The sequence below is a fragment of the Symphalangus syndactylus genome, chromosome 22 (genome assembly GCF_028878055.3).
Source record: "Symphalangus syndactylus isolate Jambi chromosome 22, NHGRI_mSymSyn1-v2.1_pri, whole genome shotgun sequence".
NCBI classification, from domain to species: domain Eukaryota; kingdom Metazoa; phylum Chordata; class Mammalia; order Primates; family Hylobatidae; genus Symphalangus; species Symphalangus syndactylus.
In genome coordinates, this window is record NC_072444.2 from 23,944,818 (window position 1) to 24,014,522 (window position 69,705).

The 69,705-nt window shown below is 46.3% G+C and overlaps 4 protein-coding genes and 1 long non-coding RNA gene across 6 annotated transcripts; 3 read left to right on the forward strand and 2 right to left on the reverse strand.

The window, feature by feature from the left end:
• Positions 1-18,524: 18,524 nt before the first annotated feature.
• Positions 18,525-21,506, reverse strand: PRAMEF17 (PRAME family member 17). Its single transcript, XM_055261641.1, has 3 exons — positions 21,195-21,506; positions 20,221-20,799; positions 18,525-19,204 (listed from the first exon to the last, which is right to left on the reverse strand). Exons 1-3 carry the CDS (start codon positions 21,479-21,481, stop codon positions 18,646-18,648), a joined length of 1,425 nt encoding a protein of 474 aa, XP_055117616.1. The 5' UTR covers positions 21,482-21,506; the 3' UTR covers positions 18,525-18,645.
• A 13,006-nt stretch (positions 21,507-34,512) lies between these two features.
• Positions 34,513-38,021, forward strand: PRAMEF19 (PRAME family member 19). Its single transcript, XM_055261638.1, has 3 exons — positions 34,513-34,843; positions 35,231-35,809; positions 36,817-38,021. Exons 1-3 carry the CDS (start codon positions 34,557-34,559, stop codon positions 37,388-37,390), a joined length of 1,440 nt encoding a protein of 479 aa, XP_055117613.1. The 5' UTR covers positions 34,513-34,556; the 3' UTR covers positions 37,391-38,021.
• Positions 38,022-43,529: 5,508 nt separating this feature from the next.
• PRAMEF14 (PRAME family member 14) lies at positions 43,530-48,866 on the forward strand. 2 transcript variants are annotated; one of them, XM_055261639.1, is made up of 4 exons: positions 43,530-43,607; positions 45,446-45,757; positions 46,153-46,731; positions 47,678-48,866. In XM_055261639.1, exons 2-4 carry the CDS (start codon positions 45,471-45,473, stop codon positions 48,234-48,236), a joined length of 1,425 nt encoding a protein of 474 aa, XP_055117614.1. In that variant the 5' UTR covers positions 43,530-43,607; positions 45,446-45,470; the 3' UTR covers positions 48,237-48,866. The 2 variants fall into 2 exon arrangements, with proteins under 2 accessions (XP_055117614.1, XP_055117615.1); XM_055261640.1 differs by lacking the exons at positions 43,530-43,607; positions 45,446-45,757; positions 46,153-46,731 and adding an exon at positions 46,933-47,207.
• Positions 48,867-52,983: 4,117 nt separating this feature from the next.
• Positions 52,984-55,475, forward strand: LOC134735562 (uncharacterized). The gene is made up of 3 exons (XR_010118761.1): positions 52,984-53,046; positions 53,711-53,814; positions 55,361-55,475. It is a non-coding gene; the product is annotated as an uncharacterized lncRNA (long non-coding RNA).
• A 5,157-nt stretch (positions 55,476-60,632) lies between these two features.
• Positions 60,633-65,984, reverse strand: LOC129472228 (PRAME family member 33). Its single transcript, XM_055261642.1, has 4 exons — positions 65,930-65,984; positions 63,318-63,628; positions 62,342-62,920; positions 60,633-61,209 (listed from the first exon to the last, which is right to left on the reverse strand). Exons 2-4 carry the CDS (start codon positions 63,602-63,604, stop codon positions 60,651-60,653), a joined length of 1,425 nt encoding a protein of 474 aa, XP_055117617.1. The 5' UTR covers positions 63,605-63,628; positions 65,930-65,984; the 3' UTR covers positions 60,633-60,650.
• Positions 65,985-69,705: the final 3,721 nt, after the last annotated feature.

A 69,705-nucleotide genomic window follows, 5' to 3' on the forward strand; every position in this document is an offset into this window, starting at 1 on the left:
CTGTAATTCCAGCACTTTGGGAGGCTAAGGTGGGTGGATCACGAGGTCAGGAGTTCAAGACCAGCCTGACCAACATGGTGAAACCTGGTCTCTACTAAAAATACAAAAATTAGCCGGGCTTGGTGGTATGTGCCTGTAATCGCAGCTACTCAGGAGGCTGAGGCACTCCGGCCTGGGTGACAGAGCAAGACTCCATCTCAAAAAAAAAAAAAGCTTTATAGTTAAAATAGCTTTATGAAAACAGAGGTGTCATCCCTACAAAATCAGAATAAAAATCTCCATTTATCGAATGGTCTTGTGGGTTTTATATCACCTAAGGTAGCAGATTATACGCTCGTTCTGGTGGAAGAGAGGTGCCACTGAGGGTGTCAGTGGTCTCAGGGCTTAGGTTAAGGCTTCTCTGGAAGAAATTCAAACCATACCTATAAACTTTATAAATTTAATCAGTGAGGGGGAGAAACCAAAACAAACCAAGTTGCAGCGCATTCAGCATTCATCATGGGGTCAGCTTGCTCTCTGACCTGCTTCCTCGTGGTTACTGGCAGCCGACTGTCCCAAAATCATGTAGACCTTAGATTACAGTTCCCCTTAACTGCCCTGCAGACAATTTAAGCATTGTGAAACATTAACTTTTTCATTGGACATATTCTTTCAGGTTCTGCATGTCAGTGAAACTACTGATGCCAGCTCATCTGAAGGGCTCTGCAAGGCACCAACTCACCAAAGAATGCAGTTTCGACATCCTGATGACTTCATCCCTCTTACTGCCACCAAACTGCACCAACTTTCCAGCCCCTTCTATCCACGATCCCCTGAAAACCCTGAGTAATCCCTGGGGAGATGAATTTGAGGATCTCCTCCCAGCTTCTCATTCAGCCACCCTGTGATCATTAAACTCTCTGCTGCAAACCCTGCTGTCTCAGAATATTGATAAGCTACTGTGCAGCAGGCATAGGAACCTGATGGTCCTGTAATAAAGTCACATCAAAATTACAAAGGGAAGTGAGGGTGGGGGCTGGGCAGGGTTGAGCTGGGTGTTTCAATTGGATCCTGGGAGTGAACCAAGACTTGGTAAACATGTTGCGGGTTATTGAGGTGGTGGAGGAGGAATCTATCCAACATTGCACTGATGACCCCTTGGTTTTGAACCTTATGAGCAAGGATGAGTCTTTCAAAACAATTTATGTAATCTTCCTTATTTTTCCTTTCAAATCTTTGTCTTCCTTTACCTCCCTGGATAATCTCACATTTATTCCCATTGCTTTGCTCATTTCATAATAAAAATCCTTATTTTTTTTTAATTTTTTTACAGAGTCTCTTTCTCTGTTAAGCAGACCATGTATTTTGTTGCCACACAAGATGTGTAACCTGGTTTTATGGAGACAAAGGGTCAAAAGGATCCCATTCCTAACCAGCTGGGGGTGATATCAAGGTTATGGTTATTCTTTGTCATATCTGCACCTGCGTATTGCCAGTGAAAACCTGAAGGTCTCATTGGGCAGGCTTAAAAATTAGCCACCAGTGGAAGGTCTTAGCATTGGCTTACATCCTGTCCCTGAGTAAACAGTCTGATCGTGAGTTCATGAGTGCCTCAAACTCTACAAGTATTGATGAAGTCTTCACCCGCTGACAGTGAGAAGGACACTGATTTGATTCTGATCATGAAGTTTTGCTGGTTGTCTTGCAAGGAAAATGTTTCAGCCTGTTATGTTGTCATCTAATGCCAATGATTTTAGCCTCTGTATTATACCTTCCAATGGAAAAGACACATTGAAAAAACAACTCTATTTGAGGCTTGCCAGATCAAGAAAACAAAAGCAAATTAAAAAAAAACAAAAAACTGATATGAGGAGTCCCATTCCCTTCTTTTAACATTTCTCACAAAAACATTCCGACTTGTAACAGACTTTGGGACACACCCACTTTGTCAGTGTGTGTCTTCCAGGTCGATCCTCGCATTTAGCTTCCAATGAAGCTTTATTAATTATTTCTGCCTCAAGAGCCTTAACTTCCATTGACTCCAGTTTACACGGTAATGGTTTAGATTGGGGTGAGAAGAAAAAGTATTTCTATGAATTTTATAAAGTAATCCTCGCATGCCATCTCCACTGAAGAATGAATAGGGGCCAGGCATGGCGGCTCATGCCTGTAATACCAGCACTTTACGAGGCTGAGGTGGGTGGATCACGAGGTCAGGAGATGGGGTCCATACTGGCTAAGATGGTGAAACCCCGTCTCTACTAAAAATACAAAAATTAGCTGGGCGTGGTGGTGTGCTCCTGTAATCCCAGCTACTCAGGGGGCTGAGGCAGGAGAATTGCTTGAACCCGGGAGGCTGAGGTTGCAGTGAGCTGAGATCGGCCACTGCAATTTAGCCTGGGTAACAGAGTGAGACTCCATCTCAAAAAAAAAATAAATAAATAAAATAAGTTCCTCTCCAAACATGCCCTGAGTATTGATGCATCCAATAAATGAAACTATTATTAATTTCATATAGTAGAGCTGTAGAGGCATTCTATTTGCCTCTAGTTTCCAATAAACCAATGTCTAGTTTCAGTAATGTCTCTGGTTATATGGCAGAGGATAACATGTTCATGCTCAGTTTCTATGTCTACATCAATACCTATAGCATTCCAGTCTTCATAATGTGTGCCAAACCAAAGAGTTTGATTCTAGGGGGAGTCTGGGACACTACCTAGATTAGTCCCAGTTCCACTAATGTTTTCTGTGCATAGAGATAAAGTTCCAGTAATGAAGTCAATAATAGTCATAGGCCACCCATTTGCATCTATAGCTTCTTCTCAGTGCCAAGTCATTTAATTATAAATATTAACGAACCTGCTAAAGGAAGGATAACACGCCTTATCATGAAGTTAGCAAACTCAATTGCTACCCAACTGTTTATGAGAGGAGGTTCTACTAATTGTTGTGATCCTTCCCATTCATCTAAATGACTCCATAGCCAGCAATTGCTTTAGGCTACATTTTGAACAGGGGACCTTAGAAAGTGTTTGCTTTGAGTGGTGAAAGTACCTAACAAAATAAAATATAGGTTTGAGCATTTTGTGTTCATACAAAACAAAACCAAGACTCAGTCAATGGAAGATGATCAAGTGGAGTCTTGTTCCATTGTCCTGGAAAAGCTGTCTACCATGGGATGATGTCTGCTTCTAGGGAAGGCTTTTCCTTAGTTATCCTTAATTTTAAGTCACCTGGTACGGTACCATCCAATGATGCTCATGGGCAGTTTTCTCTTGGTATCATTTCTAAAGGATGCATTCCCCAAATGCTAGGGCATGAAGGTCTAAGCATCACTGAAAGCCTCCTTCACCTACTGGAAATAGTCTTTGAAATTCTGCATCAAGGTCTTGCAGTATTGAGTCATATTGTTACTGAGCGATGGGCTCACTCTCCTAAGTGCATAGAAGCCAATACTATGACACCATCTTTTGAGAAAAGGAAAAAAGTTTAGGCTGGGCGTGGTGGCTTACACCTATAATCCCAGGACTTTAGGAGGCCGAGTTGGGTGGATCATGAGGTCAGGAGTTTGAGATCAGCCTGGCCAACATGGTGAAACCCCATCTCTACTAATAAAACAAAAATTGGGCTGGGCATGGTGGCTCACACCTGTAATCCCTGAACTTTGGGAGTCTGAGGCGGGTGGATCACACGGTCAGGAGTTCAAGACCAGCCCGGCCAATATGGTGAAACCCCGTCTCTACTAAAAATACAAAAATTAGCTGGGCATGGTGACGGGCACCTGTAGTCCCAGCTATTCGGGAGGACAAGGTAGGAGAATTGCTTGAACCTGGGGGGCGGAGGTTGCAGTGGACTGAGATTGCACCACTGCACTACACCCTGGGTGACAGAGCAAGACTCCACGTGGGGAAAAAAAAAAAGATTTATTAAGAGTTAACTGGGCCAGGCACAGTGGCTCACTTCTATAATCCCAGCACTTTGGGAGGCCGAGGTGGGCAGATCATGAGGTCAGGAGTTCGAGACCAGCCTGACCAACATAGTGAAACCCCCTCTCTACTAAAAATACAAAAATTAGCCTGGTGTGGTGGCACGTGCTTGTAATTGCAGCTACTCAGGAGCCTGAGGCAGGAGAATCGCTTGAATCCGGGAGGCAGAGGTTGTAGTGAGCCAAGATCACGCCACTGCACTTCAGCCTGGGTGACAGAGTGAGACTTCATCTCAAAAAAAAAAAAAAAAAAAAAGCCATGCGCGGTGGCTCATGCCTGTGATCCAGCACTTTGGGAGGCTGAGGTGGGTGGATCACCTGAGGTAAGGAGTTTGAGACCAGCCTGACCAACATGGAGAAACCCCATCTCCACTAAAAATACAAAACCAGCCGGGCGTGGTGGCGCATGCCTGTAAACCCAGCTACTGGGAGGGTTGGGGCAGGAGAATCACTTGAATCCAGGAGGCGGAGGTGGCAGTGAGGCGAGATCGTGCCCTTGCACTCTCCAGCCTGGACAACAAGAGCGAAATTCTTTCTCAAAAAAAAAAACAAAAAAAACAAAAAAAAAAAAAAGAGAGAGTTAACTGACAAGGAGATAGGAGACAAGGTCGAAACCTGCCTCCCCAGTCTGGGGATGGTGAAGCAAGCTCTCATGACCTTTCCAGCTGGTTTCAGGTGATGCCAATTCAACCAGTCTGCCAGGCTGGTGGTGTTAGCCGTTAAGAGGTTAAACCTTTTCCCCATCGGACATGCCTGAGCAATTTGGGCTTTGCATCATCACCTGTAACAACTTAAGCAATAGTTAATCGTTCAAGCTGATCCTCTGGTTACACAATCAGAGCTAAAAAGTACAGGGGATACAGGAGGTTCTATTATCAAGGGCATAGGTTCTCCAGTAAATACTTTATCATCAGTGCTTCTGATTGTAGTTGGTGAAAAAAATACCTTATGAGGGATCTATCTGTGTTTTCCCACAGCGGTGGTAAAAGTTTTCATCAAAGTAATCCAGTCTTCTTGGGCATGGTGGCTCACACCTGTAATCCCAGCACTTTTGGAGGCCAAGGCTGGCAGATCACTTGAGGCCAGGAATTGACCAGCCTGGCAAACATGGTGAAACCCCGTTTCTACTAAAAATACAAAAATTAGCTGGGCGTGGTGGTGGGCACTTGTAATCCCAGCTACTTGGGAGGCTGAGGCAGGAGAATCATTTGAACCCAGGAGGCGGAGGTTTCAGTGAGCCGAGATAGCACCACTGTACTCCTGTCTGGGCAACACAGACTCTGTCTCAAAAAAAAAAAAAAAAAAAGTAATCCAGTTTTCTTTGTTAGTTTAGTTAATTTTAGTTTCAAGATACCATTTGTTCACTCAACCTCTGTAGAATACAAGGATAATGAAGTTAATGGTAGTGTCATTAGATCTGTAAAATCTTATCTGTGTGATCACCTGCCCAGTAAACTGAGTTCTACCATTGGAGATTTCTCCAGAGATGCCCCAGAAAGGAAACACATTTTATACTCATTTATAAAAAAAAAAAAAAAAAAAGAGAGAGAAAATAATCATTTATTTGCTATGACTGTGGCATCAGCCTTTCTAAGAAAGGAAGCTATAATCCATCCTGCAAACGGACACACAATCACGAGAATTGTAGCCTTTTTTCATGGCTCACTGTCATCACTGGTCCATGACAACCCCCTTTTTTGCAGCTATATGTGTATATGTCTATCTATTCATATCTATATCTATACCTATTTCCTTTTATTACCATGATTCACTTCCACTCCCCTTTCCATAGATAGCCACACTACTCTTTGACCTAACCTTGAATTTGCATGTGACCTCATAAAATATAAGTATATGGAAAGTATATAGAATACATACTTGCATTTTGTAGTTGTATTTATTTTAATCCACATATATGCTGTAGTGTATGGTGCTGCAGAAGAGGGCTTCACAATTAATTGTCCAGTCCCGGACACTTTGGAGAGTGAATGGACATGCTGTTATAATTATTATTATTTTTGTGTGTGTGGAGATGGAGTCTCGCTCTGTCACCAGGCTGCTGGAGTGCAATGGTGTGTGCAATCTCCACTCACTGCAACCTCTACCTCCCGGGTTCAAGTGATTCTCCTGTCTTAGCCTCCCAAGTACTTGGGATTGCAGGCACCTGCCACCACGCCTGGCTACTTTTTGTATTTTTAGTAGAGATGGGGTTTCGCCATGTTGGCCAGGCTGGTCTTGAACTCCTGACCTCAGGTGATCCGCCCACCTCGGCCTCCAAAAGTGCTGGGATTATGGGCATGAGCCACCTCGCCCAGCCTTGTTATAATTAAGATTTTCAGAACAATAGGGGTGTATGAAGTCTTATAATCACCTTAACTATAGACCTTGGTTTCTTACCTAAGTTTTTAACTAATATATTTTTCAAATGTAATAACAATAAAAATATTATTGCTTACCCCATGTCAAATCCAGCTTGAAGTTCTTAAATAGATGAACTCATAGCACTCTGTGAAGTCAATATTGTGATTATCCCATTTTATGGGTGAGTGAGCTGAGGCACAGAGAGGTTAAGAAAGTTGGATATCACACAGCCATTGGCCACTTTGCCAGTTTTGAACCTAAATTAATCAGTCTGGATCTGAAGTCTTTACTACTGACCAAAATACCTATGTGCCTCTAAATCCTAAATTGCTGAGGGTCTTACCTTGTTTCATATCTCAGTAGAAAGGGAGCTGATGTTTATCCATTACATCTGATGTTTAATGCAAGTTTTTAACATACAACATTTCATTTTCCAAAATATGTTATAAATTTAATTTGATTTTTCTGCAATTATTTTCTGCATTTTGTAGGAACCTTGCTTTTTCCCATTTAGTTTGACAGTGTGGTAAATTACACTTAGATTTTTTCTGTGATTATCTGGCATTCCCAGAATGGCCATTATATATGACTTTCTAATGCACTGTTGCATTTAGCTAGCTGATATTTTATTAAGAACTTTTGCTGGCTGGGTGCGGTGGCTCATGCCTATAATCCCAGCACTGTGGGAGGCCGAAGCCGGTGGATCACCTGAGGTCAGGAGTTTGAGACCAGTCTGGCCAACATGAAGAAACTCCAGCTCTACTAAAAATACAAAAATTAGCTGGGTGTGGTGGCGTGTGCCTATAATCCCAGCTACTTGGGAGGCTGAGGCAGGAGAATTGCTCGAATCCGGGAGTTGGAGGTTGCAGTGAGCCAAGATCATGCCACTGCACTCCTGCCTGGGTGACAGAGTGAGACTCTGTCTCAAAAAAAAAAAAAAAAAAAAAAAACTTTTGCCAAATAAGTTTTAAATTTACTTTCCTTCTAATATCCTTATTCATTTTTTAAAACATAGGTTACAGCTCTCTCATGAAATGAATTAGACAGCTTTCCATATTTGCCTTTCTTTCTGGAACATCTTATATAAGACAGAAAATACTGGCTGGGTGCAGTGGCTCACACCTATAATACCAGCACTTTGAGAGGCCGAGGCGGGTAGATCACTTCAGGTCAGGAGTTTGAGACCAGCCTAGCCAACATGGTGAAACCCCATCTCTACTAAAAATGTAAAAATTAGCCAGATGTGGTGGTGGGTGCCTGTAATCTCAGCTACTCTGGAGGCTGAGGCAGGAGAATCGCTTGAGTCTGGGAGGCGGAGTTTGCAGTGAGCAGAGATTGTGCCATTGCACTCCAACCTGGGCGACACAGCAAGACTCCATCTCAAAACAAAAACAAAGCAAACAAACCAAAAAAACATAACTGACAGTGTGGAAAAAAATCACATGGAAATTGTCTGAGCCTAGAGATGTGTGAGAGTGAGGTCTCTGATTAGAATTGATTTGTTTATTTTTTTGAGACAGAGTCTCACTCAGTTGCCCAGGCTGGTATGCAGTGGAGGGTCTTGGCTCACTGCAACCTCTGCCTCGTGGATTCAAGTGATTCTCCTGTCTCAGTCTCCTGAGTAGCTGGGATTACACACATGTAATTTGATTTTTGTATTTTTAGTAGAGATGTGGTTTCACCATGTTGGCCAGGCGGGTCTCAAATGCCTGACCTCAAGTGATCCTCCCACCTCGGCCTCCAAAAGTGTTGGGATTACAGGCATGAGCCACTGTGCTCAGCCAATATATAACAAATTCACGAAAGTGGTTTTGTCTGGGCAGAAAGGAAGAGACAAGACTCCAGCAATAAGAGAGGGTCATACAGGAAGATTCTTCTGGAAGATGATTCATCTGGGGGAATCTGAAGCAAATAGGCAAAATGTTAACAATAAAGCTGGATGTGAGTAACCTTGTGTTTTATATATTACTCAGTATACTTTTCTGTGTATTTGGAATATAATGAAAATTATACTGAGAATATATGAGAGACTAAGACATCGTGATTGGAATGTGCAGAATTCTTTTTTTGTTTTTTTTGAGACAGGGTCTCACTTTGTCATACAGACTGGAGTGCAGTGGCACTATCTCACCTCACTGCAGCCTTGACCTCCTGGGCTCAAGCCATCCTCCAGCCTCAGCCCCCTTAAGTAGTTGAGACTACAGGTGTGCACCACCACACCTGGCTAATTTTTTGTAGAAACCAGATTTCACCATGTTGCCCAGCATGGTCTTGAACTCCTGAGCTCAAGTGATCTGCCTGCCTTGGCCTCCCAAATTACTAGTATTACAGGGGTGAGCCACTGCACCCAGCCCAGAACATTTGAGAGAAATTCTGCTAGAAATGGGAAGAAATGAATGCTAGCTAGAGACTCCTATAGCAGCAAGCACAGTTTTTCTTTCTTTTCCTTTTGCTTCATTTTCAAAATGAAAGATTGTGAAGAGCCTGGTCATAAGCTGATGAAAATGATTTATCAGAGACAAGAAAATTGATGATCCAGAAGAGATGGGATAAATAGAGGGAAAGCTTTGAGAAGCCAAAGAGAAACTTTAGTGTAAACAAGGAATTTTAGTACCACATGATCTGTAATAGTAAAATAAATGTACATAAACAGGCAAAAGGTTAAACCGTGCACCATTCATTTTATAAACTACTCTATGCCAGCTAATTAGAATGAGGATAAATCTTCAAGGTTTACAGTTAAGTGGAAAAAAGTGAGATGATCAGTATCACAGTAAAACACTATTTCTATAAGGAAAGGTAAAACCAGACATCTTCTGGCTGGGCGTGGTGGCTCACACCTGTAATCCCAGCACTTTGGAAGGCCAAGGAGGGTAGATGACCTGAGGTCACGAGTTTGAGACCAGACTGACCAACATGGTGAAACTCCATCTCTACAAAAAATACAAAAAAAAATTAGCTGGGCGTGGTAGTGTGCACCTGTAATCCCAGCTACTCAAGAGGCTGAGTCAGGAGAATCGCTTGAACCCAGGAGGCAGAGGTTGCAGAGAGCCGAGATCGAACCACTGCACTCCAGCCTGGGTGACAGAGCACGACTCCGTCTCGAACAACAGCAACAACAACAACAACAACAAAGTTTGAGGACGCCGGATGCAGTGGCTCACAACCATAATCCCAGCAATTTGGGAGCCTGAGGCAGGTGGATCACGAGGTCAGGAGTTCGGGATGAGCCTGGCCAAAATGGTGAAACCCCATCTCTACTAAAAACACAAAAATTAGCCAGGCGTGGCCAGGCGCGGTGGCTCACGCTTGTAATCCCAGCACTTTGGGAGGCCAAGGCGGGCAGATCACGAGGTCAGGAGATCGAGACCACGGTGAAACCCCGTCTCTACTAAAAATACAAAAAAATTAGCCGGGCGTGGTGGCAGGCGCCTGTAGTCCCAGCTACTCGGAGAGGCTGAGGCAGGAGAATGGCGTGAACCCGGGAGGCGGAGCTTGCAGTGAGCCGAGATCGTGCCACTGCACTCCAGCCTGGGTGACAGAGCGAGACTCCGTCTCAAAAAAAAAAAAAAAAAAAAAATTAGCCAGGTGTGCCGGCGGGTGCCTGTATTCCCAGCTACTTGGGAGGCTGAGGCAGGAGAATTGCTTGAACCCAGGAGGCGGAGGTTGCAGTGAGCCGAAATTATGCCACTGCACTCCAGCCTGGGCAACAGAGCGAGACTCTGTCTCAAAAAAAAAAAAAGTTTGAGGACAAACTTGTTCACTCTTGGTCCATATTTGATGTACTTCCACTAGAAGTGAGAAATTCTCATTGTTTACATAATATTTTAAAATTATCAATCACTCCAAAGGCATATCTACTATTTGTAAAAGTATTAACTACTTTGTCTTTTACTATATGACAAGCTCTAGTAGGGGTGTATATTACGTAAATTGTTCTGATATGAACTCTGAAATGGACACAAAAGAATTAACCAACTTTTTCAAACAGGAAAAATAGGCTGGGTGCGGTGGCTCAGCCTGTAATTCCAGCACTTTGGGAAGCCGAGGCGGGCAGATCATGAGGTCAGGAGACGGAGACCATCCTGGCCAATATGGTGCAACCCCGTCTCTATTAAAAATACAAAAATTACCCGGGCGTGATGGCGTGTGCCTGTAATCCCAGCTACTCAGAAGGCTAAGACAGGAGAATCGCTTGAACCTGGGAGTCGGAGGTTGCAGTGAGCCGAGATCGTGCCACTGCACTCCATCCTGGGTGACAGAGCAAGACTCCGTCTCAAAAAAAAAGAAAACAAAAAACAAAAAAACAAAAAAAAGCCAAGCACAGTGGCTCACGCCTGTAATCCCAACACTTTGGGAGGCTAAGGAGGGCGGATCATGAGGTCGAAAGATCGAGACATCCTAGCCAACATGGTGAAACCCTGTCTCTACTAAAAATACAAAAATTAGCTGGGCTTGGTGGCACGCCACTGTAGTCCCAGCTACTCGGGGGGCATAAGTGGAGATCGCGCCACTGCACTCCAGCCTGGCGACAGAGCGAGACTTGGTCTCAAAAAAAAAAAAAAAAAAAAATTGGAAAAATAAATTGTGAAAGAATTTCCATCTCTATGAGTTCATCTTGAGAAGTTATAGCATTATTTTTCTCCTACATTTTTGTCATAAGATCTGTCAACAAAAAGTATGAACCCAGATTTGTGTAAGGGAATATCTTAAACATCAATAGGAGGAGTCAATAGTCCTGATACCACAGGCACACTTGTATGGTCTTCTCCATCATCGGAAAAAGACAACAAAGTGGTAGAGTTATGCAGAGTGTGGCATTTGAGATGGAGATTTGAAGGTAACAGGAAAAGGATTTTGTAAGACATTAGTCTACACGTTGAAAAACGTTGCTTTGTGTCAAATTTTTCTTTTTTTAGAGGCAGAGTCTTGCTCTGTCACCAGCCTGGAGTTCAGTGGCAGGATCTCAACTCACTGCAACCTCTGCCTCCTGGGTTCAAGTGATTCTCGTGCCTCAGCCTCTGGGGAGCTGGGACTACAGGCGCATGCCACTATGCCCAGCTAATTTTTTGTATTTTTAATAGAGACGGGATTTCACCAGATTAGCCAGGATGGTCTCAATCTTCTGACCTCGTGATCCACCTGCCTCAGCCTCCCAAAGTGCTGGGATTACAGGCGTGAGCTGCCGTGCCTGGCTGGTTCATGTCAAAATTTAATAGGCATTCAATTGCATATGAAACTTATAGGTAAAGTTTATTTCTTTTTTCTTTAAAGCATTTGTTTATTTATTTTTGATGTATTTATTTATTTATTTATTTATTTTTTTTTTTTTTTTTTGAGACAGAGTCTCGCTGTCGCCCAGGCTGGAGTGCAGTGGCGCGATCTCGGCTCACTGCAGGCTCCGCCCCCCGGGGTTCACGCCATTCTCCTGCCTCAGCCTCCCGAGTAGCTGGGACTACAGGTGCCCGCCATCTCACCTGGCTAATTTTTTGTATTTTTAGTAGAGACGGGGTTTCACTGTGTTAGCCAGGATGGTCTCGATCTCCTGACCTCGTGATCCGCCCGCCTCGGCCTCCCAAAGTGCTGGGATTACAGGCGTGAGCCACCGCGCCCGGCCATATTTATTTATTTATTTATTTAGAGATGGAGTTTTGCTCTTGTTGCCCAGGCTGGAGTGCAATGGCATGATCTCAGTTCACTGCAACCTCCGCTTCCTGGGTTCAAGTGATTCTCCTGCCTCAGCCTTCCTGGTAGCTGGAATTACAGGTGGATGCCACCACGCCCAGCTACTTTTTGTATTTCTAGTAGAGAGGGGGTTTTACTATGTTGGCCAGGCTGGTCTTGAACTCCTGACCTCAGGTGATCTGCCCACCTCAGCCTCCGAAAGTGCTGGGATTACAGGCATGAGCCACCGTGCCCAGCCTAAACTCATCACTTTTAATACCTTCTACGTCACATGAGGAAGAAGAGCAGAAACACTTGAGTACTTCCCGAAGGTCAAGGTTGGTATAAGTTTGGGTTCCAATATGATCAATTTCTGCATCTAGGGAACCAACCAGTTCAGGTTAAGGAAGGCCATGAAACTCTAGGGTTTTCTCTCCCTCCAAAGAAAGCTTTACGCATCACCTTAACTTAGAAAGCAAATCTCATCCCCGTGTTGTCACTCAGTAAAAAGGCATACTTTTCTAAAAATGGTCCATATGTCATTTGGACTGCTTCAAACACAGGAATTTTCTAAACTTCATTAGAAACCTCTCCTCACGCTGGGCGCGGTGGCTCACGCCTGTAATCCCAGCACGTTGGGAGGCCGAGGCGAGCGGATCACGAGGTCAGGAGATCGAGACCATCCTGGCTAACACCGTGAAACCCCGTCTCTACTAGAAATACAAAAAATTAGCCGGGCGTGGTGGCGGGTGCCTATAGTCCCAGCTACTCGGGAGGCTGAGGCAGGAGAATGGCGTGAACCCAGGAGGCGGAGCTTGCAGTGAGCGGAGACGGTGCCACTGCACTCCAGCCTAGGCGACAGAGCCAGACTCCATCTCAAAAAAAAAAAAAAAAAAAGAAACCTCTCACAAATATTTTCCTTACTCCAAGGAATTTGCTGATATATTGGGTGTAAACTGGATATGGCAGCTCTGGTATCCACCAACTCTGTATCTAAGTCCACGTTGATCTGGATCTCAGCTTCTCCATTTTTATTTAAGGGTTTTATAGAAAACAATTTCCAGAGAGTTATTTGAAGTTCCATCAATATGGAGCCATCAGAAATGAACTCTAGCCAGGTGCTGGGGCTCACACCTGTAACCTCAGCACTTTGGGAGGCTGAGGCGGGGGATCACCTGAGGTTGGGAGTTCCAGAACAGCCTGGCCAACATGGAGAAACTCTGTCTCTATGAAAAATACAAAATTAGCCAGCTGTGGTGGCACACACCTGTAATCCCAGCTACTTGGGAGAGAGGCAGGAGAATTGCTTGAACCTGGGAGTTGGAGGTTGCAGTGAGCTGAGATTGTGTCATTGCACTCCAGCCTGGGCAACAAAAGCAAAACTCCATCTCAAAGAAAAAAAAAAAGAAAGAAAAAGAAAAGAAAGAAATGTCCTCTAATAAGATCAAACAATGTCTGGGCCAAAAGGGTTTGGTTCAGTGGAGACCTGGTGCAAAGGTGGACAATTTTCATTCCAATGGCCTGACTGTTTCAAAGGTGACAGGCAACTTGAGCAGGGTTTCCCTGTTTACAACGAACTGAATATGAGTTTTAATAGTAAGGGGAACTCCCCTTGCTCTTGTCCCTTCAGCTGTTTTAGCTGCAAACACCTTATTATCCTTTGCATTCTTTTCATTCAGCATTGGGTACTTTTATGTTCTAGAACTCTCTTAAAATGTTCTCCTATGGTGACCAATTCGGCAATATCAGTAACTTCTTTTTTTTTTTTTTTTTTTTGAGACGGAGTCTCCCTCTGTCGCCCTGGCTGGAGTGCAGTGGCGTGATCTTGGCTCACTGCAACCTCCGCCTCCCAAGTTGAGGCAATTCTCCTGCCTAAGCCTCCCAAGTAGCTGGAACTACAGGCACGCACCACCATGCCTGGCTAATTTTTGTATTTTTAGTAGAGATGGGGTTTCACTATGTTGACCTGGCTGCTCTTGAACTCCTGACCTTGAGATCTGCCCTCTTCAGCTGCCCAAAGTACTGGGATTACAGGCATGAGCCACCGTGCCCGGCCTTTTGTATTTTTAGTAGAGATGGGATTTCACCATGTTAGTCAGGCTGGTCTTGAACTCCTGACCTCAAATGAGCCACCCACCTCGGCCCATCGAAGTGCAGGGATTACAGGTGTGAGCCACCGTGCCTGGCCTGGTAACTTCTTATGTTATGTTTTTCAATCAGGTCACCAAGCTGTGGTCGAAGTCCATTAATGAGTAAAGTTGTCTGAGCCCTTCGGTTCTAGGAGGAGATACTCCCTAGTTATTATTACAGGACCAGAATGTTTTACAAAGGAAATTACCATTCTAGACTTGGAATCAAAAACTGACACATCTGTCTTCTGTTTACATGATTCAATAATAAACCAGTTGGCAGAGTGTGGCGACTCAAGAGTAATCCCAACACTTTTGGATGCCGAGGCAGGAGGATCGCTGGAGACCAAGAGTTAGAGACCAGCCTAGCCAACAGAGTGAGGCCCCATCTCTATAAAAATAAAAAAAATTAGCCAGTTGTGGTAGTGTGCATCTGTGGTCTCAGCTACTCAGGAGGCTGAGGTGGGAGGGTTGCTTGAGCCCAGGAGGTTGAGGCTGCAGTGGATTATGATCACACCACAACACTCCAGCCCAGGTGACAGAGGGAGATTCTGTCTCAGAAAAAAAAAATAAATAAATAACAAGGGACCAGTCAATCTTTCACGGGAAGGCAGTGGAGATTGCTGCATCTTTTGGGTCATCTCTAGAAGTAGCTTTTGAGGGAATGATGTAGTCGTTCATTTTCAGGCTTTCCCAGGTCCTAATACATGTGTGTCAACTGATATAAATCAGGTAACTCAGAGTCATAGCATCCTGCGAGGATTCCAGTTTACTCAGTAGATCTGGTGCAGTGACTCACATCGGTAATCCCAGCACTTTGAGAGTCTGAGGTGGGAGGATCACTTGAGGCCAGAAGTTCAAAACCAACCTGGGCAACATTGCAAGACCCTGTCTCTGAAAAAATAAAAATAAATAACCAACAGAAAATAATGTTAAGGAGGATATGCAGAAATGAGGACCTTGGTACACCATTGGTAGTTATGTAAATTAGTACAGCTACTATGAAAAACAGTATGAAGTTTCCTCCAAAAAATAAAAATAGAATTACTATATGAACCATAAATCCCACCGCCGGATATATATCCAAAAGGAAAAAGAAATATATCCAAGAGATATCTGCACTTCCATATTATTTTTCTTTTCCTTTATTTCTTTTTATTTTTGTGAGACTGAGTTTTTACTCTTGTTGTGCAGGCTGGAGTGCAGTGGTGTGATCTTAGGTCACTGCAACATCTGCCTTCTGGGTTCAAGTGATTCTCCTGCCTCAGCCTCCCAAGTAGCTGGGATTACAGGCGTGTGCCACCATGCCTGGCTAATTTTGTATTTTTAGTAGACATGGAGTTTCACCATGTTGGTCAGGCTGGTTTCTAACTCCTGACCTCAAGTGATCCACCTGCCTTGGCCTCCCAAAGTTCTGGGATTACAGGCGTGAGCCACTGCACCCGGCCTGCACTCCCATGTTTATTGCAGCACTATCCACAATAGCCAAAATATGGAATCAGCCTAAGTGTCCATCAATAGATAAATGGATGAAGAAAATGTGGTAAATACACACAATAGAATATCATTCAGCCATAAACATGAGTGAAATCCTGTCATCTGCAACAACATGGATGGAACTGGAGGGTGTTAAGTGAAATAAGCCAGATACAGAAAGACAAACATGGCATGTTCTCACTCATATTTAGGAACTAAAAAACATGAAACTTAAAAATAGAGAGTAGAATGATGGTTATCAGAAGCTAGGAAGGATAATGGGAAACTAAGAAGGGCGTTGTGGCTCACGCCTGATATCCCAGCACTTTGGGAGGCCAAGGCGGGCGGATCACGAGGTCAGAAGATTGAGACCATCCTGGCTAATACGGTGAAACCCCATCTCTACTAAAAATATAAAAAAATTTAGCCAGACGTGGTGGCATGCGCCTGTAGTCCCAGCTACTCAGAGACTGAGGCAGGAGAATGGCGTGAACCCAGGAGGCGGAGCTTGCAGTGAGCTGCGATCGCACTACTGCACTCCAGCCTGGTTGACAGAGCAAGACTCCATCTCAAAAAAGAAAAAAAAAGAAAAAAAAAATAGAAGGGGATGGTTAATGGGTACAAAAATGCAGTTAGGTAGGAATAAGATCTAGAGTTCAGTAGCACCATGGGGCAACTCATGTTGACAACAGTTCATAGTAAATTTCTTTTTTTTTTTTTTTTTTTGAGACGGAGTCTCGCTCTGTCGCCCAGGCTGGAGTGCAGTGGCACGATCTCGGCTCACTGCAAGCTCCGCCTCCCAGGTTCACGCCATTCTCCTGCCTCAGCCTCTCCGAGTAGCTAGGACTACAGGCGCCCGCCACCACGCCCGGCTAATTTTTTTGTATTTTTAGTAGAGATGGGGTTTCACCGTGGTCTTGATCTCCTGACCTCATGATCCGCCCGCCTCAGCCTCCCAAAGTGCTGGGATTACAAGCGTGAGCCACCGCGCCCGGCCCAGTTCATAGTAAATTTCTACATAATTAAAACAATGGAATTGGAATGTTGCTAACACAAAGAAATGATAAATTCTTGAGATGGTGAAAACCTGCATTACCCTGATTTGAACATTACACATTTTATGCTTGTATCAGAATATCAGGCCAGGTGCTGTGGCTCACGTCTATAATCCCAGCACTTTGGGAGGCCGAGGCAGGTGGATTACCTGACGTCAGGAGTTCAAGACCAGCCTGGACAACCTGGTGAAACCCCGTCTCCACTTAAAATACAAAAATTAGCCAGGTGTGGTGACGGGCTCCTGTAGTCCCAGCTACTCAGGAAGCTGAGGCAGGAGAATTTCTTGAACCCGAAAGGCAGAGGTTGCAGTAAGCTGAGATTGTGCCATTGCACTCCAGCCTAGGTGACAGAGGGAGACTCCATCTCACAAAAAAAAAAAAAAAAAAAAAAAAAAAAATCTGATGTACCCTGTAAATATGCATGAGATTTATATATCCACAATAATTTTAAAATTAGAAAAATAGTAAGACTAGGCATGGTGGCTCATGCCTGTAATTACAGCACTTTGGGAGGCCAAGACAGGAGGAACACTTGAGTCTAGGAGTTTGAGATCAACCGGGTCAACACAGTGAGCCCAGGTTCACCTCAGTGAACCATCAGAGAGCTTCCTGGCCCACCTGGGGCAAGTTCCAAAGAGATTCTCAAGGCAGCGCGGGAATGCTGCCTACAGGTCAGTGCCCTGGTCTCTTGTGTTTCTTGATAAGGAGAGAAGGGAGATGTTATAGGAAGGTATCTCATTGGTATGAATTAGCTTTCCAAAAGATGTATTTTTCTATTAATGTGGACTAGAAATATTTAGAATACTTAATATGCATTTTTCTAAAAGGGAAATTGGACACAACTACTTCAATTCAGTGAAACCCACCAGCCACCTTGAGGACAGGCAAGAGTTGGTGATGTCATGAGGCTCCTGCAATACACACTACGGCCATTCCCTTCAAGGTCAGGGGGCAGCCCCTGGTGCAGTGAAGCCATTTCCTGGCATGGCCAAAGATCAGGAACGGATTCCTCTGGATCTGCCCATTAGGAGTGAGCAGGTTCTCAGTATCTAGGGAGCAGTGAGGGCCCCTGAGAAGAGGATAGATTTCAGTGACTCATCATCACTGCCCACACAGAATGTTTCAGGCCCCAAGTGTGCATCTTTTGTGAATGAACCCAGTGAACAGGCATGGCAGAAAGTAAGGAAGAAACAGATGACTGAAGAGAGGTAAAATATGGGTGGGAATTAATCAAAATGATCACATTTCAGTTTTGATGCCTTGATTTGCTGCAGCTGAACCTCAGTCACAGATAATGTAGTACCTCTCATCAGTAACAAGAGATTTCTGAGGTATAAATAGCTAAAAGAGATTGATCAATCATGGAAGACACCAGCAAGTTTCCATTCAGGTTCCATTTATTTTTGACATTTTTAAATAACCATCCTTGTGAGGGTAACTCCTGCATCACTCTAGAACTTCAGGTTCTATTTCTGAGTCTAGGACACAGGTCCCTGAAGGCCTCATCGATGCCACATCAGAATTTTCACCCAGTCCTGCCCCCAGCTGAGTCACCTTTGTTTTCCACTCACAGTCAGCACACGCCTGAAACACATGGCTGTGTGCTTCCTTTAAGATGCACCTGACCAGGCCCAGCTGCTCATGCCTGTAAACCCAGCACTGTGGAAAGCCAAGGTGGTCAGATCACTTGAGGTCAGGAGTTCGAGGCCAGCCTCCTCCAACATCGTGAAACCCTGTCTCTACTAAAAATACAAAAATTAGCTGGGCGTGGTGGCGCTGCCAGTAACACCAGCTACTAGGGAGGCTGAGGCATGAAAATCACTTGAACCTGGAAGATGGAGGTTGCAGTGAGCTGAGATTGTGCCACTGCACTTCAGCCTGAGGGACAGAGGGAGACTCCATCAAAAAAAAAAAAAAAAAAAAAGGATCTGTGTCCTAGATTTTAGTTCCCAAGGGTCCAGAAGACAGCGTATCCATCCCACTAACCAGGCCTTCCCTAGGAGCAAAGATGGAAGTCCACTCTCTCAGAAGGCCATGAGCCACAGGAAGGGCAGGGGACAGGACCGAAGAAGATCCTCTTGGGCTGCCTGACTTCCCTGAGTGTATGCATCAGCTCAGCCCGAATTGGGGCGAGGATCTCCCAATTGACATGACCCCTGTTGTCAAGACACTCCAGGGGGGCAGGATACAACTCCAGGCCTAACTTGCTCAGCCCACCTGTGTGACACAGCAGGTCTTTCAGAGCATTTGTGGAGGTCTCATTTCCATGAAAGTAGAAGGTGGTGAGCTGGGAGCAGTGGCTCAGGGCAGGCAGGAGGACCCTGAGTTGGGAGTCCTGGATCTGACAGTCCTTTAACATGAGGATCTCGAGAGTAGCAGCAACTTTCTCTAGCAGAACTCCAAGGGGCTCAAGATTGGTGGTCCACATTGGGATGTGAATCAGATGCAGCTCCTTTAGCCGACCGAGGCTTGGGTACTGAGACAGACATTCCATGTCCTGATCAGCTAGGTAAGCATTACAGAATGTAAAGGTCACAAAGGAGTTCTTGAGGCACCTAGGGAGAGCAAGAAGTTAGTTATGGGCAATGGTGCCAGTTAGAGGAGGGGAGTGGGAAATAATCTCAATGGTAAACTTGAAGTGGGCATTGAGTAATTCTGCACCTTACTACAACACAGGTGTTATAGGAACCTGCAATGGGGAAGCCTGTTTCACCCAAACACAAGTTTGTTCCCATCATCAGATGATGGTCCTCATGCAAGGTGCTGCCCGATGAAGACTCAGATCATTCAGGGGCAGCTCCATTTTAGGCTCAGTCCTTTCACCTTTGCTTGCGTGATTGGTTCAAGGCCACAACATCTTTAAAGCCTCTTTACTTCATCTTTCAGCAAACAACCTCATCTCTGGGCCAGAGGAGCCCAGTGGGAAATGTGCACAAAGAACTCAACTGAACAAGGTCTAGGGACATCAGCTAGGGCCACCTGCCTGCAAAGGTTCCCTGACATGCCCGCGTCTGCAAACCTCCTATCACTTTATACCACTCTCATGCCTACTCCCTCACCTCCGTCCAAGAAGCATGCTTTTCCCATGTCAACTACTTTTCCTGGGGTTCAAGAGAACCTTTTACAGACAGGCAATTAGAGACAGGATCATTGGTGTTTACTAAGCTGTGAGGACAGAGCTTCTACTGTGAAACAGGTTTGATGCACTTTCCCTTCTTTCATTCTCTCTTCTATATGAAAAGTTTCATCATATTAACTTTAAACACGCTTCCTAAAAAGGAATTCACAAATGCACCCTCTCTAGATCTGAACCCCTGACTACCTAGCTCCCTACATGTCTCTCTGTGTAGCATCTACCCCAGGCCATCCCTCTGCCCTTATTTGAGCAGTCTTGTGATACCCACTTCTGGATATAGAGCACTGAACAGCATAAGGTGTTGACATTCTAGCATCCCATTCACTGGGACATCACCAGTGGCTGACATACATTAGATGCCCACTAGCGTTTACTGTGAAAAAGAACAAAAGTCTGTGGTATGGTCTGCAGAGAAAGCTCACCATCATTTCTTACCTGAGCAGGTGCTCCAGGTGCTCTTTGATATTACTGATCTTTCTTATATAAAGCATCTGGGGGTAGTACAGGCAGAGGAACGAAGAGTCCAAGTCAGGAGCGAACTGCTGTTGGCCGCTCACGTGTAACTCACACCCATAACCGAAGGCTAAAAGGAGTTTGCGAAGATTGCTCATCTGGCTCAGGTAAGGGGCAAACTTTCCTGTTTTATTCAGACAGCATTTTCTCCTAACTTCCAACTCCTGGATACTGTCTGGGTATACCCTTTTCAATAAATTTCTGAAACTTGAAGTGGGCATTGAGTAATTCTGCACCTTACTACAACACAGGTGCACTAGACCTCTTCTGTAGTGGATCCACCTGCAGAGGTAGCTCAGGCATTCATCCAGCGTACTTTCCTTTAGGCACAGATCTATGAACACCTTCAAGGGCTGGTGCTCTCCCATCCTTGGACAGTCCTCCACTGTCTGCCTCTTACTCATGGCCTCTGGGGAGCAGGAGAAAACCTTGACTCCAGACCATATGGCCCAGAAACTCTCATCAACATCCCGCAAATCCAGCACTCGAAGTTTCCACCTCCTGTGAGTAACATAGGGGAAAAGCTCAGAATGTAGGCAAGGACCCACCCCTGACCTGAGCTTTCGCTCCACATCCAGGACATCAGTCAGCTGCTCCTGTCCTCAGTGCTCCTCCTGTCTCTTCTCCATCCGGTTCCCCCTTGGATTCTGCCTGATTCTCACTTCTAGAACCTTTACCTTCCACTGGGAGGAAGCAGGCTCCTGTTTCCTCGGTGGACCCTGTATGGTGAGCAGTCCTTTCCCAGAGGATCTGGGCAATGGTCAAGGCCTCTCACGGGCACCATCAGAAGCCTCTGAGCCACCCTAACTCCCCAACCCCACCACTCCTCCTGAGCCAGCTGTCCCTTCCCTGGAGGCCCGGACCCTTCCCCCCCCAGGCCACCTGAGTCACCTCACCTGGGGCGAACCTTCTGGGCCACCAGTGTATCAAGTCCCCTCAGGACAGCTTGCAAGGTCTCCAGATGAGGTGTCTTCATCAGGGATCCCAGGGGGAGGCGGACGAAGGGCCAGGCCTGCACCATCAGCTTCAGGGCCTCAAAACGTCTCATCCTGAAGGCCTCCATGAACATCAGAGGGAAGACCTCCCTGGGCAGCTGGTCCGGGGTGAAGATGGTCAAGAGCTGGTTCCTCAGCAGGCTCTGCCCTGCCAGCCCCAGGAGTCTGGATGGGGACTGGAGGCTCATTCTGACAAATCTGCAAGAAAAACTCTAGAGGACAATCCAGTGAAAAGGCAAGTTTCTCGGGCCATTCCCCAGCAACCCCCCCTTCTCCTAGGGCCAAAGTCATTTCTCTAGCATGTGTGAAAGAGCCCTCAGTTTACTCCAATTACATTCTGCAATAAGAGGCCACAGAGGCATAGTTCTGCCTTTCTGGTACCAAGAATAATGTGTCCCAACCTCTAAAGAGCAGGCAAGATCACTCCTATAGGGTCTGTGAATTACTAGCCACTGCTTCACTAAACTGATACCACTGGGAAGTGTTACCAAGGATTTTTGAAGCTTAGATCTCCACTTTTTTGAGAAAACAGAATGTCTTCTTGGCCGGGTGCGGTGGTTCATGCTTGTAATCCTAGCACTTTGGGAGCCCGAGGTGGGCGGATCATGAGGTCGGGAGTTCGAGACCAGCCTGGCCAAAATGGTGAAATACCATCTCTACTAATACAAAATATTAGCCAGGTGTGGTGGTCCATGCCTGTAATCCCAGCTACTTGGGAAGCTGAGGCAGGAGAATCTCTTAACCCGAGGGCCAGAGTTTGCAGTGAGCCAAAATCTAGCCACTGCCCTCCAGCCTGAGTGGCGGAGTGAGACTCTGTCTCAAAAAAAAAAAAAAAAAAAAAAATGTAAGAAGCCAAGCATGGCGGCTTACAGCTGTAATCCCAACACTTTGGGAAGCCAAGGCAGAATAATCACTTGAGCCCAGGAGTTCCAGATCAGCCAGGGCAACATAGTGATATCCCATGTCTACTAGACGGTATTAGAATATTAAATAATTATCTGAGCATTGTGGCACATGCCTATAGTCTCAGCTACTCTGCAGGTGGAGGTGGGAGGATGGCTTGAGCCTGGGAAGCAGAGGTTTCAGTTATCTGAGATTGTGCCACCACACTTCAGCCTGGGCAACAGAGAAAGACTCTGTCTCAAATAATAATAATAATAATAACACACTTTGGGATGGAGTCTAGGGGGAAGAAATGGATCCTACTTTCAAAACAAAGACTCTACTCTTGAAAATAGTGTGTGGGGCCAGACATGGTGGCTCATGCCTATAATCCCAAGACTTTAGGGGACAAGGTGGGGGGTTTGCTTGAGTCCAGGTGTTCCAGACTAGCCTGGCTAACAAAGCGAGACCCCATCATTATAAAAAAAATTAATAGAACATGGTGGAAGGAATATCTTTATAATTTTAGTACAAAACAAAGCCTATCTTTCAAAATCACAACAGCATTCCTGGGTGGGGTGACTCTTCCCTGTAATCCCAGCACTTTGGGAGGCTAAGGGCTGGCAGATTGCATGGAGTCCAGGGGTTCCAGACCAGCCTGGGCAATATGGTAGAACCCCATCTCTACTAAAAATACAATTAGCCAGGCCTCATGTTGTGGGTCCGTAGTCCCAGCTACTGGGAAGGCTGAGGTGAGAAGATCCCTTGAATACAGGAGACAGAGGTTGCAGTGAGGCAATTATTACACCACTGCAGTACAGCTGGGTGACAGAGTGAGACTTTGTCTCAAGAAATTAAAATCACAATAACATAGTCTATAAACTGTAAATTAAGGGCACACAATCTACAAACTTTAAATGTCAAGGAATGAGACATTAATTAATTGGATTCTTTTTTTTTTTTTTTAATTGAGACGGAGTCTATCGCCCAGGCTGGAGTGCAATGGCCTGATCTCGGCTCACTGCAACCCCCACCTCCCCAGTTGAAGCAATTCACCTGCCTCAGCCTCCTGAGTAGCTTGGATTACAGGCATGTGCCACCATGCCCAGTTAATTTTTGTATTTTTAGTAGAGAAGGGGTTTCACCGTGTTGGTCAGGCTGGTCTCAAATTCCTGACCTCAGGTGATGCACCCACCTTGGTCTCCCAAAGTGCTGGGATTACAGGCATGAGCCACTGTCCCTGGTCCAATTGGATTCTTTTATAATTCTTTGGTTAAGAATTTTGAAATGACATAAAACAAAGCACAAATAAATTTTTTTTTCGTTTTTAAGGCAAAGTCTTGCTGGGTCACCCAGGTGTGCACCACCATGCCTGGCTAATGTTTGCATTTTAAGTAGAAATGGAGTTGGCCTCATGTGATCTGGCTGCCTTGGCCTTTCAAGGTTGATGGAATTACAGGTGTGAGCCATCATGGGCGTCTCAGCTACTTGGAAGGCTGAGGAGGGAGGATCAGTTGAGCCTGAGGGGCAGAGGTTGCAGTGAGGTGAGGAGTTTGAGAGCAGTGTAGCCAACATGGCAACATCTCAACTCTACTAAAAATACAAAAATTAGCTGCGCATGTTGGCAGGCGCCTTGTAATCCCAGCTACTTGGGAGGCTGAGGCGGGAGAATTGCTTGAAGCCGGGAGGCGGAGGTTGCAGTGAGCTGAGATGGCGACACTACTCTCCAGCGTGGGCGACAGAGTGAGACTCCTTCTTGGAAAAAAAAAAAAAAAAGAACTTTGAAATGTGGCAGGGCCCAGTAGCTCATGCCTGTTATCCCAGCACTTTGGGAGGCCAAGGCAGGTTGACCACTTGAGAGGTCAGGAGTTCAAGACCAGCCTGGCCAACATGGTGAAAACTTACCTCTACTAAAAATACAAAATTGGGGCTGGGCGCGGTAGCTCACACCTGTAATCCCAGCACTTTGGGAGGCCGAGGCGGGCAGATCACCAAGTCAGGAGTTCGAGACAAGCCTGGCCAACATGGTGAAACCCCATCTGTACTAAAAATACAAAAATTAGCCAGGTGTGGTGGCGGGTGCCTGTAATCCCAGTACTCGGGAGGCTGAGGCAAGAGAATCGCTTGAACCTGGGAGGTGGAGATTGCAGTGAGCTGAGATTGTGCCATTGCCCTGCAGCCAGGGCAACAGAGTGACGCTCTGTCTCAAAAAAAAAAAAAAAAAAAAAAAAAGAAGAAGTTTATCAAGCCCTGAAACAACATAGGAAAAAAAAAATACAAAATTTAGTCAGGCATAGTGGTGTGCGCCTGTAATTCCAGATAGTAGGGAGGCTGAGGCAGGAGAATCACTTCATTCGGGAGGCAGATGTTGCAGTGAACCAGGATCGCACCACTGCACTCCAGCCTGGGTGACAGAGCAAGAGTCTGTCTCAAAAAAATAAAAGAGAACTTTGAGATGGCATAAACTAAAACAGAAATAAAATATTTGGAGAGTGGCTGGGCGTGGTGGTTCATGCCTGTAATCTCAGCACTTTGGGAGGCTGAGGCGGGTGAACCACGAGGTCAGGAGTTCAAGACCAGCCTGGCCAACATGGTGAAACCTCTCTCTCTAAAAATACAAAAAAAATTAGCCAGGCGTGGTGGTGGGCGCCTGTAGTCCCAGCTACTTGGGAGGCTGAGGCAGGAGAATTGCTTGAACTCGGGAGGTGGAGGTTGCAATGAGCCGAGATCGTGCCACTGCACTCCAGCCTGGGCAACAGAGTGAGACTCTGTCTCAAAACAGAAACAAACAAACAAACAAAAATATATATGTATATATATATTTGGAGTGTAGATAAACTGTATTAGAGGAAAAATCAAAGCCTACATCTGTTCATCTGAAAAACAGGCAGGAGAATTCTGTGTCGTCTTGACCTGCATGTCGTCATCCCAACTGTCTGAGTGTGGGTCATAGGAGGGCCCTTTGTGGAGGTCCCTGACTTACCAGATCTGGACTCACTTTGCAGTGTGCTCGGATCTCATGGAGAACCAAGCAGTAACTCCAGGCACCACAGCTCTGGGTCTCTTCTGGGGGTGCTCACAAGCTTTCTTGAACCTTTCTCATCACACCTCCCCTTTTCAACCACCAGCTTCCCATCAGAGAGTGATGCCTGATTGGATTTCTGAAGCTCCACCCAGTTAAGCCTGTGAATTCAGGTGTCCCTTGGATATCCAATCATGAAACTGAAAGTGTTGAGATTAGGATGCAAGTCAAGAATTCATTTTGATAACGTTGATCCAGCCAAAGATCTCCGAACCATAAAGCTTTCAGGTTTTGTTTTTCTGTCTAATCTCAGGAACAGATTGAACCCTTCCCTGTCTCAAACTCAAAAATAGGAAGGTCACATATTAGTACAACTCATTCTCTGTGGAGGGCATTAATGAATGAATTCTTGACTTCCACACTAATCCTAACAAACACTGATGGAATTTACTAAGGGACTGACTGATAAGATGGGTGGTGTGTGCCTGTAATCCCACTGAGCAATTCATATTGAGGAATTATTTTCTTATTTTGCTGAGAATATTTTTAAAATCTTGAATGAGTCATTGAATTTTTTCAAATGTTTTTCCTGGCCGGGCGCGGTGGCTCAAGCCTGTAATCCCAGCACTTTGGGAGGCCGAGGCCGGCGGATCACAAGGTCAGGAGATCGAGACCATCCTGGCTAACACGGTGAAACCCCGTCTCTAATAAAAATACAAAAAATTAGCCGGGCGTGGCGGCAGGCGCCTGCAGTCCCAGCTACTAGGGAGGCTGAGGCAGGAGAATGGCGGGAATCCGGGAGGCGGAGCTTGCAGTGAGCAGAGATCACGCCACTGCACTCCAGCCTGGGCGACAGAGCAAGACTCAGTCTCAAAAAAAAAAAAAAAAAAATGTTTTTCCTACATCAATTAAGATGATCATTTTCTGGTGCTTTTATTCTATTTATTTGTTTAAATACATTGGTTGAATTCAAATGTTCAACTAATTATGCATTTTTTTTTTTGGGGAGACAGAGTCTCGCTCTGTGGTCCCGGCTGGAGTGCAGTGGCATGATCTCGGCTTACTGCAACCTCCATCTCCCGAGGTCAAGCGATTCTCCTGCCTCAGCCTCCTGAGTGGCTGGAATTACAAATGTGCACCACCACGCCTGGCTAATTTTTGTATTTTTACTAGAGACAGGGTTTCCCATGTTGCCCAGGCTGGTCTTGAACTTGTGCTCTCTGGTGATCTGCCTACCTCGGCCTCCCAAAGTTGTTGGGAGTGCAGGCATGAGCCACTGCGCCTGGCCCAATCATGCATGTTTGGTTGATATTCAAATGTTAAAATCATTTTCATTGTCCCTTTGATCATTTTTATAAATTGTTGGAAGACATAGGTGGATGGGAATGGAAGGAGAAGAGTGGAGAGACAGGTGGCCCTAAAGTGGGTGGAAGGTACATATGCCTTCATTTTACTGAGGACTAAGGTCTGAATTTTTTATCTTGCCCAAATTCCTAAGGAGTCTAGAGTCATGCCCCAAAATCAAAAATTCTCATCAGATGAGTTTTTTTTTTAGCCCTGTATATGGCGACTTACTTTCCAATCTGACTCTGGCATAACATCCTGTGACAGAGGAGAAAGTCAAGATATTTTGCCCCAAGGCGTGTTTCTTTGCCGTATCTTGAAATGGCCCTGCAAAGCTGTCCTTTATGGGAGAAAATCTGCATCTGTAAAGAATCTCTATTAACACAGCTAGATCTTTTTCTTGCAGGCCCTCCCAATCCTGAAGAGATGAACTGTCTGGCACCTTTTAAGGGTCTGAATAGGAAACATCTGTCATCTGTTGTCTCTAAGGGTGGCCACTATAAGACTTCAAAAGAACCTTGGTCTCCACAATCTTTTATTTCACCCTGACCGTTTCCTTTCTATGGATCCCTGGTCTTTAGACAAACTCAACCAATTGTCAACCAGAAAATGTTTACATTTACCTATAGCCTGGAAGCCCCCCACCCTTCAGTTGTCTCTCCTTTCTGAGCCAAACCAATGTAATTCTTTTCTTTTCTTTCCTTTTCTTTCTCTCTCTCTCTCTCTCTCTCTCTCTTTCTTTCTTTCACATGGATTCTCACTCTGTCGCCCAGGCTGAAATGCGTGTGCTCTTGGCTTACTGCGACCCCTGTCTCCCGGGTTCAAGTAATTCTCCTGTCTCAGCCTCCCGAGTAGCTGGGAATACAGGCACACACCATCATGCCTGGCTAATTTTTGTATTTTTACAAAAATTAGATGGGGTTTCACCATGTTGGCCAGGCTGGTCTCTAACTCCTGACCTCGGCCTCCCAAAGTGCTGGGATTACAGGCATGAGCCACTGCGCCCAGCCTTATTTATAATTAATTAATTAATTAATTAATAAGACAGGTTCTCACTCTGTCACCCAGGCTGGAGTGCAGTGGCAGATCTCAGCTCACTGCAACCTCTGCCTCCTGGGCTCAAGTGATCCTTCCACCTCAGCCCCCCAAGTCACTGAGAGTACAGGTGCATGCCACCACGACCAGCTAATTTTTGTATTTCTTGTAGAGATGAGGTTTTGCCACATTGCCCAGGCTGGTCTTGAACTCTTGGACTCACAATCTTCCCACTTTGGCTTTCCAAATGCTGGGATTACTGGTGTTAACCACCATGCTTGCTCCTCTATCCCAATTTAAACCACAATCACACAATCTAGTGTCAATGGAAATTAAGGCTGTTGAGGGAGAAATAATTTGATAAAAGTTTATTGGAAGTTGAATGTGAGAATTGACCCAGGAACATACAGCAGCAAAGTGGGTGTGTTGCAAAGTCTGTTATAAGTTGGAATGCTTTCATGAGAGAGTGTAGAAGGCAGTGGGACTCCTCATAGCTGAGTTGTCCTTCTTCAATGATGAGTACACTACAGAGGTTACAATCATTGGCCAAGGTTGACAATGAACAGGCCAAAATGCTTGATGTGCAAGACAGTCAAACTTCACGATCAAAATCAAATCAGTGTCCTTCTCAATGTCAGAAGGTGAAGCCTTCATCAGTACTTGAAGAGTTTGAGAAGCTCATGATCAGATGATTTACTCAGGGACAGGATGTAAGACATGAATCCTAAGTCTTTCTCCAGGTGGTTGATTTGGAAGCCCGCCAACTGTGATCTGCAGGTTTTTGTTTTTGTCTTTTTTTTTTTGAGATGGAGTCTCACTCTGTCACCCAGGCTGGAGTGCAATGCTGCAGTCTTGGCTCACTGCAATGTCCACCTCCCTGTTTCAAGCAATTCTCCTGCCTCAGCCTCCCAAGCAGCTGGGATTACAGGCATGCCCCAACACACCTGGCTAATTTATATATATATATATATATATATATATATATATATATATATATATATTTTAGTAGAGATGGGGTTTCACCATGTTGGCCAGGCTGGTCTTGAACTCCTGGCCTTAGGTGATTCACCCGCCTTGGCCCCTTAAAGTGTTGGGATTACAAGTGTTAGCCACCAAGCCTGGCCAATCTGCAGGTTTTCACTGGCAGTGTGCAGATGCAGCTATGATGAAGAATAACCACGACCATCACATTACCCCCGACTGGTGGGGAATGGGATCCTTTGACCCTTTCTCACCCTAAAACTGGGTTACTCATCTGTGTGCCAACAAAAATATGGTGTACTTAACAGACAGAGAAAGAGACTCTGTAAAAAAGGATATTTTTTTCTTTTTTTTTTTTTTTTTTTTTTTTTTGAGATGGAGTCTCGTTGTCGCCCAGGCTGGAGTGCAGTGGCAGGATCTCGGCTCACTGCAGGCTCTGCCCCCCGGGGTTCACGCCATTCTCCTGCCTCAGCCTCCCGAGTAGCTGGGACTACAGGCGCCTGCCACCTCGCCCGGCTAATTTTTTGTATTTTTAGTAGAGACAGGGTTTCACCATGTTAGCCAGGATGGTCTCGATCTCCTGACCTCGTGATCCGCCCGCCTCGGCCTCCCAAAGTGCTGGGATTACAGGCGTGAGCCACCGCGCCCGGCCTGGATTTTTTTTTTTCTTATGAAATGAGCAAAGCAATGGGAATAGGTGTGAGACTATTCAGGGAGGTCAAGGAAGCAAGGGTTTTGAAAGGAAAAATAAGGAGGATTACATAAGTGGTTTTGAAGGTATCCTCCCTGGCCATAAGGATCACAATTAAGGTGGCATTGGCCAATGTTGGAAAGAATCTCCCTCTATGCCCACAAAAACCCAACACATTGACCATGCCTTGGTTCAATCTCAAGGTCCCATTGGAACACTAAGCCCAACCCAGCCCAGCCCAGCCCAGCCACCACCCTTACTTCTTTTTGTAATTTTTACCTGATTTCCTCCAGAGAAACCTGGAACAAAATCTTGAGACCAATCACACCCTTAGTGGTACCTCTCTTCCACACGAATGAGCATACAATTTGCTCATATGGGTAACTTAAATCCCAAATGACCAATATATACACGAACATTTAAATTCGATTTTGTAGGGATGAAACCACTGCCTTCATGAAGCCGTTTTTTGTTTTGTTTGTTCTTGTTTTTGATACAGGCTCTGTTGCCCAGCCCAGAGGGCAGTGGATTGATCTCGGCTCACTGCAACCTCTGCATCGTGGGGATCAAAAAATGGATCTTCCCATTTCAGCCTCCAGAGTAGCTGGGACCACAGGTGTGCGCCACCATGCTTCGCTGATTTTTTTTTTTTTTTTGAGATGGAGTCTTCCTCTGTCATCCAGGCTGTAGTACAGTGGCATGATCTTGGCTCACTGCAACCTCCACCTCCCAGGTTCAAGTGATTCTTCTGCCTCAGACTCCTCAGACTAGAGGTGCGTGCCACCATGCCCAGCTAATTATTGTATTTTTAGTAGAGACAGGATTTCACCATATTGGCCAGGCTGGTCTCGAACTGCTGACCTTGTGATCTGCCCACCTTGTCCTCTCAGAGGGCTAGGATTACAGGCGTGAGCCACTGCGCCTGGCTTATAAAGTTTAAACTCTGAAACATTTTATTTTTATTTATTTATTTATTTATTTACTTATTTATTTATTTATCTTGAGACTGAGTCTTGCTCTGTCACCCAGGCTGCAGTGCAGTGGCACGATCTTGGCTCACTGCAAGCTCCGACTCTCAGGTTCATGCCATTCTCCTGCCTCAGCCTCTGGAGTAGCTGGGACTACAGGCACCCGACACCATACCTGGCTAATTTTTTGTATTTTTAGTGGAGACGGGGTTTCACTGTTAGCCAGGATGATCTCTATCGCCTGACCTCATGATCTGCCCGCCTCAGCCTCCCAAAGTGCTGGGATTATAGGCGTGAGCCACCGTGCCGGGCTGAAACCTTTTATAATTTTGTTTTGTTTTGCTTTTTGAGGCGGAGTCTCTCTCTGTCACCTAAGCTGCAGTGCAGTGGCACGATCTTGGCTCACTGCAACCTCCGCCTCCTGGGTTCAAGTGATTCTCCTGCCTCAGTCTCCTGAGTAGCTGGGACTACAGGCCCCGCCACCACACCCGGCTAATTTTTGTATTTTTAGTAGAGACAGGGTTTCACCATGTTGGCCAAAATGGTCTCGATCTCCTGACTTTGTGATCCACCCGCCTGGGCCTCCCAAAGTGCTGGGATTACAGGCGTGAGCTACTGTGCCCAGCCCATTTTGATAATTTTGATGGGGCCAAAGATTTCCTCAACATTAATCTTTTTAGGTTTTGTTTTTCTGTCTAATGTTAGGAACAGAGTGAGAGCTTCCCTGTGTCACACTCAGGACAAAGGTCACATACTGGTAAATTCCATCAGTGTTTGTTAGGGTTAGGGTGGAAGTCAAGAATTCATTCATTAATGCCCTCCACAGACAGAGATGGAGTGGCAGTAATATGTGACCTTCCTAGCCCTGAGTGGAAGACAGGGAAGGGTTCAACCTATTCCTGAGATTAGACAGAAAATCAAAACCTGAAAATATTATGGTTTGGAGTTCTTTGGTCACATCAAAATCAAAATGAGTTCTTGACTTCCACCCTAATTACAGTGCTTTCAATTTCATGATTGGATATCTGATTCAATCCATTATTCTGCAGAAAGCCAAAACTTCAATCAGGCTTAACTGGGTGGAGTTCAGAAATCCAATCAGGCATCACTTTCTAATAGGAAGCTGGAAGTTGATAAGGGAGGTGGGATTAGGAAGGTCCAAGAAAGGTGCTGGGCGCCGTGGCTCATGCCTGTAATCCCAGCACTTTGGGAAGCCGAGGAGGAGGGCGGATCATGAGGTCAGGAGTTCCCAAGACCAGCCTGGCCAATATGGTGAAACACCATCTCTACTAAAAATACAAAATTAGCCAGGTGTGGTGGCGCATGCCTGTAATTCCGGCTACTTTGGAGGCTGAGACAGGAGAATTGCTTGAACCCAGGAGGTGGAGGTTGCGGTGAGCCAAGATCACGCCATTGCACTCCAAACTGGGCAACAAGAGTGAAAATCCATCTCAAAAAAAAGAAAGGTCCAAGAAAGCTTGTGAACATCCACAGAAGAGACCCTGAGCTGTGGTGCCTGGAGTTATTGCTTGGTTCTTCAAGAGGTCCGAGCAGACTGCAAAGTGAGTCCAGATCTGGTAAGTCAGGGACCTTCACAAGGGCAGCCAGTAGAGATGGCGACATGAAAGCCAGGGTGGCACAGAGAATTTTCCTGCCTGTTTTTCAGATGAACAGGTGTAGGCTTTAATCTTTTCTTGAATGCAGTTTTATCTGTTCACTCCAAATATTTTATTTCAAAGGTTTTTTTTTTTTTTTTCCTGAGATGGAGTCTTGCTCTGTGACCCAGGCTGGAGTGCAACGATGCAGTCTCCGCTCACTGCAACCTCCGCCTCCCGGGTTCAAGTGATTCTCCTGCCTCAGCCTCCCGAGTAGGTGGGATTACAGGTGCCAGCCACCATGCCCGACTAATTTTTGTATTTTTAGTAGAGACAGGGTTTCACTATGTTGGCCAGGCTGGTCTCGAACACCTAACCTCGTGATCTGCCCACCTAGGCCTCCCAAAGTGCTGGGATTATAGGTGTGAGCCATGGTGCCCAGCTTCAAAGTTCTGAATCAAGCAGTTAAAAAATAATGCAATTGACTGAAGTCTTTTTTTTTTTTTTTTTTTTTTTTGAGACAGTGTCTTGCTGCATCATTCTTGGTGGAGTGCAGTGTTGTGATCTCGACTCACTGCAACCTCTGCCTTCCAGGCTCAAGCAATCCTCCCTACTCAGAAGTTCTAGCCTTCTGATCGCACCACCGCACTCCAGCCTGGGGGACAGAGAAAGACTCCGTCTCAAAAAAAAAAAAAAAAAAAAAAAAAAAAAGAAGTTCTAGCCTTCTGAATAGCTGGAATTCAGGCATGCAGCAGTATAACTGGCTAATTTTTTTGTTTTTGTTTTTGTTTTTTTCTTTTTTTTTTTGAGACGGAGTCTCACTCTGTTGCCCAGGTTCAAGTGCAGAGGCACGATCTTGGCTCACTGCAACTTCTTCTTCCGGGGTTCAAGTGATTTTCCTGCTTCAGCCTCCCAAGTAGCTGGGACTATGAGTGTGTGCCACCACGCCTGGCTAATTTTTGTATTTTTTTTTTTTTTTTTGAGACGGAGTCTCGCTCTGTCACCCAGGCTGGAGTGCAGTGGCGCAATCTCGGCTCACTGCAAGCTCCGCCTCCCGGGTTCACGCCATTCTCCTGCCTCAGCCTCTCCGAGTAGCTGGGACTACAGGCGCCCGCCACCACACCCGGCTAATTTTTTTTTTTGTTTTCAGTAGAGACGGGGTTTCACCGTGGTCTCGATCTCCTGACCTCGTGATCTGCCCGCCTCGGCCTCCCAAAGTGCTGGGATTACAAGCGTGAGCCACCGCGCCCGGCCTAATTTTTGTATTTTTAATAGAGATGGGGTTTCACTACATTGACCAGGCTGGTCTTAAACTCCCAAACTCAGATGATCTGCCCACCTCAGTCTCGAAAATTGCTGAGATTACAGGTGTGAGCCACTGTGCCGGGCCTATTACTATTTTTTTTTATAGTGATGGCATCTTGGTTTGTTACCTAGGCTGGTCTGGGACACCTAGATTCAAGCAAACCTCCCACTTTGCCTTCTAAAGTCTTGGGATTACAGGCATGAGCCAACACGACTGGTCTCATACACCATTTTCAAGAATGGAGTCTTTGTTCTGAATGTGGGATCCATTTATTTCTCTAGACTCCATTCCAAAGTGGGGAATATTTTATTTATTTATTTATTTATTTATTTATTTATTTATTTATTTATGACAGCGTCTTGCTCTTCTGCCCAGGCTGGGGGTACAGTGGCACAGTCTCAGATCACTGTAACTTCTGCTTCCCAGACACAAGCCACCCTTCCACCTCAGCCTGCAGAGTAGCTGGGACTACAGGTGTGCACCATCACATCCATCTATTTTTTGTATTTTTTGGAAAGACAGGGTCTCACTAAGTAGCCCAGGCTGGTCAGCAATTCCTGGGCTTAAGTGATTGTTCTGCCTTGGCTTGCCAAAGCGTTGGAATTACAGCTGTGAGCCTCCATGTGTGGCCCCTCATTACTCTTTTGAAAGTGAACAGAATGGTGTCTAGTTAAAAAAATCCCTTTAGTCTCTCCCAGCCAAGTTCATTGTGGGAACTGAGATTGTAGGCTGTTTGGGGCCACAGGAGACTCTCATTACCATTGTTTTAATGTTTTGTTTTGTTTTTCTTTTTGAGACTGAGTCTCACTCCATGGCCCAGGCTGGAGTGCAGTGGCACTATCTCAACTCACTGCAACCTCCGCCTCCTGGGTTCAAGCAATTCTTGTGCCTCAGCCTCCCGAGTAGCTGGGGTTACAGGCACCCACCACCATGCCTGGCTACTTTTTGTATTTTTAGTAAAGACTGGATTTCACCTTGTTGGCCAGGCTGGTCTCTAACTCCTGACCTCAAGTGAGCCACCCGCCTTGGCCTCCAAAGTGCTGGGACTACAGTTGTGAGCCACCAAGCCCAGCCACGTGACCATTGTTTTAGATCCTTAAATTGAGAAGACATTTTTTCTCAAAAAAGGAGCTGAGCTTTGAAGATTCTTGGTAACACTTCCCAGAGCTAATAGAGTTGGGTGGAGCAATGGATGAAAATTCATGGAGTAGTAGTGATCTTGCCTGCTCCTTGGAGGTTAGGAGACACTCTTCTTGGTACCAGAAGGGCAGAACTATGTCTCTGTGGCCAACTATTGCAGAGTCGAATTGGGGTAAACTAAGCACTCTTTCACGCCTGCCAGAGTAGTGACCTTTGGCCCAGGAGAAGTCAGGGTGTGAGAGGACTGGCCTGATAAGTTTGTCTTTTCTCTGGATTTGTTTTCTTGCAGATTTATCAGGATGAGCCTCCGGGCCCCACGCAGACTCCTGGAGCTGGCAGGGCAGAGCCTGCTGAGGGACCAGGCCTTGGCCATCTCCGTCCTGGGGGAGCTGCCCAGGGAGCTCTTCCCCCCATTGTTCGTGGAGGCCTTTACCGGGAGACGCTGTGAGGTTCTGAAGGTGATGGTGCAGTCCTGGCCCTTCCGCTGCCTCCCTCTGGGGTCCCTGATGAAGACGCCTGATCTGGAGATCTTATATTACGTAGTGGATGGGATTGATTGCCTGCTTGCCCAAAATGTTCGCCCCAGGTGAGGTGACCCAGGTGGGGAGGGCCCAGGCGTCCAGGGAATAAGCAGCTGGGTCAGACAAATTGGGAACCTGAGGGTGGCCCAGGGGCTTCTGATCATGCCAGTGAGAAAGCTGGGAAAGTTCTTGGCCATTGCCAAGCTCCTCTGGGAAAGGACTGCTCACCATACAGGGTCCACTGAGGAAACAGGAACCTGTCTGTTCCCAGTGGAAGGTAAAGGCACTAGAAGTGGGTACCAGGCAGAATCCAAGGGGGAAAGGGATGGAGAAGAGACAGAAGGAGGGGCGCTGAGGACAAAAGCAGCTGACATCCTCTATGCGGAGTGAAAGCCCAGGTCAGGGGTGGGTCCTGGCCTTCATTCTGAGCTTTTCCCCTATGTTACTCACAGGAGGTGGAAACTTCAAGTGCTGGATTTGCGGGATGTTGATGAGAATTTCTGGACCATATGGTCTGGAGCCAGGGCCCTCTCCTGTTCCCCAGAGGCCATGAGTAAGAGGCAGACAGTGGAGGACTGTCCAAGGACGGGAGAGAAGCAGCCCTTGAAGGTGTTCATAGATGTTTGCCTCAAGGAAAATTCTGTGGATGAAGATCTGAGCTTCTTCTCTGGGTGGGTCCGGCACAGAAGAGGTTCAGTACACCTGTGCTGCACTAAGGTGGTGAATTATTCAATGAACATTCTAAATTTCAGAAACATATTGGAAACAGCATACCCAGACAGTATCCAAGTGTTGGAAATTTGGTGCATGTGCTGGCCGCGTATGATAGTATGGTTTAGCCGTTACCTAAGCCAGATGAGGAATCTTCGCGAACTCTTCATCTCCGATGGCTGTTGTTACCTGCCAAGCCTTGACAGCCAAGAGCAGTTAGTTGCTGAATTCAGCTCTGTGTTCCCCAGGCTGGAGTACCTCCAGATGCTTTATATAAGAAGGGTCTGCTTCTTCGAAGGCTATCTGGACCAGCTGATCAGGTGAGGAAGGATGGTGAGCTTTCTCTGGGGGCCATAGCACAGCCTTTTTTTGTTACAGTAAACACTAGTCAGCATCTGCTGTGTGCCAGCCACTGGCGATCTCCAGGCAAGGGGACACTAGAATGCATTGTCCTGTTTGGTGCTCTATATCCTGAAGTGGGTATCACAGGATCGCTCCAGTGAGGGCAGAGGGATGACCTGGGGTAGACGTTACAGAAAGGGACATCGTGTAGGGAGCTGGTTAGTGGGGGGTTCAGCTCTAGTGAGGGTGAATTCCTTTTAGGAATTCCTTGTTAGGAAGTGTGTTTAAAGTTAGTATGATAAATATGAATAGCTTTTGTGAATTCCTTGTTAGGAAGTGTGTTTAAAGTTAATATGATAAAAAAGAGGCAACAGAGGGGAGGGTATAAAAGAAGAGAAAGTGCACCAAACCTGTGCGTTTCACAGAAGAAGCTCTGTCCTCACAGCTTAGTGATCACAAATGATCCTGTCTCTAATTCCCTGTCTGTAAAAGGTTGTTTTGAACTCCGGGAAAGGTAATTGACATGGGAAATGCGTGTTTCCGGGATGGAGGTGAGGGAGTAGGCATGAGAGTGCTACAAAGTGATAGGTGGTTTGCAGATGTGGCCATGTAAGGGAGCCTCTGAAAGCAGGTAGCCCTAGCTGATGTCCCTAGACCTTGCTCAGGTCAGTTCTTTGGGCATATCTTCCACTGGGCTCCTGTGGCCCAGAGATGAAGCTTTCTGCTGGAAGATGAAGAAAAGAGGCTTTAGAGATTTTGTGGCCTTGAACCAATCACACCAGTGATGGTGAAAGGACTGAGCCTAAAATGGGACTGCCTCTGAATGATCCAAGTCCTCATCAGGCAGCACCTTGCAGGAGGACCATGATTAGATGATGAGAACAAACTTGTGTTTGGGCAAAACAGGCTCTTCCCTTGAGGTTATTTTCCACCACCGTCCTCTAACTGGTGCCATTGCCCAGTACTAACTTCTTGCTCTCCCCAGGTGCCTCAAGAGCCCGTTGGAGACATTGGCATTAACTTATGGCTCCCTAGAAGAACAGGACTTGAAGTGTCTTCCCCAGTACCCCAGTCTCAGTCAACTGAAGCAGCTGAATCTCAGTCATGGTGCACTGCGCTTCATCCGTCTTGAGCCCCTCCGAGCTCTGCTAGAGAAAGTTGCTGCCACTCTTCAGACCCTCTTCTTGGTGGACTGTGGGATTAGGGACTCCAAACTCAGGGTCATCCTGCCTGCCCTGAGCTGCTGCTCCAACCTCACCACTTTCTGCTTTCACGGCAATGACACCTCCATGGATGTTCTGAAGGACCTGCTGCGGCACACACGCAGGCTGAGAAATTTGAGCCTGGAAACATATCCTGCCCCTCGGGAGAGTCTGGACGACAGGGGTCATGTCGTTTGGGAGCTCCTCACCCCACTTCAGGCTGAGCTGATGCGTATCCTGAGGGAAGTAAGGCAGCCCGACAGGATCTTCTTTGGCCCCGTCTCCTGCCCTTGCTGTGGCACGTCGCCCACTGAGCAACTGGAGTTCAATTTTTGCTTCTGCGGAAGGCCTGCCTAGTGGGGTGGAGGTATAAAAAGCTTTTTCTCCAGGCACTTGGAAGCTAAAATCTGGGACTTAGGTGTCTTTTATTTTTCTTTTTCCTTATTTTACAATTTTACAATTTTTATTTAAAAATTTGAGACAGGGTTTCCCTATGTTGTCCAGGCTGGTCTCAAACTCTTACGCTTAAGGGAGCCTCCTGCTTGGCCTCCCAAGATTCTGGGATTACAGGCATGAGCAGCCGTGCCGGGTCTATAGGTGCTTATAGAGGGAGCAGAGAAGCCTCTGTTTCAGGCGTGTGCTGTGAGTGGAAAAAAAAAAACAAAAAAGCCCAGCAGGGGGCAGCACTGGCGAAAAGGTTGAATGGAGTCAATGAGACTCAGGGACCTGTGTCCTAGACCGTCAGAAATAGAACCTGAAGTTCTAGAGTGAGGGAGTTATCTCAGCAAGGATGGATACAAAGAAACGTCGGAAGTAAAGGGAACCTAAATGGAAACTCTCTGTTGTCCTTCATGATTGATTAGCCTGTTTCAGCAATTTATACATCAGAAATCTTTAGTTCCTGATGAATTAAAAAAAGAGGCACTAGTTCATCTGTGATTTAGGTTCATCTGCAGGAAATAAAGGAATCAAAATAAACTTCATTTTGTCGTTGTGTTTTTTTTCTTTTTTTTTTTTGTTTTGTTTTAGACGGAGATTCGCTCTTGTTGCCCAGGCTGGAGTGAAATGGCGCAATCTTGGCTCACTGCAACCTCTGCCTCCTGGGTTCAAGCAATTTTCCTGCCTCAGCCTCCCGAGCTGGGATCACAGGCATGCACCACCATGCCCGGCTAATTTTGTATTTTTAATAGAAACGGCGTTTCTCCATGTTGATCAGGCTGGTCTCGAACTCCTGACCTCAGGTAATCTGCCCACCTTGGCCTCCCAAAGTGCTAGGATTACAGGTATGAGCCACCGAGCCTGACGTGTCTTTTGTTTGTTTGTTTGTTTTGTTTTTTTGACGGAGTCTCGCTTGGTCACCTAGGATGGAGTGCAGTGGTGTGATCTTGGCTCACTGCAACCTCCAACTCCCAGGCTCAAGGGAATTTGTATTTTTAGTAGAGACGGGGTTTCACCATGTTGGCCTGACTGGTCTCGAACTCCTAACCTCAAGTGACCAAGGAAGCCTCCCAAAGTGCTAGGATTACAGGCGTGAACCACCGTGCCCAGCCTAAACTTTGATTAATTTATGCCCATTCGTTACCTCTCCAGTCATCTCTTCCTTACTTTCTCCTGTGGTTGTTCACTGGGTTCATCCACAAAAGATGCATGCCTGGGACCTGGAACATTCTGTGTGGGCAGTGATGATGAACCATTGAGTCAACCCTCTTCTAGTCAGGGGCCCTCACTGCTCCCCAGATACTGAGACCTTGCTCACTCCTAATGGGAAGATCTGGGAGAATCTGTTCCTGATCATTGGCCATGTCAGGAAAGGGCTTCACTGCACAAGGTGCAGCCCCCTGCCTTGGAAGGGAATGGCCATAGTGTGTACTAGCGGGAGCCTCATGGCATCACCAACCCTTGCCTGTCCTCATGGTGGCTAGTGGGTTTTACTGAATTAACGTAATTGTGTGTAGTAAAGATGTCCAATTTCTCTTAGAAAAATGCTAAAATCATTTAGGTAGATAATACATTCTAAATATTTCTAGCCCACATCAATATGCATCCTTTTGGAAATTAACTCATTTCAATGAGACATCTTTCTGTAACACCTCCCTTCTCTCCTTATCAAAAAACAGGAAAACCAGGGCACTGACCTGTCCTCATGGTGACTAGTGGGGTTTACTGAATTAAAGTGATTGTGTCCAGTAAAGATACCCAATTTCTCTTTTAGAATAATGCTAAAATCATTTAGGTGGATAATACATTCTAAATATTTCCAGCCCATATTAATACAAATATACATCCTTTTGGAAACAAACTCATTTCAATGAGAGATCTTCCTATCACACCTCCCTTCTCTCCTTATCAAAAAACAGGAAAACCTGGGCTTGACCTAGCTAGCGCTCCTACACTGCCATGGGAATCCCTTTGGGACTTCCCCCATTTGGGACTGGCAGCACTCTCGTGGTTTACTAAAACTTAGGTAAACCTGGGCTTAGGCCACCACCTGGAGCCAAGAAGGAAGCAGCAACCTAGTGGTGAAGATTCACTAAAGGAATGTATTCAGTCCAAAGCAAAACAAGCCAGACAGAGAAAACTGGAGTAAACCATTCTTCCTTCAGTGCAAAAATACAGATCTATATCTACAACAAACTAGAGCAAACAGGAAACCGTGACCTCCCCAAAATGACAAAGCAAAAATCAAGTGGGTGACTCTAATGAGATGGTGATTTGTCAGCTCTCTAACCAATCACTGAAAATCACAGGTTTTCAAATTTGTAATTTAGTTCCAGAAATACAGATGCAGGTTTGTTCTATAGATAATAGACAAACTATCAGATAAATAATTTTGGTAGTTTTTGTTTGTTTGTTTTTTGAGGCGGCGTCTCACTCTGTCACCCAGGCTGGAGTGTAGTGGCGTGCTCTCAGCTCACTGCAACCTCTGCCTCCCAGGGTCAAGCAATTATCCTGCCTCAGCCTCCCAAGTAGCTGAGACTACAGACTTGCATTACCACGCCAGGCTAAGTTTTTGTATTTTTAGTAGAGACAGGGTTTCACCATGTTGGACATGGTGAACTCCTGACCTCAAATGATGCACCTGCCTCATTGCTGGGATTAGAGGTGTGAGCCACCATGTCCAGCTGGTTTTGGTAGTTTTTTTGATACCCACTCCCCTTCCACCCTCCACTCTCCAGTAGTTCCGGGCGTCTACTGTCCCATTATTATGTCATGTACACTTAATGTTTGGCTCCCATTTATAAGTGAGAACATGTGGTGTTTGCTTTTCTGTTCTTGCTTTAGTTTGCTTAACATAATGGCTTCTAGCTCCATCCATGTTGCAGCAAAGGGAGGATGAGGACTTAACGAAAGGACATTATCTTGTTCTTGTTTAAGGCTGTGTAGTTTTCCATGGCGTATATGTACCATATTTTGTTAATCCAGTCCACCACTGATGGGCATTCCAGTGGATTCCATGTCTTTGCTATTGTGAATAGTGCTGCGATGAGCATCTACGTGTGACCACTCCTATTCAACATGTAGTGGAGGTCTCATGTTACTGGAGTCTCTCTATATTACCTGGGCTGGTCTAGAACTGCCAGGCTCAGGCAGTGCTCCAATCTTAGTCTTACAAAGTATTGGGATTACAGGCATGAGCCACCACACATGGCTCTATTTTATTATAACATATATTTCTAGGCTGGGTGTGGTGGCTCACGCCTGTAATCCCAGCACTTTGGGAGGCTGATGTGGGTGGATCACAAGGTCAAGAGATCGAGACCATCCTGGCCAACACGGTGAAACCCCATCTCTACTAAAAATACAAAAATTAGCTGGGCATGGTGGCACGTGCCTGTAACCGCAGCTACTTGGGAGGCTGAGGCAGGAGAATCGCTTGAACCCGGGAGGTGGAGATTGCAGTGAGCCAAGATCATGCTGCTGCACTGCCGCCTGGGCAAAGAGCGAGACTCCCTCTCAAAAAAAAAAAAAAAAAAAAAAAGATATAATTCTATAGGCCAAGCAAGGTGGCTCACGCCTGTAATTCCAGCACTTTGGGAGGCCAATGTGGGTGGATTGTTTGAGCCAAGGAGCTCTAGCCTCGGCAACAAGGCAAGATCCTGTCTCTACTTAAAAAGGAAAAAAAGATGTATTTCTGTAGCTTATGGCCTGCAGACCGGCCATGCCTTAGGCTCGAAAGTGCAGCTTTCAGAAAAGATCCCTCACTGGTACTTCCAGGGAGGAAGTGATGAGGCAGGAATTTATGCTGAGTGGGTTGGCCAAGTATACACACTCAACAGGTCATGAAGTGGCCTATGAGTATTCATGAAGGGGGCCTAACACATGCATACTGAATAAACATACACGTGGCTTATGTCCCATGTTCACTTTGGGGTGGAGACTTCACATTTCTTTTTCTTTTTCTTTTTTGAGACAGAGTCTTGCTCTGTCACCCAGGCTGGACTGCAATGGCACCGTATCAGCTCACTGCATCCTCCACCTCCCAGGTTCAAGCGATTCTCCTGCCTCAGCCAAGTAGCTGAGACTACAGGTATGTGCCACCACATCTGGCTACTTTTTGTATTTTTAGTAGAGATAGGGTTTCACTATGTTGGCCAGGCTGGTCTGGAATGCCTGACCTCAGGTGATCTGCCCGCCTCAGTCTCATCTCAGCTCACTGCAACTTTCGCATCCTGGATTCAAGCAATTCTCCTGCTTCAGCCTTCTGAGTAGCTGGGAGTGCAGGCATCTGCCACTATGCTCGGCTAATTTTTTGTATTTTTAGTAGAGACGGAGTTTCACCATATTAGCCAGAATGGTCTTGATCTCCTGACCTCATGATCAGCCCACCTTGGCCTCCCAAAGTGCTGACATTACATGCATGAGCCACTGTGCCCGGCCCTGAGCTTTCTTTGTAGGCCTAATGGTGATGCTCTGATAAGAATCTCTGTGTTCAATATTAGTGACAGGAAAGGACTCTAAGAAGGAGGAAACAAGAATTATTAAATTAGAGTAGGAAGGGAGTCAGTGAGATTAAGATTTGGATGAAGGGTCCTGGAAAATGACTGGGGCCAATGGTTGCTGGGAAATGTTCCACTGTGGGAAGATCCCAGAGTCTAAAGGAAAGGTTTCCAGATGATAGCACCATGACAGGGACATATGGATCCTGCTTCATTTCTCTCTCACATCCTGCAGAGCCCACAGTTTCTACCTTCATGGCTTCCAGCTTGGGAAAGTCTCCCTTCCCATGTCTGGCTACAGTCTTCTCTCTGGCCTCTGCTCCAGCTCACATTCTCAGATTCCATCTTTGCAAGCTGGTTTTCTGAGAGGAGCCCACCACTTTTGTGGGTAAATACACTTTACCTTCTAGTAGGGCCAAGACTGTACCCGCCCCCTGTGTTCTCAAAGCCAATGTTATGGTTTAAGAGGCTGCCCTGTCTCTTTTGATGATTCTCCTTTTAATTTCTGAACTCAATCTAGGGTGGGTTAGATGGCTGCTGCCTGTAATCCCAATACTTTGGGAGGCCGAGGTGGGGAGATCACTTGAGGTCAAGAATTAGAGACCAGCCAGGCCAACATGGTGAAACCCCATCTCGACTAAAAATACAAAAATTAGTGGGGCATGTTGGAGCGCACCCGTAATTCCCAGCTACTCGGGAGACAAGGTGAGAGAATCGCTTGAATCCAGAAGGTTGAGGTTGCAGTGAGCTGAAATCGTGCCACTGCACTCCAGCCTGGGTGACAGATGGAGGTCCAGTCTGAAAATCAATTAAACAATCAATAAATAAACTCAATCTTGACAAAAGACTTTCAGTCCTGACATCTAGATGCCCACAAGATAACCACCATGTTTTATATTGTCCTGTTTCCTTTCCAGGCTCCCATTAGGACACCTAGTCTCATTCTGCTCAGTCCCCACCTCACTTAGTCACTTTGTCCTGATTTCCTTCAGGGAAGCCTTGACTTAGTCTTGAGATCGATCACAGTCTCAGTGGTTCCTTTCTTCTACCTGAATGTGCATATGATCTGCTATGTTAGATAGCATAAAACCCAGGCGACCATGCGATATACACAGCTTTTTATTCTGTTTTCTTGGGAATGACATCACTATCTTCTTCAGGCTGTTGTACCTCTGAAACATTTTGACAATTTTGATGTGGCCAAACATCCTCCAATAAGGACACCTTGAGGTTTTTTTTTTTTGTCTAATATCAGTAACAGATTAATCCCTTCCCTGTATCACTATGAAAGTCATCTATTAGCCAAACTTCATCAGTATTTGGGGAATAAATGAAGGAATGAGTTTTGGACTTTCACCCTATTATTTATTCTTTTACTTCCATAAATGTGTATCTAATTCAATCAATTAGTCAGAAGAAAGCTGAAAACTCAATCAGGATTAACTGGGTGTGACTACAAGATCTAATCAGGTATCACTTTCTGATTGAAAGCTGGTGATTGAGAAGGGAAGGCTGGGGTTAGAAAGGTCCATAAAAGCTCCTGAGGGAACACAGAAGAGACCCACGGCACTCGTACCTGGAGCTACTGCTTGGTTCTCTGAGAGGTCCCAGAACTCTGCAAAGTGAGTCCAGCGCTGGTAAGTCACCACCTTCTTATGGTCAAGCCCATCTGATCTGCAGCCAGCCAGTCAGGGATGGTGACACCACATCCCAAAGTGGCACAGAATATTTTTGTCTGTTTCGTGAGATGAACAGACTTAGGCTTTCATTTTTCCTCTAAATGTAGTTTTGTCTTCATCCATCAAATTGTGATTTGTGCTTGGTTTTTGTCTTTTAAAATTCTTATCGAAGCAGGTTTTTAAAAAATATATTAACAATCGACAGTTAGATGAATTTTTATTTCTTGATATTTGAAGTTATTTATTTTTGTGCCCTTCAATTACAGTTCATAGACTTGGTGTTATTGTGATTCTCCAAGTGTGCTTTCATTTTCTTGAAATCCTTAAAGGTATCCCACACACCAATCTCAAGAGTGCAGTTTTGCTCAGATCATGGGATTTATTTTTGCCCCTAGGATCCATCCAAAAGTGGGTAATTGGGAGTACGTAGAAGTGATGTGTATTGGAACCTTCATCTTAGAGTTACAGTGCTCTAGAATAGCATCGTAGCACTTTTACAGTTTCTGGTTATTTTATTTTATTTTTTTTGAGATGGAGTTTCCCTATTGTTGCCCAGGCTGGAGTGCCATGGTGTGATTCGGCTCACTGAAACTTCTGCCTCCTAGTTCATGTGATTCTCCTGCTTCAGCCTCCTGAGTAGCTTGGATTACAGGCACTCACCACCATGCCTAGCTAATTTTTGCATTTTTAGTAGACACAGGGTTTTGACATGTTGGCCATGCTGGCCTCAAACTCCTGACCTCAGGAGATCTGCCCACCTCAGACTCCCAAAGTGCTGGGATTACAGGAGTGAGCCACCGTGCCCAGCTACAGTTAGCATTTCTATACATACCTTCCAAATGCTGTAGAATACCATCACACCACTTTTACAGTTCCAGTGAATTATTTTGTTGTTTTCTGCGATGTACTCTGACTGTGTCACCCAGACTGGAGTGCAGGGCCCAGAGCTGGGCTCTCTGGAAACTCTGCCTCTGGGCTTCAAGTGATTCTCCTTCCTCTGCCTCCAGAGTAGCTAGGATTACAATCACGCATGACCACACTTGGCTAATATTTAAATTAATTAATTTATCAATTTGTTTATTTTTGAGTCAGAGTCTAACTCTGTCACCCAGGCTGGAGTGCAGTGGTGCGATCTCGGCTCACTGCAACCTCTGCCTTCTGGAGTCAAATGATTCTTAATTTTTTTATATTTAGTAGAGACATGGTTTCATTATGTAGGCCAGGCTGTTCTCGAACTCCTGACCTCAAGTGATCTGCCTGCCTTGGCCTCCAGCAGCGTTGGGATTACAGACATGAGCCACAGCACCTGGTCCATTTCTGGTAGAAAATTTTCAAAATGAAAAATAATGGCATCGATTTTAGGGAGTCCCTTTAGTGTTCCCCCAGTGTGTTCATGGTGTGAACTGAGAATGTAGGCTGTCTGGGGCCACAGGACACTCTCATTCTCATTGCTTTAGGGTGGTGAGTGACAAGAAAATTTTCCTCAAGGAGGTAGAGCTTGGCTTTCAGGATCTTCAGTGGCACTGTCTGGTGGTTCTGGGATTCAGTGGAGCAATGGATGAAAATTAATGGGCCAGTGGTGTCTTCGACCCCTCCCTCCTTGGTGTTTGGAAGACATTCTTCCTGGTACCAGCAGAAGCAGAAATATAGATTTGAAGCCACCAAGCACAGAGTGGAATTGGGGTAAAGTGGTAATTTTTCTACCTCTACCAGAGCAATGATATTGGTCCTAGGAGAAGATGGGGTGATTGTGTTTGCCCTGAGAGTGATACATTTTCCCTGGATTTGTCTTCTAGAGTTTTTCCTTGCAGATCCAACAGGATGAGCATCCAGGCCCCACCCAGACTCCTGGAGCTGGCAGTGCAGAGCCTGCTGAGAGACCAGGCCTTGGCCATCTCTGCCGTGGAGGAGCTGCCCAGGGTGCTCTATCTCCCACTCTTCCTGGAGGCCTTCAGCAGGAGACACTTCCAGATTCTGACGGTGATGGTGCAGGCCTGGCCCTTCAATCGCCTCCCTCTGGGATCGCTGATGAAGACGCTTCATCTGGAGACCTTAAAAGCATTGCTAGAAGGGCTTCATAGGCTGCTTACACAGAAGGATCGCCCCAGGTGAGGTGACCCAGGAGGGCTGGTAGATGGGGCTCAGGTGTCCAGGGAAAGAACAGCAGGGTCAGGCAGAGAAGTAGCCCAAGTGTGGCCCAGAGTCTTCTGATGGTGCTGCCGAGGAAGGTCAGGGAGGCTTTGGCCATTGTCCAGATCCTCAGAGAAAGGACTGCTCACCATACAGGGTCCACTGTTGGAAAAGAAACCTGCCTTTACTCAGTGAAATGTAAAGGAAATAGAAGTGGGGACCAGTCAGAATCATAAGGGAAAAGGGATCAAGAGAAAACAAAGAGAACAGGGAGCACTGAGGACAGGAGCAGCTGATTTATGGGATGAGAATGAAAGCAAAATCAGGGATGGGTCCTTCTAAATTCTGAGCCTCTCCCTTACTTTACCCACAGGAGGTGGAAACTTCAAGTGCTGGATTTGCGGGATGTTGATGAGAATTTCTGGGCCGGATGCCCTGGAGCCTGGGCCCTGTCCTGCTCCCCAGAGGCCATGAGTAAGAGGCAGACAGCAGAGGATTGTCCAAGGATGGGAGAGCACCAGCCCTTAAAGGTGTTCATAGATGTCTGCCTCAAGGAAATACCCCAGGATGAATGCCTGAGATACCTCTTTCAGTGGGTTTACCAAAGGAGAGGTTTAGTACACCTGTGCTGTAGTAAGCTGGTCAATTATCTAACGCCGATTAAATATCTCAGAAAGTCATTGAAAATAATATACCTGAATAGTATTCAGGAGCTGGAAATTCGCAACATGTCCTGGCCACGTCTGATAAGAAAGCTTCGTTGTTACCTGAAGGAGATGAAGAATCTTCGCAAACTCGTTTTCTCCAGGTGCCATCATTACACGTCAGACATTGAACTCGAGGGACGGTTAGTTGCCAAATTGAGCTCTGTGTTCCTCAGGCTGGAACACCTCCAGTTGCTTAAAATAAAATTGATCACCTTCTTCAGTGGACACCTGGAACTGCTGATCAGGTGAGAAAGGATCATGCACTTTCTATGCAGACCACAGAACAGCCTTGTTTTGTTACAGCAAACACTAGAAGGCGTGTCCTGTGTGCCAGCCAGTGGCAATGTCACAGTGAAGGGGATACCAGAAGGTCAACACAATGTCCCATTCAGTGTTCCATGTCCTGGAGTGGCTATCACAGGATCGCTCCTATAAGGGCAGAGGGCTCACCTGGGGTAGAAGCTAGAGAGGGACATCATGTACAAGCTAGTTAGTGGGAGTTTCATCTCTACTGGGGGTGCACGTGTGAATTTCCTGTTACAAAGTGTGTTTCAAGTTGATATGATGTCAAAGAGATAATAGAGGAGGGTATGAAAGGAGGGAAAGTGCATCAAACCTATGCATTTCACAATAGAAGGTCTGTCCTCACCAGCTTAGTGATCACGAATGATCCTGTCTCTGATTCCCTGTCTGTAAAAGGTTGTTTTGAACTCCAGGAAAGGTAATTGACATGGGAAATGTGTGCTTCCGGGATGGAGGTGAGGGAGTAGGTGTGACAGTGGTAAAAAGTGATAGTTGGTTTGCAGATGCAGGCATGTCAGGGAGCCCCTGCTAGCAGGTAGCCCTAGCTGATGTCCCTAGACCTTGCTGAGTTGAGTTCTTTGTGCACATCTCCCATTGGGTACCTGTGGCCCAGAGATGAAGTTTTCTGCTAAAAGATGAAAAAAAAGGCTTTAGAGATTTTTTGGCCTTGAACCAATCACACAAGCAATGGTGAAAGGGCTGAGCCTAAATTGGGACAGCCCCTGAACGATCAGGGTCCTCGTCATGCAGCAACTTGCATGAGGACCATCATCAGATGGTGGGAATAAAGTTGTGTTTGGTTGAAGCAGGCATTTTCCCTGATGTTATTCCCCACTACCTTCATCTAACTGGTACCATTGCCCAGAACTAACTTCTTGATCTCCACAGGTGCCTCCAGAACCCCTTGGAGAACTTGGAATTAACTTGTGGCTACCTATTGGAAGAGGACGTGAAGTGCCTCTCCCAGTACCCAAGCCTCGGTTACCTAAAGCATCTGAATCTCAGCTATGTGCTGCTGCTCCGCATCAGTCTTGAACCCCTCGGAGCTCTGCTACAGAAAATTGCTGCCACTCTCGAGACCCTCGTGTTGGAGGGCTGTCAGATCCACTACTCCCAACTCCGTGCCATCCTGCCTGGCCTGAGCCGCTGCTCCCAGCTCACCACCTTCTACTTTGGCAGAAATTGCATGTCTATGGACGCCCTGAAGGACCTGCTGCGCCACACCAGTGCGCTGAGCAAGTTAAGCCTGGAGACATATCCTGCCCCTGAGGAGAGTTTGAATTCGTTGGTTCGTGTCAACTGGGAGATCTTCACCCCACTTCGGGCTGAGCTGATGTGTACACTGAGGGAAGTCAGGCAGCCCAAGAGGATCTTCATTGGTCCCATCCCCTGCCCTTCCTGTGGTTCATCACCATCTGAGGAACTGGAGCTCCATCTTTGCTGCTAGGGAAGGCGTGTCCAGCAGGGTAGATAAATCCAAAGTTCTCTTCCAGGCACTTGGACACTAAAATCTAGTATGTAGGTGCAAGTTCTTTTTCTTTTTTCTTATTTCCTTTTTTAATAATTCCAAAATTTTTATTAAAGACAATTTGAGACAGGGTTTCGCTATGTTGCTCCAGCTGGTCTCAAACTGCTGGGCTTATGGGATCCTCCTGCCTCAGCTTCCTAAAGTGCTGGGATTACTGGCATGAGTGACTGTGTCCAGGCCACATGCGACTTAAAGGAAGTGCAGGCAAGTGCTCAGTGTGAGGGAAAAAAAACATAACAGCAGGGGGCAAGGCTGGAGGAAAATGTTGAGGTGACGTCAACGAGACCTTCAGGAACCCGTGTCCTGCAGAGTCAGAAAGAGAAGCTAAAGTACTACAGTGATGAGAATGTTATCCCTGCAAGGATGTTTACCAAGAAATATCAGAAATAGAGAACCTCAAAGAAAACTTTTAACCTGTTGTAGCAATTTATCCATCAGAAATCTCCAGTTATTGAGTTACTGATGGAAAAATAATGAAATACTAATTTGTCTGTGATTGAGTTTCAGCTGTAGAACATCAAAGCAACCAAATAAAATTTGATCATTTTGAGTATTTCCCACCCATTCTTGTTCTTTGTTTTGTTTTGGAGACAAAATCTCCCTTTGTCATTTAGGCTGGAGTGCAGTGGTGCAGTCTGGGCTCGCTGCAATTCTTTCCTTCAGGGTTCAAGTGATTCTTGTGCCTCAACCACTTAAATAGCTGGGACTGCAGGCACTTTCCACCAAGCCTGGCTGATTTTCGTATTTTTAATAGAGACGGGGTTTTTCCATGTTGATCAGCCTGGTCTCAAGATCCTGGCTTCGAGTGATCCAGCGACCTTGGCCTCCCAAAGTGCTGGGAAAACAGGCGTACAGATGATCTCCACCCATTCTTTACTTCTCTTCAGTCATCAGTTTTTTTCTTACTTTTTTGCCCATGGGGAGCAGCTCGGTCAGGCGCAAAGGGATGGGCAGAGAGGGGCCCCAAGGAGAAGATAGGAATGGGGTGGTGCCCTGCTCGCACAAGATGTGTGGATGCCAGGCCCAGAAGGCAGAGCTGGGGCCATCCATCAGGGTGCCAGGGTGGGAAGCAGAAATGGCACCTGCTTCAAGGACCTGGCCAGCTATCTGGCCACTGTGCCCATCCTGCTAACAGTGTCAAGCTCCCGGGTCTTGAAGGGAGGTTCTATGCGGATCCACCCCAGGCTGTGTTTCCAAGATCCGCCCCCCATAGGGGTGACCAGCCTGATGCTGGGCCTGGGAACCACGAACCACTCCTGGAGGCACCCCCTTGGCAGGGTCATGAGCCAGGCCTGTGCTCCATGTCCCTGAGGCAGCCAACTGTGCCACCCACACCCTCTCATGGCAAAATGGAACCTGGTCCCAGGTCTGGAGTCTCCACCACAGCCTCTACCTCACTGCCCACTGCCTACTGTTAGCCTGCAAGCTCCTGGACGAGAGTGCAGTTGGGGCTCGTTAAACCACACCCAGGAGCATTGGGTTTGTTTGTGCAGGGTTGGCCCGAGCTGCTGTGAACCTGCATCTCACCTGTCACCTCTTCAGGGAAACACAGAAAGAGGGCACAGCCGAGGCTGCATATACTTCGGAGCTGATGGGAGCCTGGGACAAGAGGGAGTCCTGGTTCTCCCGAGTTAGCAGAGCAGTAGCTCCAAAGGTGCAACTGAAGCTGTCCAGGTCACAGTTACCAACTGAGGTCCCCCAGTGCTCTCAAGGGTCCAGGAGATCCCCCCTTCTCCTGCAGCTTCGGGGTGTCTGCTCTCACTGCCTCATCTCTCATGGCACTTGCTCTAATTTTCTATTGTGGTTGTGATCAAGCCCAGATGCTGTCGCAGCCCAGGTGGGTCTGTGCACACTCAGGTCAGTGCTGATGCACCATCCTACTGCTGTCTTGAACCCTCTGGACTTTGGGCCCTGATGAGTGTAGAAGGGAGGCTGAGGGGGTTGCAGACAGATCAGCACTGGTCTTTGGATGCTCCTTGGTACAAGTGACCTAGGCTCCATGGTTGGTGGTGGGAGGCAGACAGAATCCTGGACAGGAAAGTGAGGGTCACTGGTGAGGCTCCACCTTCTGACCAAGGAGGGCCTGAAGCCCGTGGGCTGGGCCACCAGTCCTATGGACCAGAGTGGGAACATGTGTTGCCTTTTCTGTGCCTGCTCATGGCCATCTATGACCCAATTAGCACATACTTTCTCCTGCCTGATGCCAAAACAACCCCAGACTCAGGGAGAACATTAGGAAGACCAGTGGCAGAGAGGAACTACCCACTATTGGGATGATTTTCCTGCAGAGAGCAGCAACCCACTCCAGGGTCTCCTCTCTACTGAGAGCTGTGGTGATGATGGAATAACCTGCCAGGAGAGAGGGATCACCCACCCCAGGGCCTCCTCTCTGCTCAGAGCTGAACACTCATCAGGACACCCTGGCTGCAGAAAGAAGCTACCCACTGTGGGTCTCTGAGCTGTTCTATTGCTCAATAAAGCTCCTCTTTATCTCGCTCACCCTCCACTTGTCTGCATATTTCATTCTTCCTGGTCTCAGGACAAGAACTTGGGACACGCCTAATGGTGGGGCTAAAAGAGCAATAACACAAACAAAGCTGAAACATGTCCCTTGCTCACCAAGTTGTAGGTGAAGAGAAAAAGAGAGAGCTACTACTCTTCCAGGAGCCCAGATGTGGGAGCTTCCTGAGCCAGGGCTGTGACCCCCTTTTGGGGGTTCTGCAGTTCCTGGCATTTCCAAGCTTTCAGTGTTGGTGTCACTGTGTATTCCAGTGACAACCATGGAAGCTGCTTGTGCTGTGCCTGGTTCATTTGCAGCCTTGCAGAAATCTGGCACCCGTGCTGGCACCTGGAGCTGCCCGCCCCACTGCTGCAGCAGCAGCCAGTGACTGTCCAAAGTGGCCAGACCCCCTGCTCACTCACACACCCCTCACCGCTCCAGCCCTGACCCACCCTTAATAGGCATGTGCTCCAGGCCTGAAACATGAGCCAAGCGTAGTCTACCAGGCTGAGTGGGCAGAACGAACCCAGTGAACCCCATCAAAACTCTGGCAAAGGTGCCCCCAGCCACAGAGGTTTCTGGCCAGAAAAGTCACATTCCAAGGATTCCAGAAGAGAAAATTACTTAAACACAAAGAAAGACAATAAGAAAAGGATGGAAGAGAGAAGTCTCTAAACAACCAAAAAACAAGAAATGAAATGGGAGTACTAAGCCTTTACCAATAAAAACAATGAATATAATTTATCTCAGTTCTGCAAGTGAAAGGCATAGCGTCTTTGAATGAGTAAAAAAATAAGACCCTACTCTATGCTGTTTTCCAGAAACTCACTTCACCTGTAAGGATACATGTAGATGGAAAATGAAGGGGTAGAATAAGATATTCCATGCAACTGGAAACCAAAAAACAGCAAGAATAGCTGTACTTATATCCGGTAAAATAGATGCCAAATCTCAGAATGCACTCAGGTAAAACAGAATATAAATCTAAGCTTGTAAAATAATAGACTACACTCACACAAACTATGCCTAGAAAGAACATATATCAAAATAATAAAAGCCAAAAATGACAAATCCATATGCAACATCATATTGAATGAAGAAATGTTGAAAGTATTCCCACTAAGAACTATAAGAAGACAAAAATGCTCACTTTATCCACTTGTAATCAACATAGGACTGAAAGTTTTTGTCAGAGCAATCTGGTAAGAAAAAGAAATAAAGCACATTTAAATTGGAAAGAAGGAAGTGAAACTACCTGTGTTTGCCAATGATATGATCATACGTGCTTAGAAAACCTGAAAGATTCCACCAAAAGACTCATAGATGAGATAAATGAATTCACTTAAGTCTCAGGTACAAAATCTGTATGTACAAATCAGTAACACTCTTTTATACCAACAACAAGCAAGCTGAGAAGCAAATCAAGAACTCCATCCCTTTACAATAGTTGCAAAACAACAACAAAAACTGACAATCACAAAAGCAACCTAGGAATACACTTAACCATTAGGTACAGGATCTCTACAAGGAGAACTACAAGACACTGCTGAAAAAAATCATAGATGACAGAAAAGAAGAAAAACATCCCATGCTGATGGACTGACAGACACAATATCGTGAAAATGACCACACTGCCCAAAGCAATCTAAAAATTGCAAACATCAAACATCAATCTAAAAATGTCAATCTAAAAATTGACACCAAAATACAAACATCATTTCCACAGGATTACAGAAAGAATCCTAAAATTCATATGGAGCCAAAAAAGAGGCTGAAGAGCCAAAGCAATCCTAAGCAAAATGAACAAATGTGGAGGCATCACATTTCCTGACTTCAGTTTATACGGTAAGGCAATAGTAAGCAAAACTGCATGGTGCCAGTATGAAGGTTGAGACATAGACCAACGGAACAGAATAGAGAACCCAGAAATAAAGCCATATACTTACAACCCAGCGGTAGGACTGCTGCTTCTCAGTTTGTGCTGAGTGATGCCCTTTGGGGATACGGGGCCGAAGTTACTGGATTTTTCCCCCAAGAAAAACCAGAGTGAATTGTGATATCCTGTGTGACTTTTAGACTCTGACTATTGCCATAGCGATTAGGTCGTCTCCGGGTACCCAGAGACTCAGTCACCAACCAGTGTCCACATTCGTGTCATCGCTGCAAGAAAGGGTTTAGGAAGTAGGCAGAATGAAGCAAAAGGCAAGAAGTGTCTATTGCAAAGCAAAGGTACATACTCAAGAGAGGGCTTATTCAGGAGAGAGTCATGTACGAGGGAGTTTGGGTTTCTAATTTTATAGGATCTCTAAGGAGAGGTTGAAATAATCACTAGGATTTTAAGAAAAAATAGTGAAGTTTTCTTAGAACTGAGGTGTCACCTATTATTTATTTATTTATTTATTTGTTTGTTTGTTTGTTTATGTTTTGAGATGGAGTTTCGCTCTTGTTGCCCAGGCTGGAGTGCAATGGCGCAATCTTGGCTTACTGCAACCTCCACTTCCTGGGTTCAACCAATTCTCCTGCCTCAGCCTCTGGAGTAGCTGGGATTACAGACATACGCCACCACACTCGGCTAGTTTTGTATTTTTAGTAGAGACGAGATTTCTCCATGTTGGTCAGGGTGGTCTCAAACTCCCGACCTCAGGTGATCCACCCGCCTTGGGATCCCAAAGTGTTGTTGTTGTTGTTTTTATTGTTGTTGTTTCTTGAGGTAGAGTTTCGCTCTTGTTGCCCACCCAGCCTGGAGTGCAATGGCACTAGCTCAGCTTGCCACAACCTCCGCTTCCCAGGTTCAAGTGATTGTCCTGCCAGCACGCCTGATTAATAGGAAGGAGAGGCACTGGGCAGTGAGAGTGTGAAATATACCAAAATCTCCTCTGTGGTTTTTCCCCAGAGTCTCCCCCTTCAGCGCCACTTGACAAACCTCAGCCCTGGACAATGCGAGATTTTTTCGACCGAGGATCACTGTGCTTCTTCCGGATCCACCAGAAAGTGCCGGTTAGCCTGACAGGCCCGGGTTTGACTTACATCTAGCAAGACCGTCATCTCGTTTGCAGGAGTAGATAGCGGGTCACTTGGATGACAGGGACTCCAGTCCAGACCCCATTCTTCCTCATTCCTTCCTGCAAAGTTCAATCCTCACAGTCCTGTGAGGCTGTGACAAATGCAGAAACGGAACTGCACCATATCCAAAGTGCCTCCCTTCCCCTGGCCTCACGCCAAGGCTTCCTCCCTCTGACCTGTCCCTTGTCTTTGCATCCAGGGTGGATGCTTGCCACTGCCGCTCTCTTCCCAGGTCTCCCTGCTAGACTGACTTTCTGCCCCTGGGGTTGGGTGGGGCAACCAATGGAACTTCATGTAGACCGTGGCAAAATCAAAGGGCCTTGGAAGCTCACAGCCCCACACCCAGGCCCCAGTCCTTTCAGGGTCTCAAATCCAAGTCCCCAGTTTACGAGGAATGTGGCTCTGTGAAACCCAGAGAACCCGGTCCCCCACGCTGCTGCCATCTCTCTCCTCATTTACTCTGGCCCCCATCAGCTCCTCTGGGCCACTCCCTTTCTGGAGTCCCCCTGGCTCCATCCGGCGGCAGCAAGTTCCCAGATCTCCCTGACCCCAGGCTGCTACAGGCACCTCCCTCAACATCCACTGTCCGCTCTCAGAGTGACCTTCTCCTCATATCTTTATTGGAGGAAAAAAGAGGGGCAGCCCCGGTCTTGGGAAAGATAGTTATAAATGCGATCTGGAATGAAACCCTCTTGAGGACTAGAGGAGGCCACAGCAGGGCCTGACCCGAGATTTTTGACTGTTAGAAATGCACAGAGGGCAAACACCACAGGAAAAGCGCTGACTCAGAAACAGACTCATTGCATTCCAGGTGCAGCCTCGTCAGCTCTAAGGCTGGGCCAGCGGGGCCTGGGAAGGGATGGCCCCCACACTGGGACCTGTCCCAGGCTCTGCCAACAGCCTGGCACTTCTAGGAGAACCAGAGGAGTCAGCTTTTCCTGTGAGAGGTAGACAAGGTTCCCCTCCATTGGTCCTGGGTGCCTCTTTAGGTCCAGAGCAGCAGCTGAGGAGCTCCCTGCTTTGTGCCTTGCTGTGGGCACCGAAATAGCTCAGTAGAATTTGGGGAGAATGTGTGAGTCACTGCTGATTCCAGGGAGAGTGTCTTTTAGCATTGTTTGTGGCTATACTCCTGGGTGCAGGAGAGATCGGCTGACATTTCCAGGAAGCAGAGGACTCAGCTTCTCCGACAGCTCAGGCTGGGGGAGGAAAACGGAAGTTCAGAAATATTTTAGAGACCCGGATGAAAAGCCTGGAGAAGCTTTGGAATCCCAGCAGAAATTCAGTGAGTGGAACTGAGGTCAGGCCGTCCCTTCAGATGGGCTCCGAAGGCTGCTCTGACCTGGACAGCAGAAGAGCACCTTCAAAGCACAGGCAACCAGAACATGGCAGAAAGATCCCCCAAACTGCAGGATTCTCGCTGGGGTCCTGGGGATGGTGTAGGATTCCCCCAAGGGGTTCATTTCTCTCCCAAATTCTGCAGATACACAGCTTCCACCATCCATGCTTCCAGATTGAAAAGTCTCCCTCCTTATCTGTGACCACACTGCTCCTCTCTGGGCTCTGCCCCAGCTCACACACTCAGATGCAATCTTCCCAAGCTGGTATTCGGAGGGAAGCCCACCATGTTTATGAGTAATGATGCTTCAACTTCCAGTAGGAGCCAAGACTGTATCTGCTGTCTCTGCCCTCAAAGACACGGCGATGCTTTAAGAGTCTGCATTATCTCTTTTGTAATTATGTTTTTTTTTAATTTTTAAGCTCAATCTAGAAGGAAGTCTTTCGATCCTTTTGTCTAAATGCCCACAAAATACCTGCCATGTTTTATGTTGCCTTGGTTCCCTCCCAGGGTCCCATTAAAACACTCAGTCCTGTCCAGCCCAGCCCCCACCTCACTTTGTAATTTAGGCCTGATTTCTTTCAGTGAATCCTTGACCTTAACCTTGAGATAAATTACACCCTCAGTAGTTCCTGTCTTCCACCCGAATGGGCATATGATCTACCATGTTAGGTAGCATAAAACCCAGGTGACCAGTGCATACACCGAGATTTTTATTGTGTTTTTTTAGGGATGACATCACTGTCTTCTTAAAGTTGTTTTAACTCTGAAACATTTTGATACTTTTGATGTGGCCAAAGGTTCTCCAATAAAGATACTATATATATATTTTTTTTTTCTAATGTCAGAAACAGATTAAACCCTTCCCTGTATCACTATGAAAGTCACATATTAATCAAACTTTACCAGTGTTTATGGAATAAGTGAATAAATGAATTTTAGACCTTCACCCTATTATTAATTCTTTCACTTTTATGAATCTATATCTAATTGAATCACTTAATAAGAAGGAAGTTGAAAACTCAATCAAGGTTAACTGGATGGAAGTTCAGGATTTAGTTGGATGTCATTTTCAGATTGGAAGTTGGTAATTGAGAAGGGGGTCATGGTGAGAAAAGTCAATAAAAGCTCCTGAAGATGCACAGAAGAGACCCAAAGCCCTGGCTCCTGAAGCTACTGCTTGATTCTGGCAGAGGTCCCAGCACCCCGCAACGTGAGTCCAGATGTGGCAAGTCACCACTTATTAGGATTGGGAATGTGCCCATTTGATCTGATCTTCTATATAGCACGTCATACAAAAAAGTCTGGAAGACACTAGCACACATACTGTGAAGAGAAGTCACAGATAAGGAGAAGACTACAGAAGACATTTGCTCTGTGTTTTTGGAATGTTTTGCATTGACAATTCTGTCCAGAGAAGCGAAAAAGGAGGAAAAACAAATGAAGCTCACCCACATGTACCTCTATGTACCTCTTACCATGCTGGACTTTCTTTTGTTCTGTTTTCTTTTCTCTTTATTTTTTTTCTTCTGATATGGTGTCTCGCTCTGTTGCCCAGGCTGGAGTGCAGTGGCACGATCTTCAATCACTGCAACCGCCGCCTCCTGGGTTCAAGCAATTCTCCTCCCTCAGCCTCCCCAGTAGCTGGGACTACAGGTACATGCCACCACATCTAGTTAATTTTTTTTTATTATACTTTAACTTTTAGGGTACATGTGCACAATGTGCAGGTTACTTACGTATGTATACATGTGCCATGTTGGTGTGCTGCACCCAGTAACTCGTCATTTAACATTAGGTATATCTCCAAATGCTATCCCTCCCCCCTCCCCCCACCCCACAACAGGGCCCTGTGTGTGATGTGGTGGTGCATAACTGTAATCCCAGCTACTTGGGAGGCTGAGGCAGGAGAATCGCTTGAACTCAGGAGGTGGAGGTTGCAGTGAGCTGAGATCCTGCCACTGCACTCCAGCCTGGGCAACAAGAGTGAAACTCTATCTCAAAAAAAAAAAGCCAGAAAAGAAAAGAAAAGAAAAAAAAAAAAGAAATGTCCTCTAATGTGAACAACGTCTGGGACAAAAGCATTCGGTCCAATAGAGACCTGGTGCATAAGTGGACAATTTTCATTCCAATGGCCTGTTTCAAAGGTGGCAGGCAACTCGAGCAGGGTTTCTGTGTTTACAACGAACTGGATTTGAGTTTTAATAGTAAGGGGAGCCCCCTTGCTCTTGTCCCTTCAGCTGTTTTAGCTGCAAACACTTTATTATCCTTTGCATTCTTTTCTTTCAAAATTGGATAATTTTATGTTCTAGAACGCTCTTAAAATGTTCACCTATGGTGACCAATTCAGCAATATCATAGTAATTTTTTTTTTTTTTTTTTTTGAGACGGAGTCCGGAGTCTCCCTCTGTCGCCCAGGCTGGAGTGCAGTAGTACAATCTTGGCTCACTGCAACCTCTGCCTCCTGAGTTCAAGTGATTCTCCTGCCTCAGCCTCCCAAGTAGCTGGAACTACAGGCGTGTGCCACCACACCTGGCTAATTTTGTATTTTTAGTAGAGATGGAGTTTCACTATGTTAAACAGGCTGCTCTTGAACTCCTGACCTCGTGATCCACCCACCTTGGCCTCCCAAAGTGCTGGGATTACAGGCGTGAGCCACTGTGCCTGGCCTTTTGTATTTTTAGTAGAGATGGGATTTCACCATGTTAGTCAGGCTGGTTTCGAACTCCTGACCTCAAATGAGCCACCCACCTCGGCCCACCAAAGTGCTGGGACTACAGGTGTGAGCCACTGCGCCCGGCCTCGTAACTTCTTACGTTATGTTTTTCAATCAGGTCACCAAGCTGTGGTCGAAGTCCATTAATAAGTAAAGTTGTCCGAGCCCTTCAAGTTCTAGCGGGAAATACTCCCTAGCTATTATTACAGGACCAGAATGTTTTACAAAGGAACTTACCATTCTAGACTTGGAATCAAAAACTGACACATCTGTCTTCTGTTTACATGATTCAGTGATAAACCAGTTGGCCCAGTGTGGTGACTCAAGACTAATCCCAGCACTTTTGGAGGCTGAGGCAGGAGGATCGCTTGAGCCAGAGGTTAGAGACCAGCCTAGCCAACAGAGTGAGGCCCCAACTCTATAAAAATACAAACATGTAGCCAACTATGGTAGTGTGCATCTGTGGTCTCAGCTGCTCAGGAGGCTGAGGTGGGAGGATTGCTTGAGCCCAGAGGTTGAGGCTGCAGTGGACTATGATCACACCTCTGCACTCCATAACAATGGAAAAGTCAATCTTTTGTGGGAAGGCAGTGGAGATTGCTGCATCTTTTGGGTCATCTCTGGAAGTAGCTTTTGAGGGGATGATAATACTTTCCTCAGGCTTTTCCCACCCTGCTGTAGTCATTCATTTTTAGGCTCCCAGGTCCTAATACATGTGTGTCAACTGATACAAACCAGGTAACCCACAGTCACAGCCTCCTGTGAGGATTCTAATTTACTCAGTAGATCTGGTGCAGTGACTCACACCTGTAATCCCAGCACTTTGAGAGGCTGAGGTGGGAGGATCACTTGAGGTCTGAAGTTCAAAACCAACCTGGGCAACATTGCAAAACTCTGTCTCTGAACAAATAAAAATAAAAAACCGACAGAAAATAATAGATGCTAGGGAGGATATGGAGAAATGAGAACCCTGGTACACCATTGGTAGTTATGTAAATTAGTACAGCTACTATGGAAAACAGTATGGAATTTCCTCCAAAAAATAAGAATAGGATTACCATATGACCCATAAATCCCACTGCTGGATATATATCCAAAAAAACACTACCATGTTGGTCAGGCTGGTCTTGAATTCCTGACTTCAAGTAATCCACCTGCCTCAGCCTCCCCAAATTCTGGGATTACAGGCGTGCACCACTGCACCTGGCCTGCACTCCCCTATTTATTGCAGCACTATCCACAATAGCCAAAATATGGAATCAACCAATGTGTCCATCAACAGATGAATGGATGAAGAAAATGTGGTAAATACACACAATAGAATATCATTCAGCCATAAACACGAATGAAATCTTGTCATCTGCAACAACATGGATGGAACTGGAGGGCGTTATGTTAAGTGAAGTAAGCCAGATACAGAAAGACAAACATAGCATGTTCTCACTCATATTTGGGAATTAAAAACATGAAACTTAAAAGTAGTAAAATGACTGTTATCAGAAGCTAGGAAGGGTACTGGGAAACGGATAATAAGAAGGGGATGGTTAATGGGAATAAAAACACAGATAGGAATAAGATCCAGGGTTCAGTAGCACAATAGGGCAAATCACGTTGACAATAGTTCATAGTAAATTTCTACATAATTAAAACAATGGAATTGGAATGTTGCTAACACAAAGAAATGATAAATTCTTGAGATGGTGGCTATCCCTGTTACCATGATTTGAACATTACACATTTTATGCTTGTATCAGAATATCAGGCCAGGTGCAGTGGCTCATGTCTACAATCTGAGCACTTTGGGAGGCTGAGGCGGGTGGTTTGACTGAAGTCAGGAGTTCAAGACCAGCCTGGTCAACACGGTGAAAGCCCCCTTTCTACAAAAAATACCAAAATTAGCCAGGCATGGTGGCGGGTCCCTGTAGTCCCAGCTACTCAGGAGGCTGAGGCAGGAGAATTGCTTGAACCCAGGAGGCAGATTTCTAGAGACTTCTGATGTATAAATGTCCAAAACAGGTTGATGAATCATGGAAGACACCAGAAAGTTTCCATTCAGGTTCCATTTATTTTTGACATTTTTAAATAACCATCCTTGCAGGGGTAACTTCTGCATCAGTCTAGAACTTCAAGTTCCATTTCTGAGTCCAGGACACAGGTCCCTGAAGGCCTCATCGATGCCAAGTCAGCATTTTTACCCAGTCCTGCCCCTGGCTGAGTCACCTTTGTTTTTCCACTCACAGTGAGCATGTGCTTCAAATACACAGCTGTGTGCTTCCTTTAAGAAGCGGCTGACTGGGCCCTGCTGCTCACACCTGTAAACCCAGCACTGTAGAAGGCCAAGGTGGTCAGATCACTTGAGGTCAGGAGTTTGAGGTCAGCCTCCGCCAACATCGTGAAGCCCTGTCTCTACTAAAACTACAAAAATTAGCCCGGCGTGGGGGCATACACCCATAACACCAGCTACTGGGGAGGCTGAGGCAGGAGAATCACTTGAACCCAGGAGGTGGTGCTTGCAGTGAGCTGAGATTGTGCCGCTGCACTTCATCCCGAGGGACAGAGTGAGACTCTGTCTCAAAAAATAAAATAAAATAAAATAAAATAAAATAAAATAAAAAATATAAAAAATAAAATAAAATTTAAAAAAATGCACCCATGTACAATATTTTAGTTCCCAAGTGTCCAGAAGAAAGCTTATCCATTCCACTAACCAGGCCTTCCCTAAGAGCAAAGATGGAAGTCCACGATCTCAGATGGCCCTGAGCCACAGGAAGGGCAAGGGGTGGGACCAAAGAAGATCCTCTTGGGCTGCCTGACTTCCCTGAGTGTACGCATCAGCTCAGCCCGAATTGGGGCGAGGATCTCCCAATTGACATGACCCCTGTTGTCAAGACTCTCCAGAGGGGCAGGATACAACTCCAGGCCTAACTTGCTCAGCCCGCCTGTGTGACGCAGCAGGTCTTTTAGAGCATTCGTGGAGGTCTCATTTCCACGAAAGCAGAAGGTGGTGAGCTGGGAACAGTGGCTCAGGGCAGGCAGGAGGGCCCTGAGTTGGGGGTCCTGGATCCGACAGTCCTCTAAGACGAGGGTCTTGAGAGTAGCAGCAACTTTCTCCAGCAGAACTCCAAGGGGCTCAAGATTGGTGGTCCACATTAGGATATAAGTCAGACGCAGCTCCTTTAGCTGACTGAGGCTTGGGTACTGAGACAGACACTCCATGTCCTCATCAGCTAGGTAAGCATGACAGAATGTAAAGGCCCACAAGGGGTTCTTGAGGTACCTGCGGAGAGCAAGAAGTTAGTTATGGGCAATGGTGCCAGTTAGAGGAGGGGGGTGGGAAATAATCTCAATGGTAAACTTGAAGTGGGCATTGAGTAATTCTGCACCTTACTACAACACAGGTGTTATAGGAACCTGCAATGGGGAAGCCTGTTTCACCCAAACACAAGTTTGTTCCCATCATCAGATGATGGTCCTCATGCGAGGTGCTGCCCGATGAAGACTCAGATCATTCAGGGGCAGCTCCATTTTAGGCTCAGTCCTTTCACCCTTGCCTGTGTGATAGGTACCACTCTCACGCCTACTCCCTCACCCTCCATCCCAGAAGCATGCACTTCTCATATCAATTACCTTTCCTGGAGTTCAAAGCAACGTTTTACAGACAGGGAATTAGAGACAGGGTCATTGGTGTTTACTAAGCTGCTGAAGACAGAGCTGCTGCTGTGAAATGCACAGGTTTCATGCACTTTCTCTTTTTTTTTTTTTTTTTTTTTTTTGAGACAGTCTCACATTGTAACCTGGGCTGGAGTGTAGTGGCACAAACTCAGCTCACTGCAACCTCCACTTTCCTTGCCTCAGCCTCCCAAGCAGCTGGTATTACAGGTGCCTGTCACCATGCCCGGTGACATTTTTTTTGTATTTTTAGTAGAGACAGGGATTCACTGTGTTGGCCAGGCTGGTCTCGAACTCCTGACCTCGTGATCTGCCTGCCTCGGCCTCCTGAAGTGCTGGGATTACAGGCATGAGACACCGCGCCTGGCCACTTTCCCTTCTTTCATACCTTCCTCTGGATGAAGAATATGTTTTCATCATACTAACTTTATACACTCTTCCTCACAAGGAATTCACAAATGCACCCTCACTAGATCTGAACCCCCAACTAACTGGCTCCCTACACATCTCTCTCTGTAGCATCTACCCCAGGCCATCCCTCTGCCCTTATTTGAGTGGTCTTGTGATACCCACTTCAGGATATAGAGCACTGAACAGCATAATGAGTTGACATTCTAGCATCCCATTCCCTGTGATATCACCAGTGGCTGGCTCACAGTAGATGCCCACTAGCGTTTACTGTGAAAAAGAACAAAAGTCTGTGGTATGGTCTGCAGAGAAAGCTCACCATCATTTCTTACCTGAGCAGGTGCTCCAGGTGCTCTTTGATATTACTGATCTTTCTTATATAAAGCATCTGGGGGTAGTACAGGCAGAGGAATGGAAAGTCCAAGTCAGGAATGAACTGCTGTTGGCCGCTCACGTATAACTCACACCCATAACCGAAGGCTAAAAAGAGTTTGCGAAGATTGCTCATCTGGCTCAGGTAAGGGGCAAACTTTCCTGTTTTATTCAGAGAGAACTTTTTCCAGACTTCCAACTCCTGGATACTCTCTGGGTATATCCTTTCCAATAAATTTCTGAAACTTGAAGTGGGCATTGAGTAATTCTGCACCTTACTACAACACAGGTGCACTAGACCTCTTCTGTAGTGGATCCATCCATAGAGGTAGCTCAGGCATTCATCCAGCGTACTTTCCTTTAGGCACAGGTCTATGAACACCTTCAAGGGCTGGTGCTCTCCCATCCTTGGACAGTCCTCCACTGTCTGCCTCTTACTCATGGCCTCTGGGGAGCAGGAGAGGACCTTGACTCCAGACCATATGGCCCAGAAACTCCCATCAACATCCCGCAAATCCAGCACTTGAAGTTTCCACCTCCTGTGAGTAACATAGGGGAAAAGCTCAGAATGTAAGCAAGGACCCACCCCTGACCTGAGCTTTTGCTCCACATCCAGGACATCAGTCAGCTAACCTGTCCTCAGTGCTCCTCCTTCTGTCTCTTCTCCATCCCGTTCCCCCTTGGATTCTGCCTGGTTCTCACTTCTAGAACCTTTACCTTCCACTGGGAGGAAGCAGGCTCCTGTTTCCTCGGTGGACCCTGTATGCTGAGCAGTCCTTTCCCAGAGGATCTGGGCAATGGTCAAGGCCTCTCACGGGCACCATCAGAAGCCTCTGAGCCACCCTAACTCCCCAACCCCACCGCTCCTCCTGAGCCAGCTGTCCCTTCCCTGGAGGCCTGGACCCTTCCCCCCCCAGGCCACCTGAGTCACCTCACCTGGGGCGAACCTTCTGGGCCACCAGTGTATCAAGTCCCCTCAGGACAGCTTGCAAGGTCTCCAGATGAGGTGTCTTCATCAAGGATCCCAGAGGGAGGCGGACGAAGGGCCAGGCCTGCACCATCAGCTTCAGGGCCTCAAAACGTCTCATCCTGAAGGCCTCCATGAACATCAGAGGGAAGACCTCCCTGGGCAGCTGGTCCGGGGTGAAGATGGTCAAGAGCTGGTTCCTCAGCAGGCTCTGCCCTGCCAGCTCCAGGAGTCTGGATGGGGACTGGAGGCTCATTCTGACAAATCTGCAAGAAAAACTCTAGAGGACAATCAAGCGAAAAGGCAAGTTTCTCGGGCCATTCCCCAGCAACCCCCACTTCTCCCAGGGCCAAAGTCATTTCTCTAGCATGTGTGAAAGAGCCCTCAGTTTACTCCAGTTCCTTTCTGCAATAAGTGGCCACAGAAACCTAGTTTTACCCTTGTGGTACGAAGAAGAGTGTATCCCAACTTCTAAAGAGCAGGCGAGATCACTCCTACTCCATGAATTATTAGCCACTGCTGCAATAAACTCATAGCACTGGCAAATGTTACCGAGGATCTCTGAAGCTCACATCTCATGCCCAGCTAATCTTTTATTTTTTGACTTTTTGTAAAGACAGTGGGTTTCACTATGTTGTCAAGGCTGGTCTTGAACTCCTAGACTCAAACATTCCACCCGCCTTCGCCTCCCAAAGTGCTGGGATTACAGGTGTAATCCTCTTTCCAGCCTCACTGAAAATTTCAGTAAGAAGCTTTGAAAGCTATGTGATAGTGTTATGCATCATTCGCAAGACACAGATGTTTCCAATACACACCTCTTACACATATTAAAAATGAACCGCTTTGGCTGTGTGCAGTAACTCACACCTGTAATCCCAGCACTTTGGGAGGCAGAGGCATACCATCCTGGCCAACATGGTGAAACATTATCTCTACTAAAATTACAAAAATTAGCCAGGTGCAGTGGTCTGCACCTATAGTCCAAGCTACGAGGGAGGCTGAGGCAGGAGGATCACTTGAACCCAGGAGGCACAGGTTGCAGTTAGCTGAGATTATACCACTACAATCCAGCCTGGGAAATTGGCTAGATTCAAAAAAGAGAGAGAGAGAGAACTACATTGGATTAGACTTCTTAAGCTCCACCCAGTTAATCATGATTGGATTTTTGTCTTTCTTCCAGATTAACTATCAAATTAGATATTCATCCATGAAAGTGAAAGATTTAGGGATAGGGTGAAAGTCCAGGACTCATTCACTGATTCACTCCACAAACATGGAGTTTGACTAATATGTGTCCTTCATAGTCCTGAGTGTGAGATGGCGAAGGATTGAATCTCTTGCTGACAATAGACAGAAAGAAAAAACTTGAAAGTATCCAAGTTGAGAGATCCTTGGCCACATCAAATTTATCAAAATATTTCAGAGTTAAAACAGTTTTACAAAGACAGACATGACAGTCCCTAAGAAAACACAGTAGAAATCTTCATCTATCCAACAATCACGTGGGTGGTATAATTTAATTTTTTTTCGTGTGGGGGGAGTTGAGTCTTACTTCGTCACCCAGTGGTGCCATCTCGGCTCACTGTAACCTCTGCCTCCCAGGTTCAAGTGATTCTTATGCTTCAGCCTTCCATGTAGCTGGGATTACAGGCGTGCACCTCCACACCCATGTCTCCATTTGGGTGGAAGAGTTACAATGAGGATGTGATTGGTTTAAAATTAAGGTCAAAGATCCTCTTTGGTTAAGATTTTTTTTCTTTAATAGAGTCTCGCAATGTTGCCCAGGCTGGAGTACAGCAGTGGTGTGAGCATGGCTCACTGCAGCCTCAATATTCTGGGCTCAGTTGTTTCTCCCAGGTCAGTAACCCATACAGCTAGGAATATGGATGCATGCCACCATGCCCAGCTAATTAAAAAACATGTATATTTTGTAGAGGCCGAGCACCAGTGGCTCATGGATGTAATACCAGCACTTTGGGAGGCCAAGGCAGGTGGATCACTTGAGGTCAGGACTTTGAGACCAATCTGGCCAGCATGGTGAAACCCCACCTCTACTAAAAATACAAAAATTAGCCAGCCAAGATGGCAGTTGGATATAATATCAGATACTCAGGAGGCTGAGGCATGAGAATTGCTTAAGCCTGGGAGGCAGATGTTGCAGTGATTTGAGATCGTGCCACTGCACTCCAGCCTTGGCAACAGAGCGAGACTCCATCCCCCCTTCAGTAAAGAATATTTTATAGAGATGGGTTTTTGCCATGTTGTCCAGGTTGGTCTCAAACCCCTGGGCTGAAATGATGCTCCCGCCTTGGTCTCCCAAAGTGTTGGGGTTAAAGGCATGAGTCACTGCTCCCTTCAAGAATTTTGAAATGACATAAACCAAAGCACAATCCAATTTTTTGAAATAAAGACAAAACTGCATTTAGAGGAAAAAATTCAAAGCTTCAAATTGTTCATATGAGAGAAAAAACAAAACCAAACAAGATATAACTCTAATGCCATCTTAGGCTGCACTGTCACCATCCCAGACTAGCTGACTGTAGGTCAGATGGGAGTGTCCTTACAGAGATTAGTGACTTACCAGATCTGGACTCAGTTTGCAGGGTGCTCAGACCTCGGGAAGAACCAAGAAGGAACTCCAGGCTTGAAGACTTTGGGTCTCTTCTGTGGGTCTTTAGAAGCTTTTATTGACCTTTCTAATCACAACTCCCACCCACACCCCTCCACGTATCCGCTGCTAGCTTCCAATCAAAAAGTGATATCTGATTGCATTTCTGAAGCTCCACCCAGTTAATCCTGATTGGGTTTTTGGCTCTCCCCAGATTAATGGATTGAATCAGATATACATTCATATCAGATATCCATATTAAGTTCATGAATCAAGAAATTGACAGTGTTAGTGATAGGGTGGAAATCAAGAATTCATTCATTCAAGGCCAGGTGAGGTGGCTCACTCCTGTAATCCCAGCACTTTGCGAGGACAAGTTGGGTGGATCACCTGAGTTCAGACATTCAAGACAAGCCAGGCCAACAAGGTGAAACCCCGTCTCTACACAAATACAAAAATTAGCCAGGGATGATGGCGTGTGCCTGTAATCCAGCTACTCAGGAGGCTGAGGTGGGAGAATTGCTTGAACCCAAGAGGCAATGGCTGCAGTGAGCCAAGACTGCACCATTGCACTCCAGTCTGGGTGACAGAGGGAGACTTTGTCGAAAAGAAAAATTCATTCATTCATGAACTTCACAAACATTGATGGAATTTTACTAATATGTGACCTGCATAGTCCTGAGTTTGAGGCAGGGAAGGGTCTAATCTTTCGCAGACATTAGACAGAAAAATAAAATCTGAAAGTAGTATTGTTGGGAGATCTTTGGCCACATCAAAATTACAAAAATGTTTTATAGTTAAAATAGCTTTATAGAAACAGAGGAGTCGTCTCTACAAAATCAGAATAAAAATCTCCACGTATTGAATGGTCTTGTGGGTTTTATATCACCTAAGGTAGCAGTTTTTTCACTCCTGCTGGTGGAAGAGAGGTGCCACTGAGGGCTTGAGTGGTCTCAGGGCTTAGTTTAAGGCTACTCTGGAAGAAATTGCAACCAACTTATAAACTTTATAAATTTAATCAGTGAAGAAGGGAGGGGGAGAAACAAAAATAAACCAAGCTTGCAGCGCATTCAGCATTCATCATGGGGTCAGCTTGCTCTCTGACCTGCTTCCTCATGGCTGCTGGCAACCGACTGTCCCAAAATCATGTAGACCTTAGATTACAGTTCCCCTTAACTCCCCTGCAGACAATGATTTAAGCCTTGTAAAACATTAAATTTTTCATTGGACATATTCTTTCAGGTTCTGCATGTCAGTGAAACTACTGATGCCAGCTGATGTGAAGGGCCCTGCAAGGCACCAACTCATCAAGGAATGCAGTTTCGACATCCTGATGACTTCATCCCTCTTACTGCCACCAAACTGCACCAACTTTCCAGCCCCTTGCTATCCACGATCCTCTGAAAACTCTCAGTACTTCTTGGGGAGATGAATTTGAGCGACTCCTCCCAGCTTTTCATTTTGCCACGTTGTGATCATTAAACTCTCTGCTGCAAACCCTGCTGTCTCAGAATATTGGTATGCTACTGTGCAGCAGGCATAGGAACCTAATGGTCCTGTAAAAAAGTCATGTCAAAATTACAAAGGGAAGTGAAGGTGGAGTCTGGTCAGGGTTGAGCTGTGTGTTTTAATGGGATCCTGGGAGTGAACCAAGACTTGGTAAACATGTTGGGGGTTATTGAGGGCATGGAGGCAGAATCTTTCCAACACTGCACTGAGGCCCCCTTGGTTTTGATACTTGTGACCAAGAATGAGTCTTCCAAGAGAATGTATGTAATTCTACTGATTTTTCCTTTCAAAACCTTTGTCTTCCTTTACCTCCCTGAATAATCTCACATCTATTCCCATTGCTTTGCTCATTTCATAATAAAAATCCTTTTTTTTAAAGAATCTCTTTCCTGTGAAGTAGACCATATATTTTATTGCCACACAAGATGAGTAGCCATGCATCATTCCAATCCCACCACTTACAGGCTGTGTGGCCTTGAAAAATTCTCCCTCTCTCTTTGAATCTGTCTCTTTCTCCATCAAACGTGTAGAAGGATAATCTCAATCGTCAGGTAAAAATGCTGAGCCCAAAACATAGGGCATAATAAACCCTCCATAAGTGTTGGCTACTTTTGTTGACATTCAAAGGCAACAGGCATAATCAGGAAAACCGTTGAGGCCACAGGGGATAACTCAGCCCTAAGGCAGAGTCCTCTCCTGTGCCAGCCACTCCCTCTGCCAGGACACAAGCTTCACATCCACCCCAGGAAGAAGTAAGAGCAAGTCCTGCTGACTCTGCCTCCAGGACATCCCCATGCTGTCCATGGCCACTCAGGTGGACACCAGGACCTCCTGTCCGGACAGTGCAAGAATCTTCTGATGCGTGTCCCTGCCCTCTGGTTACCTCCCCCAGGGAACACAGTCCTCTCAGCCACCACGGGGATGTGGAAAATAGGCTTCAAGTGGCCTCACAACCCTGATCCCAAACTGCCAATGACCCCTGAGCCACTTTGCCCCTGGCTGCACCTCTCCAGTCTCATCTCCCTGAGCCAATTCACAACCTGCCACTTCAGACACTGGTCTTCTCATTCTCTCTGTGTTTCCCCTAAAGCACATGAACTAGTCATTTTGTCCTTCTTGCTGGGGTCTGAGTCACTGGCCAGTCAAGGCCAAATGCTGGATCAATGAGACAGGAGGAGGCCAATGACTCCAGGCCCCAGGTGAGTGGAAGGGAGGCTTTTATGAACTGGGGGCTATGGGAGAAGCGCAGGCCCAGTGGGCATCCCTACAGTGACCTCATGGTGTTTACGTGTTTATGTGTGTGTGGTCAGCTAGGAAGTCACAGCTCTCCAGCATGGCTCCATGGCAGAGAAAAGTAAAATATCCCATGTCTCTAGCAGGGCAGCTTTCCCGTGAGTCCAGCAAGAAGGCATGGGATCTGTGGATAGGAGGCCTCTGGGAAAAACCCCACCTTTGAGGATAATGTTAAAAGCTGAACTTGAGACCCTGAGAATCCTATGTCCTTCCCACTCCCCACAGGGCTTCTCTTGATCTGGCCCTGACTCCCAGATGCAGAAGCCCAGGGAGGAGCTGGGAGACAGGGAAACTTGCTGGGATGCTCCATGCATTTGTCTCCATGAGGGTCCCCAAACCCAGGCTCCTGCAGCATCAGGGAGGCTCAGAGTTCCTGTGTCTGCCTGAAGGAAGCCTCATTTGCATGGATCCATGTAAGTTCTGAGATTCCTTCCCACACGTGGCCACCTGCAGGTGCCCCATAAATTCATCTTCCCAAGAAGAGCCAATGGGGATGGGCGAGGACCCCAAACCTGCTCCCAACCCCACATCCACAGGACGGAGAGGGATCACCTGAAGCACAGGCCAGGGGTGAGTCCTGACCCCCCCGTCTCCTAATCCCAGAGGGCAGTGGAGTGGCCACAGGCACCCCACCAACTCCTCATGTACCCCAAGCCCAAGATGAACAAACTCCCCGACTCACTGGCCCATCCCAACTTAAAAAAAAGCAGGACCACTGTCCAAGGGGGAGAAGACGCCGGCTGCCCCTGCGGTGCTGTGCCCGGGAGGAAGACAATCACTGTTCAAAGCACCTTGGCAAGTTGTTTCAAAGAAATAAAGCCCTTGGATTCTCAGTGTTTGGAGTCACATTGCACTTAGCAAATGTTCGTTTTACTGTTTTTCACTGACCTGTATATTTACATTCAGCGGTGAGAGACCTCTTCATATTCCAACAAAAAGTGATTAAA

Coding starts and splice junctions, on each gene's coding strand:
- PRAMEF17 (XM_055261641.1), bottom strand. CDS start 21,481: ATGAGCCTCCAGTCCCCATCCAGACTCCTGGGGCTGGCAGGGCAGAGC. Junction 20,800..21,194: donor GCCCAGAAGGTTCGCCCCAG/GTGAGGTGACTC, acceptor TGTTACTCACAG/GAGGTGGAAACTTCGAGTGC. Junction 19,205..20,220: donor CACCTGGAGCACCTGCTCAG/GTAAGAAATGAT, acceptor TGCTCTCCCTAG/GTGCCTCAAGAACTCCTTTG.
- PRAMEF19 (XM_055261638.1), top strand. CDS start 34,557: ATGAGCCTCCGGGCCCCACGCAGACTCCTGGAGCTGGCAGGGCAGAGC. Junction 34,844..35,230: donor GCCCAAAATGTTCGCCCCAG/GTGAGGTGACCC, acceptor TGTTACTCACAG/GAGGTGGAAACTTCAAGTGC. Junction 35,810..36,816: donor TATCTGGACCAGCTGATCAG/GTGAGGAAGGAT, acceptor TGCTCTCCCCAG/GTGCCTCAAGAGCCCGTTGG.
- PRAMEF14 (XM_055261639.1), top strand. CDS start 45,471: ATGAGCATCCAGGCCCCACCCAGACTCCTGGAGCTGGCAGTGCAGAGC. Junction 45,758..46,152: donor ACACAGAAGGATCGCCCCAG/GTGAGGTGACCC, acceptor CTTTACCCACAG/GAGGTGGAAACTTCAAGTGC. Junction 46,732..47,677: donor CACCTGGAACTGCTGATCAG/GTGAGAAAGGAT, acceptor TGATCTCCACAG/GTGCCTCCAGAACCCCTTGG.
- LOC129472228 (XM_055261642.1), bottom strand. CDS start 63,604: ATGAGCCTCCAGTCCCCATCCAGACTCCTGGAGCTGGCAGGGCAGAGC. Junction 62,921..63,317: donor GCCCAGAAGGTTCGCCCCAG/GTGAGGTGACTC, acceptor TGTTACTCACAG/GAGGTGGAAACTTCAAGTGC. Junction 61,210..62,341: donor CACCTGGAGCACCTGCTCAG/GTAAGAAATGAT, acceptor TGCTCTCCGCAG/GTACCTCAAGAACCCCTTGT.